The following is a 72089-nucleotide window of genomic DNA, read 5'->3' as shown; positions in this document are numbered from 1 at the left end:
GAGACCTAACGACGTGGCCGGTATCCTCGGGGCTGCATATGGACGGCCTGGATAAGCTATGGGCCTGTTCGACTGTTCGTTCATTGCTGTCCCCTCTGCCTGGCTGGGACATGCGATGAAGCGGTGACGCTTGTGAAGCGCAATCGGGGCCCCCGGTGCCTACTGCTGCCGTGAGGCCCCGCCTCCATGTTTTGCGGCAGCCCCGGCCTGTGTGTTTCAAATGGCCTGGACTGACCCGCGACTTGGCAGGGTGATGGGTGTGTGGGTATGCATCCGTTGTGTGGGATGTGCCTCCTGATACCGGTTGGGAGCTGCCGGCTCGCCGCCGGTGCCTGATGTGCCCCTGCTGCCTAACCGTGCCGTCTCTGCTGTATAGCACGTGCTCCTATGTTTGGGGAGAGGATCTGGCGGCTGTGCGGGCGGTGCGCGGCGCCCTGAGTGCTTCAGAGGTGGGTGGGTGGTGGGGGGGGCCCTGTACCTGTGCCCTGCTGCGGAATGCTGTCCCCCGTCGCTTGCTCCGTCCCTGAAGGAGTGGGCGGCGGACGTGTGTGGGGGGAGTCGCTCGGCGCTCTGCTGGAAGTGCCTGGAGCGCCGGCGGACGTACGTGCGTTCCACCATGGCCCGCACGCGAGGCGTGCGGACTTCTCGCGGGAAGAGATCCCTGGCAGGGGACGGAGAAGAAGCTGAGGGCTCCGAGCTCCCAGTACTTACTTGGGGCCTGAAGAAATCTGTCCGGAATGGTAGCGCTCTGCGATACGAGGCTTGCGTGGAGACGAAAGGTGGCTTGCTTGTGACGGCAGCTAGATGTGGCTCCTCCTACTGAAGTAAGTGAGTCACACCACTAGAGAATGGGGGAGGCAGGTATATATAGGGTGCCGACGCCCTGCCCACAAATACAGGCTGACCTCAGCCTTAATACTTGTTAGGTTTTTATACAAGCTATTATATGTCCCCACACTTAAAGGGGTATTCCTGTTATAACACATTAACCTCCACAGGATAGGGGATAACTATCAGATCAGTGGGGTCCTGTACCCTGTGGAGACCCCCTGAAATGAATAGGGTACTGTACTTTGCTTATCTCTGGCTCTCCCATAGAAATAAATGGAGTGGCAGCATGCATTTCTAATCAGCCACTCCATCCATTTCAGGCCGGCTCCACAAGTTACGGGACCCCTGTTCTATGATTGGAGAGGGGTCCCAGCAGTAGGGCCCCCATTGATCTGATCGTCATCCCCTATCCCCGTTTAAGTGTAACCTGTAATTTGCATCTTGTAATTATTATTTATTATACCCACTTATATAGCGCTGACATATTCTGCAGCGCTTTACAAACATTAGCATCAAGTTGTCCCCAATGGAGCTCACAGGGTCCCTATCAGTATGTCTATGGAGTGAAACCGGAGAACCCGGAGGAAACCCACACAAACACGGGGAGAACATACGAACTCCATGATATGTAATATGAATGCTACCATATTGTACACCTTTTACTGCTGATACAGACCAGTGAGATAATCAGATATGATGTGCATCTCTGTCGGTGAACACAGATTATGTATTGTGGCAATGAATGGAATTAGACTAAGGCCTCTTTCACTCGGGCGAGTTTTCCGCGCGGGTGCAATGCGTGAGGTGAACGCATTGCACCCGCACTGAATCCGGACCCATTCATTTCTATTTTCACGCATCACTTGTGCGTTGCGTGAAAATCGCAGCAAGCTCTATTTTGTGCGTTTTTCACGCAACGCAGGCCCCATAGAAGTGAATGGGGCTGCGTGAAAATCGCAAGCATCCGCAAGCAAGTGCAGATGTGGTGAGATTTTCACGCATGGTTGCTAGGAGATGAACGGGATGGGGACCCGATCTTTATTATTTTCCCTTATAACATGGTTATAAGGGAAAATAATAGCATTCTTAATACATAATGCTTAGTAAAATAGGGCTGAAGGGGTTAAAAAAACTTAAAAAATGTAACCCACCTTAATCTACTTGTTCGCGCAGCCGGCATCTCTTCTTTGCTGTGCAGGAGGAAAAGGACCTGTGGTGACGTCGCTGCTCTCATCACATGGTCCATCACATTAAGGGAAAATAATAAAATCTACACAACACCTAACCCAAACCCGAACTTCTGTGAAGAAGTTGGGGTTTGGCTACCAAACATGCCAATTTTTCTCACGCACGTGCAAAACGCATTAAAATGTTTTGCACTCGCGTGGAAAAATTGCGCATTTTCCCTCGACGCACCCGCATCTTATCCGGCTCAAATCCATGACGCCCGTGTGAAAGAGGCCTAAGGCCGCATTTACATGACCGCAATGCTGCCATGCCCGTGTTGTGGACCGCAGCAAACCGTGGGTCCTCATCCAATCAGACACAGCTTGAGAAGAATGGCAGAAAATCTCCGAATCCAGGTGTGTAAACCCAAGAAGACTGGAGGCTGTAATCGCTGCCAAAGGTGCTCCAACCAAGTCCTGAGTGAAGGGTCTGACTTACATCAATGCAATATTTTGTTTTTTCCTTTCCAATAAATTAGCAAAGATTTTGTGATTACGGAATATTAAGTGCAGAATGATCGGGAAAAACTTGAATTAGCAAGTGAAAAGGGAAGCAAAATCGGAAGACGTTCCAAATGCACTCTAGATATATAGGTAGATGGTCGGTATGAGATAGATAAGGAATAGACAAGACTTGCTATTCTGCCTCTGTGTTCATACCATATAAACCTGTTTTGTCCAGTTTTTTTCTGTCCGGTGTAGATCAGAAGTATTTGACTTTTGTGTCACTGGCTGTTGACAAATTGTATCATCCTGATGTCATATTTACATAACCCCCATTTAATGTCTATCTGCGCCTGCTCGTTACATGACAAATGTAGCAGATTATCAGGGATCACATTAATCTGCACTTCAAAGTGGTAAAGCGCTACTTGTCCTGCTCCATTTATCACTGGGATGAAAACCAACCTGGTAAAATGATTTGTGACCTGCTATGTGTAAACTGTGAACCACACGGCCGCCATGAAATATGAGCCGGCGTTCGCCTCTTACAGGAGGAGAGAGTCGTTTAGAATTCTTCTTAATTGGGGCAGACACTAGTGGCCGGCAGCTTTACAGGTTTTTTAAAACTGCAACTCCCAGCATTCAGTGGCAAATGTGAAATGGTGCCTGTTTGAATCAAAAGACTCCAGCTTTAAAGACCCCAGAGTCTAAGGGCACGGCACACAGCGCCCGTCGGGTTGTGGCCGTGCTGCGGTCAAGAACCGCACGGCTAGTTAGCTGCAGCTTCCTTTTATTTAACTAATGAAGAAGACCGCACTGTATAGTCAGACTTCATTGTCAATGGCCGAAACGTATTGAAGGTGCAGCTTGGCCATTATCAATGAAGACCTACTATACAGTGCGGTCTTCATTAGTTAAATTAAAAACAGCTGTTGCTAATTGGCTGTGCAGTTCTTGACCGCAGCACGGCCACAATCCGACAAGATCATGGCCGCCCTGTGTGGTGGTGACCCACATCGACACTGTAATAGACTGATGGTCGTCTCGCATCTATCATCTAAGGGGGAAATTTTGTGCAGCTAGCACATCTTGGGAAAAATTGCTAAAATATCAATATCATTTTTATGTCACCGCATGTTCATTTGTCACAAAAGCTTCTTCAGGGTTGCTGTGGTACCCTTATAACGTGATCCCTCTGGAGGTTTACTGGGACCATCAGGTTCTTCATTCTTTGCAACCCTGACTACTGAACCTGGTGGACAAAGGGGACTGCAGCCCAGGAGCAAGACCAGCTTTACTTAAAGAACATCTGTCAGCAGATTGGTACCTATGGCACTGGCTGACCTGTTACATGTGCGCTTGGCAGCTGAAGGCATCTGTGTTGGTCCCATGTTCATATGTGCCCGCATTGCTGAGAAATATTGCAAATGAGCCTCTAAGAGCAACGGGGTCTTTGCCATTATACCTAGAGGCTCTGCTCTCTCTGCACCTGCTGGGCTCTCTGCACTTTGATTGACTGGGCTAGGCAGTGTAAATCAAAGTGCAAGGGGTGTGGCAGTTGCAGAGAGAGCAGAGCCTCTAGGTGTAATGGTAACGCCCCCTTTGCTCCTAGAGGCTCATTTGCATATATTAAAACTTTCTTTTTCTCAGCAATGCGAGCACGTATGAACATGGGACCAACACAGATGCCTTTAGCTGGTAAGCGCACATGGAACAGGTCACCCAGTGTCATTGTTGCAGATCTGCTGACAGATGCCCTTGAAAAGGGGTTATCCCAACCAAGAGCTGGCCTTATGGGAAAAGCAGAGCGGCTCTGTTGTTTCTGTAACTTCCATTATAGTGAATAGGAGCGACGCAAACTGTATAGCAGAACAAGCTACTCTGCTTCTGTAACAGTGAGATGGGCAAACCTCTTTAACCTTCGGCCTCCAGTCACGGACGCCTAACACGTCTTTTGGCTTAGATGTTTGGGCTAGATTTCTAGGGACTGTTCTCCTTTGGAGAGAGCTTGCGATAGACCACACCATTGTGTGCTTTTTGTGTGTGTGGCATACCGTACTCTTTAGCAGAACTTGGGTGGAAAAAGCTTGGACTAAAAGGAGTTTTCCAGGCTCCTGATATTGATGACCCATACTCTAGATAGGACATTGGTATCCAATCTCTGAGGGTCCGACACGCCTCACCCCCATCAATCAGCTGTTCCCTGCAGCCTCCAGCACTGGAACTAGCACTTTTAATGGAACAAGAAGCACAGCTCCATTCAAAGTGTAGTGGTCATTCTGGGTTTCCATTCATTTCAATGGGAGATTAGCTGCAGTGACCCAGTGCGGCCACTACCCTTTGAATAGATCTGTGCTTCGTGTCCCATTAAAAGTGCTAGTCCCAGCTCTGGAGACTGCAGGAAACGGATGATTGCTGGGCCAGACTGGCCATAGGAAATTTCTGATGGGCCAATGCCCAGGGGGCCACCCAAGCCCTCCTCATGGCTGACAGCTTGGTGCATGATGATTTGATGCTCTCATAGGGTCATCAGGTACTTATTCACTTGGCCAATGGCCGCATGTGCCCTCCTGAATTCAAGTATATCACCTTTCTTAGGATGGAGATAGAGTTGAATACTGCGGTGTTTTGTGCTGTGGTATTTAGTTCTGCGGGGCGGTATTTTGTGCTGCGCTACAGTACTTCTACTGCTGGTCCCACCTACTTGTGTTGCCTGCCTTCTGTCAGTTTGGACATGGAATTGTTATTTTTTTCCAGGACCACTTTAAGTTCCCAGTCTTGGATGCAGTGTGTCAGACCCTCAGAGATTAGATATTAATGACCTATCCCGAGGAGCCTGGATTAACCTTTAAAGCTCTTGTAGATGTAGACATGTCATAAACAAACTTTGCAGACCCTGATCTATCATTTTCAGAATGTTTCATTTGTGTGCAAGCCTCTGTGCAAGAGATTTAATGCATTTGTTGAAGAATTCCTCTTGATAAAACAATTGCAATCATCTCTTTTTCAGCTTTCATGGGTTTAAGTGTAGAACCTTCTGTCTGTGTATCCTAGGCCTAATGACCAGTGGATATCCCTTTATATTCCTCTTATGTCTTCAAGTTGTAAACCATGAACACAAGATATATATATAATATATGATGAGTGACTGCGTTCTGCCTGACAGACCTATTCAGTTGATGCCCTTCATTAACAATTGCATTGATTTTATGTGCATGTAAATCACTCAGATGGTGTTTAGTATGACCACCAACAATAGCATCAAAATGAAACAAAGACATATAATTAGCATTTTAATCACATCAATTATGGTAAACTGTTATATTTCATGGTATAAGACTCAGGTCACACAGCAAATGTTGACACTTTAGGGTTACAGGGGTAAGTGAACCTCCAACAGGACACCATACATATCCAAATTGTAGACACTTTATCACATTAGGCAGCTGAGGATATGATGTGTCACTGAACAGATTTGGCTTGGGGCTGCTCCCAATGACATACTCTAAGTGGCCCTACTGGTTTTTACCCTTTAACCCCTGTACAAGGATCTGGACTCTGCTGCAGAATAACCACCAGGCCGCTACCTCTTGAAGTAGTCTCTTTTCAGTGACAGCTTACCCAGGCAGATCAAGAGATACCAATGTGTTGCATCATGGGGACAGGCAAAAATCATAGTCAGTGAATGAGCCAAGGCTACAACAGGCAGAGTACATTCAACCCGGTAAACAGTCTGAAGGCAGCATGGAGTCGATATGGGAGTTAGGCAGAAGTCAGGTCAGGCAGCAGAGTGTAAAATTCGGTAAACAGGCAGAGGTCAGGTATGGGAAGTTAAAAAGGAATAACAGTGCAGCTTTGCAGGGCATATCAATATAAAGAACCTATTGCTCAGGAACCTTCTCATAGGGGAAGGCACCTGGGTCTTATAAGGCACCTTCTCATAGGGGAAGGTGCCTTATAACACAGAGGAACAGCAGCCATTGGTTGAAGACAGATTGGATGAGCCCTGGCCATTTAAGAGCCAATGAGAGCTTTCATGTCCTAAAGGCAGAGAGCACAGCAGTCAGGGGGGCAGAAGGGCCACAAAGGGACAGCCTAACACTGTCAGAGCCACCAGCAGTCATGCAGGAGATGTCAGTGGGCATGGGCTGCTGGGGCACGAATGCGTCTTTGTAGGCATAAACAGTATATCAGCACACAAGATTTCACTTTGTGGCTGTAGTACATTGATGGCCATTTCAGTCCAGACCAGTGAGGCAGGGTTTAGGAATGCCTGAGCACTTACAGGTACATGTTTGGGACTACCCACTGCCTGGACACTTGCCAAGTCATTTGCATATAAAATGAAAGTTAGTTTTCTCTGCAACTGAACTTCCACCTATGACAAAAAAGGCATGCTTTCACAACAACTACCTGACACGAGTATTACTTTTTTAGGTAGAGCCTAGGTGACAGACTTGTGGTGATCATCTTGGAGTACCCAGACTGAGCTGGCATCATTCATGTAAAAAACACCTGTCTTATGATCTGGTTCTGGACTTTCAGTGTGTTTTTCTATGTTGACTGGAGGGCTATGTATAAACTAATGGAAACTCCAGCGGTCAGTGGCATCTTGGCAAAGAATTACAGACGTCATAATCTAAATTAGGGACATATAACTGCAAGATATCCTAAAGAGTCCAATAAGTAACACAGGAACAAAACTAAAAAAGGAATTTTAGAGTAAGAGCACAGAAGTCTTTGATTATTGGTTTTTGTCACGTCATTTATATTAAAGTGATATATTCAGTCCCTGGATCATGAGTCCATACTGTATAGTTATGATAGTGCAAAGTCATATATATTATTTAAATTAATTTAGATTTTTCTATTAATGTTCTCATATTCTCCAGTACAAATCTGGAGATTTATACTGGTGCCTTTCCCTATAGTGTGCAAGCACGTCTACCGCTGCTGGATTACAGGGTGGTCCTAACCATGGAAACAAGCAGTGTATATTGTTATGGACAAATGAATCCAGCCAGCAAAGGAACCAATATGGACAATACATTAGTAAGTGCCTTGTATTAACTTTCTCTACATGGTAAATGCCATTTGCTGAAGTGAGACAACCCCTTTAATTGATCCCACACAGTATGATGCCCCTTTATATACCACCACGCAGTACAATACCTTTTTATATGCTCCCACATTCTGTAGCCCCATACTGTACAGTATAATGCTCCATAAAATGAAACGAATGTATGATAACAATCACATTATCAGCCAAAAACAAACCATGAAACACTGTGTAATCCACACGATGTGGGGAGATTTATCAAAACTGTGTAAAAGGAAAAAAAAGGTCATGTGGCACCTAACAACAGCAGTAATTTGCTATTGCAGCAGGCCCAGGAGAAGTGAGAACAGAGGATGGGAGTGGTAGTGGCTCTGGCCATTACAGTCAATCAAAGTGGCTTTCCTCGCACCATTGCTCCTTAAGGCCGTGCAGTGAAAGGAGGGCGCACTCTTCCTTACCTCGGGACACAGTCTAGTTCTGGAGCTCCTGCCTGGTGGTAGCTGGGATGCCTCGGATGAAAAGTATTTGCAGTGGCTGGCGTATGGTGTAGGAGTCAGAGGTAGAAGAATAAATGTCTTGAAAGTCCATGAAAGTCTCTCTCAGTAGATTCTATGGCTGGCAACAGTACCTTGGCAATAATAGCTGTAGTGTTCACTGCGGGACACAAGGTTTTTAAAGGCACTGTTGGCCAGGAGGTATCCAGTTGTGAAGGATGTCTTAACTGTGTCCCCCACAGCAGCAAAGTCTCAATGGTTGTAGTAGCAGGTTACCTTGTTGATTCCTATGCTAGTTCATGATTCCAAGTTCTCCCTTATCTTCCTCTCTTCCTCGTCTTCTCTTTAAATCTAACAAACCCTTTGCAGATACCCCCTGATCCAGGTTACTGCACTACATTTGAGAATTTAATACTAGAAACCTGGCAATTAAATATCATGTCATAGAATGGGCCCATTAACTCCTCAAGGATGTGGCCTATTTTAGCCTTGAGGATGTAGACATTTTTTTTATCCTTGTCATTTGAGAGCCATAACTTTTAATTTTCTGATGCAGCCGTATCAGGGCTTTTTCTTTTGGGATGAGCTGTATTTTTAATGCATCATTTTGGGGGACATTTTGGGTTTCCTTTTTACAATGAAAGGCATTACTATGGATTGAATAGGGCATTTCAAATGGAGTATTATTTCAAGATATATGCAATAGAAATATTGTTTTATTTTATGTAAATTACATTTTCCTCCTGGTAGCACCCCCTGCTGTTTACTCTTCTGAACCACCTTCTCCTGCATTTAGTGATGGACTGACATGGGACATGTGATATCCTGTGCTATGATATCATAGTGTATATCACCATCACATGTAATATAATTGTGCACATTACTCATCTACTGTGACAGTGACATCATTGTGAGCATTATCCTGTACTTTTAAATTACTATGTCTATGTACATTATCCCTATACCACTGTGCACATTATCCTACCATTGTGCTGTCACGGTGTGCATTATCTTGTTCTGTGACATCACTGTGTGCAGTAACATGTACTGTATCATACTTTGTGCATTATGCTGTACTGTAACATGCGAATGTAATTATCCTGTAACTGTGACATCACTGTGTGCATTATCCTGTACTGTAACATACTTTGTGCATTATGCTGTACTGTGACATGAGAATGTACATTATCCTGTAACTGTGACATCACTGTGCACATTATCCTACCATTGTGCCGTCACGGTGTGCATTATCCTGTACTGTGACATCACTGTGTGCAGTAACCTGTACTGTAACATACTTTGTGCATTATGCTGTACTGTGACATGAGAATGTACATTATCCTGTAACTGTGACATCACTGTACAGGAGTCCCAGAACTCCTATTTCTTTAACTGGATGTATGCCAATCCTCTATGTCATTATTAGATATCTCTTGGCCTTATTTATAAGGGTGTAAACGGCTTATATGTGCGTCATACCTTAAAAGGTTTTTGTTATGACTATACAATATGATGGCTTTGCTACCAGGATCCTAAGCTGATTACCTTTAGCTTTATTGCTTATTGCACAGCTTTTATCGTTATTATTTTTGTTTGCACGTTTTTGTATTTTGTGTCTTTATATAGACTCGTATAGCTGAAGAAGGTCCAAGTGGACTGAAACGTCCGATTTGTACGAGCTGTTATTGGAAAAGATGATTTTACTTTTGTCTAGACCTAATTGAATCAATGTGCATTAATAAAGCTTTTCTCTAAGCGCAATTTTGAGTGCGGAACTTCTATATTTTTTTATTTTATTTGACTGGCACCACTATTACTTAAAAGGAGTGCAGGCAGGGGTGTAACTATAGGGGGTGCAGAGGTAGCAGTCGCTACCAGACCCAGGAGCCAGAGGGGGCCCAAAGACCCTTGTGCCGCATAAGAAAACACTAGTGTTATAGAAAGTGCATGCTGGTCAAGTTACACCTCTGGCTGGAGGGAAGGGGTTAAGTCAAGAATTTGGCATGGGGGGGTCCCGCCTCAATTTTTGCGTGCAGCAGCACAAAGACTATGTACTTTCCTGGCCACAAAGCACTGAGGGAAGGGGGGCCCAAGCTGAACTCTTGCACCAGTGCCCATTAGCCTTAAGCTACGGCCTTGAGTGCAGGTGTCAATTTATCTGACCCTACCCATGTTGCCTATAGTGGTCCCAAGGGTCATCTTCATAATGATTCACTTGTCCGCAGGTGTATTTTAAATACATACAAACTACCTACTAAAATAAAACAAATACATATCTTTGCCTTAAGCAGATGGTTGATGGTTTACACGTAGACCACACCTTAGAGTGCTCACCGCCCTCTGTCTTTATCAGATCACGCTGCTGGGAGATAGATGTTGATAATGATAACAATCTTGTACAGAATATTTTTACTATGAACTTAGGCACCAATAAAGGACATATCTATATTTTGGCTGCCCTTTGAAATTGTACTTTCATCATCCGATGATACAGTCATATCTTGAAATCTTATCGAGGGGGTCATTGTCCTTATGTCTTGATGTTTAAGGCTGATTTCTACTACAACTGATAAGCTTGTTGGAACACCATGAAAATTACATTGCAAATAACAACTGTGGAAAGTTCTACAAAACTCCATGTGATGACTTGCTAGATAGATCAACCATAAAATAACTGTCCTGGAATTTTTAAGGCAGAAAAAAAATCTAACCATGAATAGAAGGGGCGTCAATATATTGATTAGAGTTATACCAGTGTCCATTAAACAACTCCACAAAGTCCCAGTTGGCTGCAAGGTTGGTTCTGTGGACTAACATGGTGCATCACACAATATCACTTTCATTTAAACCATCTGTGTAGCATTTCAGTGGGGCTGTTTAGTGGATGGAACTGTATCAGCTTTATGTAGAAAACAGAAAGTCTTCAAAAGTAACTTCAAAAGTATCTTGGAAGTCTTCAAAAGTATCTTCAAAAGTATCTTGGAAGTCTTCAAAAGTATCTTCAAAGTCTTCAAATGTATCTTCAAAGTTATTATTAAAGGGGAGAGAGGAAGACAGACCTCCTAGAGTGGTGATCATACTTACCTGGTTCCTGCCATTAGGTTCGGTGTCTGGCGCTCCCAGGCTGGCTTTTCCTTTCTCTGCTGCGCTTAGATCAAACATGCATCAATGGGGGATGGAAGGTGGGAACATGCCTGCTGCAGCCAATCACAGGCAGCAGTGGTGACCTGCTCCCCTTGGGTCACGTGACCAGTTGCATCACACAAGGGGTGCAGGTCATAACTGTTTCCTGTGATTGGCTGCAGCGGTCATGTACAGTCAAGTCCATAAATATTGGGACATCGACACAATTCTAAGATTTTTGGCTCTATACACCACCACAATGGATTTAAAAAATAAAAAAAATTTATGTGCTGTAACTGCAGGCTATCAGCTTTAATTTGAGGGTATTTACATCCAAATCTGGTGAACAGTGTAGGAATTACAACAGTTTGCATATGTGCCTCCCACTTGTTAAGGGACCAAAAGTAATGGGACAATTGGCTTCTCAGCTGTTCCATGGCCAGGTGTGTGTTATTCCCTCATTATCCCAATTACAATGAGCAGATAAAAGGTCCAGAGTTCATTTCCAGTCTGCTATTTGTATTTAGAATCTGTTGCTGTCAACTCTCAAGATGAGATCCAAAGAGCTGTCACTATCAGTGAAGCAAGCCATCATTAGGCTGAAAAAACACAACAAACCCATCAGAGAGGTAGCAAAAACATTAGGCGTTTTGAACATTCTTAAAAAGCAGGAACGCACCGGTGAGCTCACAACACCAAAAGACCTGTAAGACCACGGAAAACAACTGTGGTGGATGACCGAAGAATTCTTTCCCTGGTGAAGAAAACACCCTTCACAACAGTTGGCCAGATCAAGAACACTCTCCAGGAGGTAGGTGTATGTGTGTCAAAGTCAACAATCAAGAGAAGACTTCACCAGAGTGAATACAGAGGGTTCACCACAAGACGTAAACCATTGGTGAGCCTCAAAAACAGGAAGGCCAGATTAGAGTTTGCCAAACGACATCTAAAAAAGCCTTCACAGTTCTGGAACAACATTGTATGGACAGGTGAGACCAAGATCAACTTGTACCAGAGTGATGGGAAGAAACGAGTATGGAGAAGGAAAGGAACTGCTCATGATCCTAAGCATACCAGCTCATCAGTGAAGCATGGTAGTGGTAGTGTAATGGCATGGGCATGTATGGCTGCCAATGGAACTGGTTCTCTTGTATTTATTGATGATGTGACTGCTGACAAAAGCAGCAGTATGAATTCTGAAGTGTTTTGGGCAACATTATCTGCTCATATTCAGCCAAATGCCTCAGAACTCATTGGACGGCGCTTCACAGTGCAGATGGACAATGACCCAAAGCATACTGCAAAAGCAACCAAAGCGTTTTTTAAGGGAAAGAAGTGGAATGTTATGCAATGGCCAAGTCAATCCCCTAACCTGAATCCGATTGAGCATGCATTTCACTTGCTGAAGACAAAACTGAAGGGAAAATCCCCCAAGAACAAGCAGGAACTGAAGACAGTTGCAGTAGAGGCCTGGCAAAGCATCACCAGGGATGAAACCCAGCAACTGGTGATGTCTATGCGTCCCAGACTTCAAGCTGTAATTGACTGCAAAGGATTTGCAACCAAGTATTAAAAAGTGAAAGTTTGATTTATGATTATTATTCTGTCCTATTACTTTTGGTCCCTTAACAAGTGGGAGGCACATATGCAAACTGTTGTAATTCCTACACCGTTCACCTGATTTGGATGTAAATGCCCTCAAATTAAAGCTGACAGTCTGTAGTTAAAGCACATCTAGTTAATTTCATTTCAAATCCATTGTGGTGGCGTATAGAGCCAAAAATATTAGAATTGTGTTGATGTCCCAATATTTATGGACCTGACTGTATATCTCGGTCGACAAATATTGATTACAGTGCAGCCTGGGAGCATCATGCACTGAAGCCAGTGGTGGGAACTAAGTAAGTAAGTATGATCTCCACCGCAGGACGGCCACTCTGGGAAGTCTGTCTTACTCTGAGATAATCACAGTGCTCAAGTGTTCATAAAACAGTAAGAACTGTTGTGGAAATTTTATTATGCGGACATTTTATCTTAGGATGTGTGTGTGTTTTTATAGATTGTCATCTGTCTCCCTGTGTCGGATTTAGCCGAAGAGCGCTCTAGCAGAGGGTACTTGGGTTGAATCGGGACCAGTGGTAAAACCGTCAGTATGAAAACCTTCTCATGGGCTTGGAGACGTGTTCTCAGTGTGTAGGGGGGCGTTTGCCGGTTTGTGAGCACTAAGTGCAATGCACTGGGCTTCTTCCCTTCAAATGTCTATACACATTAGAGAAGTGAAGTCTGCATAACGAGAGATACATATTATACCTCTGCTGCGGCTTCGCTATCCCTTTATGGATACATATCTGCTTTTAAGACATGCATATCTGCCTTGTCGGTATACTCGTACCGTATACTGACAATAGCCGTAGCAATGTCTCACAGATAATCTCAAACCTATAAGAACCAGTAGAATGATCTTCACTAGATACTGGTCACTTTGAGCAGTATTGAATGGGATCCATGCTGACAGTGATGGGGGATGGGCGGCCACCTGGCTGATCAGACAATGGACATGACTCATGCTTCCTTATACAGGGATGGGGTGTTGGCGCATTGCACTGTCCAGCCACGTTGATGCCCTCCCCTGTCCTTTGACAAGTACCTAAACTTTCTCATCTTCCTGTGTCATCACTTCCTGTATCCTTGTTACATGAAGTAAGTGGTCGGGTGACTGGCCAGCCCCTTCCTATTGTTACTGTGACTAAATAAAAGGTGAGCAGACTGTGAAGGAGGGGCAGTTGCTCAGCAGAACTCAAGATGGTAACACCTTTGTCTGACTACGGTTGAGATTTTTCCTTTTCCTTACACAAGGCCTGATGTGAGCGGATTTCAACTATTAATATTTCTACAACAGAACAAATAGGAAGCACTTGCAGGAAGCACATATAGTCCCAGTGCCCATCAACAGGGGTCATTTCTGTGGCATCCACTCTCCAAACTTTACTCTCCGAGACCTCTGTAAAAGGGGAGGACAAGTGATTGACTATTGAGATTTAACCCATCTCCTGCAGGATCTGCACTCAATGTGAACAGACCACTAAAGGTTGCTTAAATTCTCTGTTTCTCTTAGATAACACCTTTAAATCAGTAAAATCCACAATAAGACATTTCAGAGCCCAGCAACTGGTCCATGTGTTTTTGATTAGCTATAGCCCATATTATTATGATTTATTATATACAGAACAATTGTGTGTTTTTTAAATTGTTGTATATGTGTGTTTTAGAAGGGGGTGGAGAAGGAGCAACCTTTAGTCATGAATAAGGGCTATAGAAACGCGTAGACTGGTTGCCAGGGTCTGAAGTGTCGTATTCTGGATTTTTCTGATTTAATAAAAAATTGTTAACATACTTTAGAAGACTTCAACCCAGTGCTGGAATTTCTCTTTTCTATCTATGTTGAATTGCTTCTACAAATTTCACTGAGCGGGTGCTGTTCATTGTTCGTTTGCATAATTGTTTCCATTAGCATGCTGGATAGCACCAGGTTATCTTTAAAGTAAAGCTCATTGGCTGCTGTAGACTACAATGGATGTTTTGGCATTAGCCTATTCACTACCCTAGACCATGGATGTTAAAATAAACACCTTAATAAATGGAAGGCTGCCTGCAAAGCATAATGGGGAAGCCTGCTGGCCCACCAATGAGGTCATGTGATCATTCTTCTAATCTGTAAAATAGCGGCGACCATTTTGAGCAATTTGCACAAGAGTGGGATGAATTCCAAAAGTTTCAGATTCACTGTCATCCTGAAACTTTTGGAAAATTTTTAAGGAATCCAATTCGCACTAAATCGATCTGCTCATCTCTAATCATGAGAATAAAGAGGGGATCGTGTACTACCAATTTATTCAACGTCTGTGCAACTGAAAAAGAATCAGGCCCGTAGAGATTGCATGGACGTAGCTATAAAGGGTGCAGAGGTGGTAGTCTCTACTGGTTTCGAAGCCTGAGGAGGTCCGAAGACACCAATATTAAGGAAAGCGTATGGGAAGTGGGTGGCCCTGTTATAGATTTTGAACTGTGGTGGGCCGGTTAAGCCTCTGGGTGGAGCAGTGAAGGGCATGCATGACCACCACACAAAGACTCTAAGTTGAGTCGGTGTGAAAGGTCGTTGTCAGAACTGAAGACATAGGAGGCAGCATATGTAATCTTCCATGCATTCCAAACTTATATTACCTTACATTATGAAAATCTGATATTTCTACAATCCTTATATATAAATTTTATTTAAATTTAACATTCTTAAACTAAAATTAGACAAAGACCACATATATTAGCAAAATGTATGGAGAAATTTTTGTTCAAAAATACCCACCAATAACTTGTCCTGATGAGGTCATTCGTCTCCCAGAACCCTGTGATATAGCATAGCAGAAGTACAATCCTCATCTATTCTACCGCACACCAGCAGCAAACATGAATACGGCCTTACACACAGGAATATTGATGTCACCATAATCTGTGCAATCGCTAGATTTCTTTTTTTTTCCGAAACCCCCAAGCAACGTTTGACTGCATTGTAAACCATGTCACATAGCTTTGTCCAAACCAGATTTATGTGGAGCTGTCTAGTCCTGCAGCTACAATGTTCAATACACTGTCATAATTTAACAACAGGGACTTTTCCCTGAGTAATCTTTACCATCTGTTGTTTTACACTAATCTTAATATTCATAAATCGATGGTCTTATCTTCAAAGCAGCAAGAAAGAGGACGCTAAGCTCTGAAATATGTGATGCAGCAGTTTTAGGAATGAAACCTTCACTACATATATACATGTACAATACAAATGCTTCGGCCTTTCACCTCGTCTTTAGAAGAAATTCAGTTAGACCAAAGAAAAGACAGAGCTTGCATTTCCTGTGTGATTCAATGGAATATTTTCTATAACTTGAATATTTTTTATAACATAGACACAATATCATATATGCATATATGCATTGTTTTCCGACAGGGGTGGACTGAGAACTTTAGGGGGGCCCTTGAAAAAAAAACATAAAAGTAGCCCCACGTTGTAGGTGGGTCCAAACTAAAAGAAAGTGGTGCATCACAAGTAGGCAGGGGCAACCGAAGTAGGCGAGGCTAGCAATACCAAACTGCCGCCCAAAAGACCGCCCCAGCAGAACCAAATACCTCATTGCTGCCTATGCTGAAGTATTTAACTGTATCACTTTGCTGTGAACTTGGAGGGCACCTGTAGCTGCCGGTCAGGTGCCTAAGTACCTGATAATACTAGCAGTAATTAATGCTGAGAGCATCAGATCAACATGTACCTGGCCAGGGGCATGAGAAGGCCTTGGGATGCCCCCTGAGCATCTGCCCACCGGGAGATTTCCCTGTAGGGTCTATGGCTAGTCTGCCCCTATTCCCTGCCATGAAAAAGATTAAAAATCCCTCAGAATCATCTAAATTCTAGATTGTTTAGTTCCTCCCATTGTTTTCAGTGAAAGCCTGCATTGCTGTTCATGTGCAGTATTCCAGACAGGTACTTTCTGCATGGACACCGCAGGAAATTATGGCGAGAGTCTACTCATGGATTAGACCTTTTCGATGGGGCCAAAATCACAGCGAGATCAAACTAAAAAACCATGGCAGAAGCCAGAGGGTTTCTGCTGAGGAATCTGCAGCGGATTTTGACACTGGCAAAATTTGCTGTGTGAACCCAGCCAGACATCAAATTGTTACAGCGACACCACCGAGCGATGTACCCGGTTATCTCCAGCAGTCCCACAGAGTTGAATAGAGCGGCAGTGGACATGTGCTGACTGCTGACCCATTCCAACGTGGGAATCCAGGACCTCTGTTCTTGTGATTAAGAAGCCCGAACTCTTGCCGGTCAGACACTAATATCCTATTCTGTGGAAAGATGATGAGAGTTTTTTTTTTCTTTTGTGGAAAACTCCTGTTAAGGTAGGGTACAAACTTTTGCTGCTGTTTGGACTACAGGAAAGAGTAATTCCTTAAAGGCGTTGACCAACTTATAACAGCTCTGAACCTCCGGTCTGCATTAATAGGCTGCAGCAGTGGGACAACATGTGTCTGTTGCAGCCAATCACTGCAGCTTGTAATCCGAAGCTGGAGGTGGGGACCGAAGCAGCTCTCGAAACGGTGGTGGACTGAGTGGTGAGTATATGCTCTTAACTTGGACAAACTCTTTATGCAAATTGGACTTTTCCTAGATGTGGGAAAATGTAGCACTCAAAACAGCTTAGCCGAACAAAGAACCTTCCACAGCAGAAATTCCCAGTCTATAATGACAGATACATGTGTACTGTGTGCTCCAGGAAACAGCTCTACAAATGCACCCATTCTGAGTACTACTACAGCAGGCTTGGTGGCCTTCATTAGGCCTTTGTATGCCATGACAACCACTTGGCACCAGGCACTTGCATTATTAGAATAGAGGGGGTTTGATGACAAAGGGAACTCCCCCATCTGTCTAGTGGCTTAGATGATGACGGCATCAAAGTGTTTAAATGGCCAGGACTGAAGGTGTCTTCGATTTTGGCCATTGCAGTTGGGTTTCAGCTCCTGAGCCTGCTCCACGCACCACATGTAGCATTATAAAATATATGTATGTCAAAATAGTCTGCAAGTTGCAGATAAGTTGAACAAATGTTTTTGGTCACACGACTTGCTGTTGCGTGACACAAGTCACCATGTAGCCTGAGTCTAAAACTACATTTACACCTTGACCATGGCCACTTTCCTTGCCTGTTTTATTTTTTTGCACTGACGAGACAAATGCGGACCTCTCAAGTGTCCCTCTTTGCTCCTCACATGTTCCCTTTTTTTTTATCTGAGGTATAGATTTGCATTATTACATTTACAATATTGGTCCAGAAAGTGTTAGTATAATAGAACCCGCCTTGTATATTTTTTCATTATTTGATGCAATTTGGATTTTAGATGTTTCTACATTAAGAAAATGTTTGCGCTATTGTGTAAAATAAAACTATTCAAGTGTATAGATATGCAGGAAAAAAGGATCTTTCACACAATGGACCCAAAGTTTGACCATCCAAAAAGCTGGAAGGTATGCAAATATTGTATATTTTTGTACAATTTTGGCATAATATTTGCACAATTTTAGGTGCATCTTCTCAACTTTGGCAATTTCCACCAAAATAGGCATGAACTGAATAATAAATGAGGGCCAATGTGTAAGCTATCTCAAAGCCAGTAAGAGGTCAGTAAGTTACAACAGCTGAATATTTTCTACTAGACATTATGCCCGTTACAAAAACGGGAGCTAAAATTGGCCAGTGCGCAGAGCAATCATCACACCGCGTTCCATGGACGGCGAGGGCAGCGTGTGGGGTGGCGTTGAGTGGCCGGTGCCCGGGGTGTGGTCGGTGCGGACGGTGGGCGGTGCGGACGGCGTGTGGGGGCGGCGTTGATCGGTGACTGGCTGTGGCTGGTGGCACTGACTGATGGCTAAGACGACTGACACTGATTAGTGGCTGAGACTGTGGGAACTGTGACTGGTGGCTGAGACGGCTGGCAGTGACTGGTGGTGCTAAGACTGCTGGCACTGTTACTGATGGACATCACTGATGGCTGAGATGGCTGGCACTAAATGGTGGTGCTGAGACCACTGGCAGCAACTGGTGGCTAATACTGATGGCAGCAGCAGCTGCTGTATCTGTGTCTGACAGGACTGTAATGGCGGCGCTTCTGTTTAATGGCGGCGCTCAAACTGACACAGCACACCATAATAACAGCACGCTGCTGTGGGCGGTCCGAGCGGCGTGTGGTGCTCTCTGTGTTTATTGGCCGTCGCAATTGTGTAGGACAGCGATGTTGCTGTGGGCGGTTCAGGAGGCCTGAGGTGCGATGTGTTTTTATTGGCTGCCGGCACGCTAATGTGGGCGGTACCTGTGGCGTGTGGGGCGGCTTTAAAGTTACCGCACTGTTGCTGTGGGCGGTTCAGGAGGCCTGAGGTGCGGCGTGTTTCTATTGGCCGGCGGCGCGCTGAAGTGGGAGGTCCAGACTAATGTGGGGTTCTATTGGAGATTCTATTGGCCGGCGCATCGCGCATGCACATTTAAATTGGCGCATCGCGCATGCACATTTACTCGCCACCTCGTGCATGCGCATTTAACTTCGGCACACATGCACGGACACAGCACAGGCACAGAGGGATTTTATTATATAGGATACCCTGACATTAAACAGGCCCTGCAGTTATAACGTTGTGCAATGCCGTATATTAATATCAATGACTATGGTGCATGCCGCAAACTCCAGTAAACCGCTCACCCAAGGAATATTTTCACGTTTGCACAAGTAGCACGTTGTCCTTAAATGCAAGCAGGCTTGTAAATACATGACCACGAACAGTCTTAGGAAGGTCAGAGGGGTCAAGCTGATTACCTCCTGTGGCTCTGGCAGGCATGAAACCCAGCAGGGTTATCTAAGTCCACAGTAAGTATTGATATTCAGAGGCACTGCTAGTCCATTACTGGATCAGCAGGCGACCGTCTGTGACTAAAGTTAACTCCTATAAATCCTGATATTAAGGGGGAAAAACAATAAGATGACTAAAAATAATTATATGGAATATATAGTTGGAGGGCACTCAGTTAACTGATGTTGCACAGAATTATCAAATGCATATAAGTGCATGAAAAGTTTATTTCCGATTAACACTTTAACAAAATAAAAAATAATAATAATAAAATCTTAAAAATACATGATATAAAATATCTATAATGTAATTGGCTCGACAATTGACCTTTTATAACAATGTTTTACAGCCTCATATTTAGAGCTCATGCACACGACCGTAGTTGTTTTGTGGTCCGTTTTTCACGGATCCGTTGTTCCGCATCTGAGTTTTTTTTTCTCTGATTGCACAAAACATATCCGTATGGTTTCCGTATTTGATCTATTTATTGCGGATCGGAAACGGAAACAGTAGCTTATTATTCACCAAGCACATGAGCAATATGGGCTGGGCATAGCATTTCTACAGTATGGATCCAAAAAATACGGATTAAATACGGATGACATACGGATGTGTTCTGTGTGAGTTCTGTATTTTTTGCGGACCCATTGACATGAATGGGGCATCAGACCATGATTTGCGCACAATAATAGGAAATGCACTACTTTTTTGCGGACTGGAAATACGAAAATAGGGAAACGGAAGGCACATGGAGTACCTTTTGTTGTTTATGCGGACCCATTGAAGTGAATGGTTCCACATACTGTCCACAAAAAAAACTGAACGGAAGCGGAAAGAAAATACGTTCATGTGCATGAGCCCTTATAGAGCAGTAATAGATCTGATATCCTATTAATCTATGAGGGTGCAAATCTACAATTAATTTAATAAAAATCAAATACCCATGATTATATGGAAAAAAAATGAAGATGAAAATAATGATAGTATCTCTATAGTGATGAAAATCAAATGCCCATACTTGTTCGACCAAGAAATAAAAGAAAAGTTAATCTATTAATATCTCATACAATGATGTTTATGTATTATTTATACAGTATATATTTTTATAGCAGCTGTTCGTGAAGATCGCTTGTGCAGTTGTAACAAACCTGCAGTTTTACATTACCGATCCTTGTAATAGCGAGCCGCCTCTACATCCGGAGTATGGCTGGGTTAACGCATATTCACAAACATCATTGTATGAGACATTATTAGATTAACTTTTCTTTTATTTCTTGGTCGAACAATTACGGGCATTTGATTTTCATCACTATAGAGATACTATCATTATTTTCATCTTCATTTTTTTTCCATACAATCTTGGGTATTTGATTTTTATGAAATGAACTAGCTGAAGGACCCGGCTTCGCTCAGGTATATTTAATCTATTTCATTTAATGTTTGTGTTCCCCTTTAACAGTGACTTTCACAGCATACCACCCCCTTGACAGTGACCTCCATAGGTGCCCGCTCCCTTAACAGTGGCCTCTACAGCAATCTGCCCCGTTAACACTGACCTCCATAGCAGACCATCCCCTTAACTGGGACCTCCACAGCAGCCTGCCCCAAGGGTGGCCAGCGGTCCAGTTTTAGGCCGGACAGTCCGGCTTTCAGACTCCCTGTCCTCCATCTGGCGTAGGGCCTGGACGGACACAAGGATGTCCTTTTGAACAGCTCACTCTCAGACAGCAGCACTGTGCTGTCTGAGCGTGAGCTGCAGGGAGAAAGTCACCCTCCCTCCCACTCCTGCAGCTGACAGAAGTTCATTTTTAACCTCATTTTTTTAATCCCTGTCGGCTGAGGAGTGGGAGGGGCGTGGCCTAACCAGATCGGGGCGTGGCTTAGTGGGACCTGTCGGCTGAGGAGGGGGCGTGACCTTTTGAACAGTTCACTCTAAGACAGCAGCACTGTGCTGTCTGAGTGTAAGATGCAGGGAGAAAGTCACCCTCTCTCCCACCTCTGCAGCTGACAGAAGTTGATTTTTAACTAAATTTTTTCAGTCCCTGCCAGCTAACAAAGGCGAGAGGGCGTGGCCTAACTGAATTGGGGGGGGGCGTGGCCTAGCGGGACCTAGAAGTTGGTTTTTTACTTTATTTTTTCAATACCTGTAGGATAAGGAGTGGGAGGGGGCGTGGCCTAACACGATCAGGGGCATGGCTTAGTGAGACCTGGGGGTTGGGTTTTAAGTTTGTCTTTTGAGCGTGGACATATTGTGGCAGGGGGCGTGTTTGGGCTCCTTCCTGCAAGAGTGATGCCCCTCTGGGCACCTTACTGGCTCATTTGCATACCAAATAAACTGGATTTTCAGAGGATAAAAACATCTATTGCTGAAACAAAGGCACATCTTGAAATAAGGTACTAAGTGCTATTAGGCCATGGCTTTACTTCAAAAGCGATTATCCTGGTGACAGATTTCCTTAAAGCTGACCTACAGCAGTGAAAATAAATGGCTGGGTTGTTATGGAAACCTGGTGTAAAGCTGTGTGTGTGGAGACTGGAGGACCTGAGAGCTTCTATTGGCTGATAAGGGTCATGTGACCAAGTGTCACGGCTGAGGATGGGGGAAATCCTCAGCCGTGTGGAGCCCGGTGATGTTTAGGTTGCTTGGCCATGTAGACAGGATTAGGGAGCAGGTCACCTCCTAAGGCATCCCTAACCTGACCCTAGCTCCTAGTTACATGGGCCAACCTTGATGGTAGGAGGGCCCATGCTCCGGAACCTAAAAGTCCCTGCTGGCCCTCAAGATGACCCTCACCTAGGAGCTGAGTAAGACAAGCCCACTCCTCCTAGACACGGAGGAGCAGGAGTCTCAACGGCCAAGCTGCAGGAAAAGGGGAGACATAAACAGCTCTATGGATATGGCAGGTGAACTAGAGTTCCACCTACCTGCCACAGCCTTGCTGACTGGATCCCTGTGTTAGCAGGGTGCAGATCATAAACGCATCCCCACACAGGGACCCAGATCCATAGCTGCACAAAGGGAGACATATAAAACATCACACAGACATCACACATAACTGGAAATAACTTACGCACAATATGGTTATGACATTAAGGTTTATGACCACAGGGGTGGCTCTTACTGGCAGGTAAGAAATACATGAGGCTGCTCTCAGCTAAGCATGGCTGAAGCAACCTGCAGGCCTACAAAAGCAATGAGGCTTTATAGGCCAAGAAGCCACACCCCACAGTCGGACACACCCAGTGATCACACACACTAGGAAGGGGATTAACCCTTCCAAAACCAGGGAAGGGAAAACACCACTTAAAGGGGACGTGCACACAATAACATAAAACACAAGTGCACACATACACACCTCACACAAAACCGCATGCGCAGCGTAGCGAGCTGCATGGCACAGCTCAGCCTGCTACGCTGCCACATACATACTGTTGCCAGCGGCAACCACAGGTGAGGCCAATACCACAGCCCTCACCTGTGATTGAACACCAATGAAAACCGCTGACAACCGCATGCGGTTCAGGAGTCACGGTCATAGCCATGGCCGTGACACTCCCACCCCTCAAAGCCCCCCCACCAAAAAAAGACACGTGAGGGACTCAGACAAGGGGATAGGAGAAGGGGACGTCCACTCTCAGTGCCGGTTCTAAAAAGGGGTCGCTGTCAGCTGCATCCTCTCCCGGCTCACACTAGCCAGTCCGACGAGGACTGCAGCCCGCACCAGCAACAAAGAGAAAAGAACCACTGAGAGATGGACGAGGGGACTCTCCACTCACGTCCCCACTCCAGTCGCTGCCAGCAGACACTCCTAACCAGCAAGCAGCCGGACCACCTACGGAGTGCTGCCAGCAAACGACCAGAGATGGGAACATGGAGAGGGACGAGGGATCCCCAACACGGACACGGAAGGAAAGGTGGCGGGGAATACGCCACCAACCGTGCCGTTAACGGAGAACCCCCAGGAACGCTCTCCCTCCGGAGAACGCGCATGCAGGCCACATGGATATGGCACTGCATGCTGCACCCTCTTTCGAAGGTATGCATACCGCATACCAGACACACACCACGTGTAACTAAAATCAGGGGGAACGCCAAACGAGGCAACGATGATGGCAGGGAAACGCCACTCACCGCGCCGTCAGAGGCGAAACCCCCAGAACGCTCTCCCTCCGAAGAGCGCGCATGTACCCCTTCCGCAGACGGCGGTACATGCTTCACCCTCTTTCGAGGGAACATACTCCCACCCCTCAAAGCCCCTCCCAACAAAAAAGGGGAAGGTTGGTGAGGCTTAGAAAACAATGGGAGGGGGGGAGGGGAAAGACAAACAAAGGGGACACCAACACGGACAACGGTGAGCAAGGAATGGCGGGGAATGCCACTCACCGCGCCGTAAATGGTGAAAGCCCCATAACGCTCTCCCTCCGGAGAACGCGCATGCACCCTATCCGTAGATAGCGGTGCATGCTTTACCCTCTTTCGAGGGAGCGCCACGTAAGAGCGACTGTGGTCATACTGTCACGGCTGAGGATGGGGGAAATCCTCAGCCGTGTGGAGCCCGGTGATGTTTAGGTTGCTTGGCCATGTAGACAGGATTAGGGAGCAGGTCACCTCCTAAGGCATCCCTAACCTGACCCTAGCTCCTAGTTACATGGGCCAACCTTGATGGTAGGAGGGCCCATGCTCCGGAACCTAAAAGTCCCTGCTGGCCCTCAAGATGACCCTCACCTAGGAGCTGAGTAAGACAAGCCCACTCCTCCTAGACACGGAGGAGCAGGAGTCTCAACGGCCAAGCTGCAGGAAAAGGGGAGACATAAACAGCTCTATGGATATGGCAGGTGAACTAGAGTTCCACCTACCTGCCACAGCCTTGCTGACTGGATCCCTGTGTTAGCAGGGTGCAGATCATAAACGCATCCCCACACAGGGACCCAGATCCATAGCTGCACAAAGGGAGACATATAAAACATCACACAGACATCACACATAACTGGAAATAACTTACGCACAATATGGTTATGACATTAAGGTTTATGACCACAGGGGTGGCTCTTACTGGCAGGTAAGAAATACATGAGGCTGCTCTCAGCTAAGCATGGCTGAAGCAACCTGCAGGCCTACAAAAGCAATGAGGCTTTATAGGCCAAGAAGCCACACCCCACAGTCGGACACACCCAGTGATCACACACACTAGGAAGGGGATTAACCCTTCCAAAACCAGGGAAGGGAAAACACCACTTAAAGGGGACGTGCACACAATAACATAAAACACAAGTGCACACATACACACCTCACACAAAACCGCATGCGCAGCGTAGCGAGCTGCATGGCACAGCTCAGCCTGCTACGCTGCCACATACATACTGTTGCCAGCGGCAACCACAGGTGAGGCCAATACCACAGCCCTCACCTGTGATTGAACACCAATGAAAACCGCTGACAACCGCATGCGGTTCAGGAGTCACGGTCATAGCCATGGCCGTGACACCAAGCTTCTATTGGCTAATGTATTTTTTGGGAATATCTCAGGAACGGTACGTCCTAGAGAGCTGAGACCTGGTCTAAAACCTTCCTGGACACCTGATGTACCTGTGGTCCAAATTTCGTGATTGTTAATGTGATGGTGCGGATTCCTTTAGCGGACATACACACACACATACACTCAGCTTTCTATATTAGATTGTAGATTTGCACCCTCATAGATTAATAGGATATCAGATCTATTACTGCTCTATAACTATGAGGCTGTAAAAGATTGTTCTAAAAGGTCAATTGTCAAGCCAATTATGTTACAGATATTTTATATCATGTATTTTTAAGATTTTATTATAATTTTTTTATTTTTTTTAAGTGTTAATCGAGTAATAAACTATTTATGCACTTATATGCATTTGATAATTCTGTGCAACATCAGTTAACTGAGTGCCCTCCAACTATATATTCCATAATTTTTGCCATATAACCGACAGTGGGTGTGTCGTGGAGAGTGCACCTAAACTGTAGATTTGGGTTGGTAGAGCCACTGTGAAAATTTCAGTTTCTCTCAAAAATAATTATATGTTCCGGCCTAAAGTCTCTATTTTAACATAGAAACAAATTCATGAACCAGTGGACAAGGGAAGCTTCATTATTTCATAAGACTTCAAAAGAGAAGACAACAAAAAAAGATTGAAATCACCAAATTTGTATTATGATGATTGAAAAAGCATATTCATCAGTGTGCAGAAAATTCTGTCAATCCTGGAGCATTATCTGATGTTGACTATCATGGTCAATTCCGAATAGATTCACACTGTAAAACTCCCGTGACATAGGGAGCCACAAGTATGGTATTTTCCCACAGGAGTCCATGGAATAGAGTATGGTGGTGCAGAGGCAAGGAGGTATATAATGGAAAATTTTATGTACCGTATTTTTCCCCTATAAGACGCACCGGCCCATAAGACGCACCTAGGTTTTAGAGGAGGACAATAAGCCACCAATGTTAATAAGACCCTTGATCAGACCTCAGTTCAGACCCTAATGTTAATAAGACCCCAATAAGACCTCAGATCAGACCCACAATCAGACCTCAGATCAGAGCCCAATACAAAGAAGACCCCCATTCAGACCTCAGATGAGACCCCCATACCTCATATCAGCCCCCTGCCTCATATCAGCTCCCAGCCATATATCAGCCCACAACCATATATCAGCTCTCAGAGTCATTTCATCAGCCCCCAGCCTCATTTCATCAGCCCCCAGCCTCATTTCATCAGCCCCCAGCCTCATTTCAGCAGCCCCCAGCCTCATTTCAGCAGCCCTCAGATCACAAAATAAAAAATCCACTTACCTCTCTCCTGCTCTGGACGCCGCCGCTCCTTACCTCCAGCGCTCTGTCTTCTTCTGCCTTCGGCTGTGCTGTGACACGACACACACATCATGAGGTCACAGAGCGCCCTCACGCTGTGCGCAGCCACAGCACAGCCAACGGCAGAGGATTAGAAAGCGGTGAGTACAGAGCCTTCACCTCTTCCCAGTCCTCCAGTACTAATGAGCGCTTCCATAATGGGAGTGCTTATTAGTATTCGCTCCATAAGGCGCAGTGAAGTTTTCCCTCCACTTTGGGGGAAAACAGTGTGTCTAACGGGGTGAAAAATACGCTCATTATCTCAGGCTGACCATGTACATGAGATTAGTGTTGATTGCGAATATCAGCACTTCGAGAATTCGCGAAGATGTAGAATATATTGCTATATATTAGTAATCGCGAATATTCTAATTAAATTTTTAGCAGTATCCTCCCTGCTTCTTGCTTGTGGGCCAATGAGAAGGCTGCAATGTCTTTGTCTGACCTTAGCGACATCCCTAGCAACCAATAGGAAAGCTGCCTACCCCTTACTATATAGGAAACTCCCCAGCAGCCACTTTCTGCAGTTTTTTGCAGTCCTGAGACAGAAAGCAGTGTCATTGCTGTGCTTTGTGCTTTGCTGAGTCATCTGGATCCTTATTCAATTAAATTAGATAGTTAGTTAGTTAGCTCATATATATAATACAGACAGTCAATGTAGGTTAGATCCTGATATAGTGTAGCTGATAGGTTCCAGTGCAGGGTGTTAGGTAGTGTGATAGGAATTACTGTGCTGTGCATTTTCTCCAGTCTCAGGAAACTTCTACCAGCTTGAAAAATGTAGCAAAAGTGACCCACGCCTGTATTGTGCGCACAATACACGCATATTACATTGCCGATTTTCGCAATCAAGAAAATAATGACTGGAGATCACGAATTCTAGAATTTGCTAATTTATGGTAAATATCAGGCCAAAAATTCACGAAATATCACGAAAACAAATATTGCCTATGCTGCTCATCTCTACATGAGATACTGTTGACTGAATGCTCATTCGGGCAACAGCTATACCTACCAACCCTCCATACACTTATACATTGCGATTGTGTTCTGAATGGAAAGAGCTGCTTCCCAAGAAGAAAATCACTGGGCATGTTTACATTCAGCAGACCAATCCTGATCTTTCCCAACAGATCCATACTCACTAGGTGGCTGGAGGCTTCTGCCAAAATTGGCATATTCACCCAATATAATAGATTCACCCAATATGATATGATTTACCCAGCTGTCCGTCCCTGATAGTTGTACTCACCATGCATTTGCTATAGGGCCAAGTAGGGAAAGCAGGAGCAATGTAAGGAGTCCCTGCTCTCCTCTGTGGAGACAGTTAAGGTCCTCCCCCTCAAACATTGCTTTGAAGAGTCTCTGCTCTTTGCTATGGTATCCAGCCAAGGGGGATGGGCCTTCAGGATACCCTTGTACATTTAACTTTTATTACAATTTTTTACCAGATTGTCTAGGCAGGTCTTGAATCCAGCACCTGCTGTATGGGAGGCAGAAACCTTACCAGTTAAGCCACAGGCTAAGTACCCTCCCCAGATCATCACACCAGCAGTTGGGGCCGTGTGTCGCTCCAAAGCAAAGGCAGGATTGAAACGCTACCCACAAGGCCTCCATACTTGAACCCAACTGTTGTCAGATCCCAAACAGAACCTGGAGTCTCCATGGTTCCAGTCCATAGCAGTCCAAGTTTCTTGTTCACGACACCACTGCAACTGAGGATGATGGTGATGGTGACTGGCTGTCAATGGCTGTCACTGGCAGGGAATGTAATCTAAATGTAAATATAATGGGCACCCTGGCACCAAATTTCCTTCTAGTGAGTACCTGGCAACGGTCCAGTTAGAGATAGTGGTATGTAATGAAGGTGCCACCTGTGTCTGGAGAGTGGACAACAAAAGCTGTGTGTGCTTTTCTGCAGATCAAACGATCCTCTCTACTGGTCTGTCTAGGCTGTCCAGAGCTGTTTGCCATGTGTGTGTGCCCTCATGTTATCTCTGCTGCCAAGACCTCCTAACAGCTGGGTCAGAATGGCATACATGATGGGCAATTCATCAAAATCACCGTCCTGCTTCTCTCGGTCCAATGATGCACCCCCTCTTAAGGCATGTCTAGCAGTCAGCAATCTCTCACCAAGAGGAACACTACCCAAAAGTAGCCTCTGAGATCCTTTTTATAGGGCAGTGAGGGAAGCACTGGTACGCCCTCTTGTGGCACGACGCAGTGTCTAATCAGACCACACCTGTAATCATTTATATATCTGCCTGCGACATAACTGCATGCCATGTTTTGCAGCAAACAAAATTTATTAGCTGGGTGCATTTTTTTTTTTGTCAATGAGCGTACGCTATTTCTTTGAAGATGGTGATGAATGTTTGTTACATATTTCTCGAGTGTAAAATTTCTGATTTTCATGGCTTATTTCTTTTTTTTTTTTAGATCATTTTGATGGTGATTTCCTGTAAAAACCATGAAATTTGCATTAAACAACTTGATTAATAAACACAATCCGTGCATTCATCTGTAATACAGCATCCCCTGTGCACATCGGCGGTTACACTGAAATCTTACGATGATGAAGGCATTTTCACAACATACTAGAATAATAATTGCTTATTTTTTCTATTTTTGATCTGACTTCGTAATTGCATTCATGGCCGCGTCTTAGGGAACATGAGCAGTTGGTACAGTACGTACTCTGAGATTTTCAAACCATTCCTGTGAATTCACTGTAACCACACTTGGTGCTGGTGCCAAGTCTGTTGAGAGCAGTGAATTTAGATATCATTTGCAGAGGAAGCAAAATTCCACAATGTGTGATGACCTTAATTCCAAGTCTTCTTTATCGTGTCACCGTTACATTATCACCAGTCTTTCTAATGCAGGTTTTTAAAAAGATATTTATAGCCCTCGGACGGTAAACAATAATGGTAGGTTTCAGCATTCATTACCCCACTGTTAGCTACAGATAAAATGGCTAATGAGCCTATTTGACGCAGGATGAATACAAATTTTTCTCTCGGGCGGTATACTGATGTCTCTGTGTGCCATTTGTGAATTTGCCCCATTTTCCATCCTCTGTTTAACTGTTATATAAATTATGTCATTATTGTTAAAATAAGGAAGCTTTGTGTTGGATACTGAACTGTGCTGTACCTTCTGTTGGCACCGCTCCTCCTGCATGGTATGCTGTCTGACCGTGTACAAATAAGCATGCACACAGCGCCTATTATAAGCACCATACAGTAAAATAAAAAATAAAATAAATTGGCCAAATAACACTTCCATATAGGTGGTTAAATGACAGTGTTATACAGTGCTGCCAATATTGTATGTCACAAAAATAATATACTTTACAGTGCCTCCTAAAGGCAGTACTGTGCAATACATACCACCATACAGTGCTCAAATAATACCAACATACAGTGCTCAGATAAAACTACCAAACAGTGCTCAAATAATACCAAAGTACAGTACTCAAATAATACCACCATACAATGCTCAAATGATACCACATACAGTGCTTAAATAATACCTACATATAGTGCTCAAATAATAACACCATACAGTGCTTAACCCTTTCCTGACACAGCAATTTTGGCATTTTGGTTTTTCATTCCCTGCCTTCTCAGAGCCATAGCTTTTTAAATTTTCTGTTGACATAGCTGTATGAGGGACAAGCGGCCCTTTATAATGGCACCATTACTATATGATGTAATGGGAAGCTAGAAAAAAAATTCTAAATGTGATTTGAATTGAAAAAAAAAACATAATTCCACCATAGTTTCATGAGGTTTTTTTTATGACGGTCCTGCTGCAGTAAAACTGACCGATTTTTCTTGTGTTTTAACACTTAAAAAATAAAAATTTTGGATTCTTTGGATTGCCATGACTTTTTTTTTATATGTCTGTCTCTACAGCTGTGTAAAATCTCAATTTGCAGGGCGATCTTTTGTTTTTATTGATACCATTTTCGGATGTGTGACTTTTTGATTGCTTTTTATTCGATTTTTTTTTTTGAGAGGTCAAGCGACAAAATAAACTGTGAATTGGCCATTCAGATTTTTTTTTCTCCAGCATTCACTGTAGGGGATAACAATTTTTTTTTTTAAATGTATGGGCATTTTGGGATGCAGTTATTCCTATGATGTTTATTCGTTTTTTGTTTATGGTCTCCTAATGCTGCTTCCACCTCCACACTATGTCACCTTGCCACTTTGTGGTCTTCTGATGCTGCTGCCACCTCCACACTATGCCACCTTGCCACTCTGTGGTCTCCTGATGCTGCTGCCACCTACACACTATGTCACCTTGCCACTCTGTGGCCTCCTGATGCTGCTGCCACCTCCATACTATGTCACCCACCACTCTGTGGTCTCCTGATGCTGCTGCCACCTCCACGCTATGTCACCTTGCCACTCTGTGATCTCCTGATGCTGCTGCTACCTCAACACTATGTCACCTTGCCACTCTGTGGCCTCCTGATTCTGCTGCTACCACCTCCACACTGTCATTGTGCCACCCTGTGGCCTCTTCCTGATGCTGCTGCCGCCACCTCTACACTCTGTTATTGTGCCACCCTGTGGCCTCTTCCTGATGCTGCTGCTGTCACCTCCACACTGTCTTTGTGCCACCCTGTGTCCTCCTCCTGATGCTGCTGCTGTCACCTCCACACTGTCATTGTGCCACTCTGTGGCCTCCTCCTCATGCTGCTGCTGCCGCCACATCCACACTGTCATTGTGCCACCCTATGGCCTCCTCCTCATGTTGCTGCTGCTGCCACCTCCACACTGTCATTGTGCCACTCTGTGGCCTCCTGATGCAGCTGCCACCTCCACACTCTGTCATTGTGCCACCCTGTGGCCTCCTCCTGATGCTGCCGCCACCTCCACACTCTGTCATTGTGCCACTCTGTGGCCTCCTGATGATGCTGCTGCCACCTCCACACTCGGTCACTTTGCCACCCTGTGGCACACTCCGACTAAGCCAGATTTTTGTGGTCAGTAAGCACAGATTTAGGATGAATTGCTCCTTCCAACCAATGACGCCACTCCTCAAAAGCTAACTTAATGGCCAGCAACTCTCTATTACCCTCCTCATAATTCCTTTCTGCAACCGAGAGTTTCTTAGAGAAGAATGCACAAGGGCACCTTGTAGGCGAAGGACCCTGCTACAAAACTGCTCCTACCCCTACCTCGGATGCGTCAACTTCCACAATGAATGGCTGTGACATATTCGGGTGCACCAGTATAGGAGCAGAAGCAAAACACTCCTTCAACACAGAAAAGGCTTGTAATGCCACATCAGACCAGACTGAGACATCTGAACCTTTCCTAGTCATGTCCGTTAAAGGTTTAACCACAGTGGAGTAGTTTAAAATAAATTTACTGTAGTAGTTGGTGATTTGTGAACCCAACAAACCTCCCCACCAGATGATGAAAGATATCATTAACAAAATTCTGGAAAACCGTGGGAGCATTAGTTAACCCAAACGGCATGACCAGACTCTCAAAATGACCCTCTCAGAAAATACATCAGAAAAATCAGAAATGAAAGTTAGTGGTCAAGACAGAAAGAGATGTATTAAGACAGTTGTCCATGCAATAATCACTCCAATCGAGAATCTGTCTCGCTTGCCAGTCAATGGTAGGATTATGTTTGCTCATGTTTGCTCAAACATGGTAAACCCAGAACCAACTGAGCAGGCAGACCCTACAGCACAAAACACAAAATGGATTCCTGATAAAAATCACTCACTCTTAAACGGATGTCCTGCACCATCTGTGAAAAAACATTTCTGAGTAAGTGGTGCGCAGTCTATTGTAAACACCAAAATATTTTCTCTAATACACTTGTTGTTAACCCATGCATACGGATAAACTGACCATCAACAAGGTTAATCCCTGCCCCACTGTCAATAAACACCTCAATTCCCACAGTTTTGAACTCTGCAGACAGGAGAAATCAGGTACTACCAGTAATTGACAAAAGTAAGTTCTCTGACTCCCCACCCACCCCACTAAGAGTAAGATGGGGACTTTTTTTTCTTGTTTTCACCTTGACGCAGAACGTAAGGACAAACATTAACAAAATGTCCCCTTTACCACAGAAAAAACATACTCCCTTCTTATGACTAAAACTTTTGCCAGCAGGCCCAGGGGTAGCTCCCCCTAACTGCATGGGTTCATCACCGGACATAAACTCAGGAGTCTCTCCTCCCAAGGTGTCAGAGGAAGCCGCCATTTATATGATAGTTCGTCCTGAGAGTGAGGGACCTTGGATCTCTCTCTCAGGTGTCTATCGATATGTATGGTAAGGAACATAGCCGCTTCCAGTGACTCAGGATTTTCGTGAAAGGCCAAGGCATCCTTTAGCCTCTCGGATAATCCCTGACAGAATTGGCTACAAAGAGCTGGATCATTCCACTCCGTATCTGTATCTCCTAAATTCAGAGCAATATATATTGGCAGAACGCTCTCCCTGCTGTAAACCCTATAACTTGGTCTCGGCTACGGAGACTCGATCCAGATCATTGTAGATAAGACCTAGAGCTCTGAAAAATTCATCTACCGACTGGAGGGACTGTGATCCGGTTGGCAGAGAAAAAGCCCAAGACTGAGCGTCCTCTTTAAGCAACGAAATAATAATACCAACTTAAAGTACAACTTACACGACTCTCTGAACCGAATTAAGTTGTCACTTCCCCCCGAAAACCTGTCTGGAAGTGCAACCTTAGTTTCAGGACAGGCCTGGTAAGTACTACTGACACCAGCAGCCTGTGGTCCATGGATCTGCGTGCGGAGGTCAGCTACCTCAAAAGAAAGACCTTGCAATTGTTCAGCCAGTGCAGCGATAGGATCCATAGCCTCACTGACACCAACAAAAATAAATGACGGTTTGCTGCGGTTGATAATGTCACGGCGCGGTGTGGGGATTACACTCCACACCGAACACAAAAGGGAAGGGAAAAGGCACTAGGCCTGGAAACTAGGGATGGGGGATGGTCACCACCTAGTGAGTCCCTACGCCGAGCCCTGACTGCTATCAGTATGAACAGACCTAGATGGTAGGAATGTTCATACCCAGGAACCTAAGCCCTATCTCACCCTAACAGGGCAGATAGTGTCAGGACACGGATGGCCTATTCCTTCCAAGATGAAGGAATAGGAGACCCCCCCCCCAGGTCTAATACCAAATGGTAGGGGACAACAACAAACAAATAAGGAAAGACACTTAACTTGCGAAAGTATGCGGACGAGCAGAAACTCCGAGGAGAGCCAACACCAGAACTTCCACAAACAAGGAGCTATCAACTGCATAGCATGATAGGTGAGGCCAGACTAAATAGAGGAGAAGGAATGACCACTTAAGCTACACCTGAGACAAGAGGTGTGGTCATCCCCAGCAACAAGACAGAAAAGTGAAACTAAAGAGGCTGTCAATCATGTGCAGCCAGTCTCCTAGATCTTCTAATCCCTTTCACGGGCGGGAACGTGACACTGACATTGTCCAATTGGTGTTGCCAGTGTCAGACTGTGTAGGTGCACATGCCTTTGACAAGTGAAATGGTAACACCCACTTGTCAATGTGTACTTAAACTTCTAGAAGGAATAACAGAGGAAAAGCATAATGCTGAGTTACAAGAAAAGATGTTCCAGAATTGTTTTTTCATGGTGAATACAAGCATTTCTTAAAACAGACACTTCAGCAGTGGTGTGAGGTCCGCTTTAAAGTGGATTAAATATTTTAAATGTTTTTGCATTATTTAATGTCAGTTTTGTATCATATACAGAATTTTTATAATTTTATACATTTTAAATAATTTAGATATATAGCACATATAGCAGAAGGTGTTACGTCAATATCTGACTAATAAATGATATATTTATTATTATTATTTTTTAGCAAATATATTTACTGCTAACTCTTTTTAAACATTTTCTTGCAATGTTGAAGTCGTTAGAATCTTTGCAAATTTGTGCAATGTTGCCCTTAATTCAGTATACATCTGTTACTTGCCTATCAGCTAATGATAATCAGATGCCGCTGTGCACCAGATATTATTATTTAACATGTTAATCCCAATCTGAGCCTTTGTTGATCAACCACCAAATATCAAGACCTGTTAAGGGGCCACTTAAGTGCTGATCATAGGGAATGTGATACGCTATAAATAGGGTCAAATGCTTGAAACATCTCTCTGCTGCATGCTTCTCATATTTACTTATCAGTATTAGAAGGGGAGCAAAATCCCATCACACAACTAAGCCAAAGAGAGGGCTTAATCCCGGCACCGCTCATTAAAACATAGGGTTAGGGAGGGGGCAGGTCAGCAGAGGTAATAATTCTGGTGCATTGTTGGGAGTTCCATGAGCCAGAAAAAGAAATCTATGCCGGCAAGGATGTTCACGTAGAAGTTTTATCTAATATGCACCAGTTGTTAGAGGCACAGGTTTTTACATGAGTCACAGAGGTTGTGGCCCATCTCCTCCAGCCCATGCCCACCCATTTTTTTGTAGAACAGGAAAGGACAAAAATTTGCAATTTTTGACACAAAATGGCACTTGCACTAAAAATTTAGAATTTTGTGCACCAGAAATCTGGCATTCATTAATGATACATTCCCCCAAGAGGAACATTGAAACAATATATGTATAATGAGTATGGGGGAGATGTACTAAGCAGTTCTGCCACAATATGCGACAAAAAATCTAGAAGTTCAAGATACTTTTTGCATCTACCTCAACAGTTCTGAATAATGTCTAGAATAAGGACTAGCATGTTTTAGGTGCTAAATATTAATATACATGTTCATCAATCATGGGTTGGGGTATGGAAGTGAAAAATCCTGAATGTGATCATGCCATGCATGCAGCTTTGATACATTTTTGTGAATTGATGCATGCTACAACTCTATGGATAAAAAACCCTCATGGTGCAGATTTTAACCAGGGAAGTCACCATTGTATTGTCAATTGGGGTATATAAAGAAAGCTGACAGTATCTGATCCATTTCTGATGTAACGAGATCCAATGAGAAGGAATGCTCAAAGGGAGTCTGGTTTAGAAACCTTGTTTTAAAATCAGGGAATTCTGACTAAAAAGAGGCAAGTTTCTTATTCAGGACCCTCATCTATTGCCTACAAATTGCATCTCTCTGGTGGGCACAGCACTACTTAATTTCTATTGTGGTGGCACTGGAGGGAAGGGGAACACTGGTACTTCCACAGATGCAGTTTATTGAGACGCCCTGTAATCATGTTATCATCGGAAAACCTTTTAAGAAAAAAAAGGATTGTCCCAAATTGTCTACAGAAGGGCGGATTAAGAAGTTTGTGGGGCATGGGTGAGACTTTGAAGCTAGATTTTCAAAATGAGTTGAAGAAAAACTAGTAAACCGATACAGTGGGGCAAATGTAGTAATGTGATTGCACCTCGACTACCCTAAAATGCCTGGCCTACAAGACTCCTCACGCCATTTAGGTGCTCTCCATAAGGAGAGATAGTACCCCCAAACCCTGTCCTAGGCCTCTCACCTAGTTAAGCCATTACTCTCTGCTCTTGACTGATGAGGGGGATTCACCCTGAAACAGCTGTCTACAGATGAGGTGCTGGAATAATTATTGTCCAAGTCATGTCTCAAGGCCTATTTAAAGGGGTGAACATTGACTTATAGGGTAACTACCTCACATCTGGTGGCATCAGAGGCAGAGCTTACTAGGAGCTCATTTGCATATCCTCTTTCCAAAATTTGGCAACATTTATTACATCAAGCTTTAGACCTATTGATGAAGCAAATGAGCCATAAAAAACTTCCACTCTGCCTGGCTGACTTCTATCTTTAAATCCTTGTGTCATGTACTGACCCCTCAAGCCCTACAGTATGGATATTACAATGGGACACATTTTCTAAAATGTATAAAGTGGAAACAGACCAGACAGTCTACAGATCTGTCAGATGTATCAGCGATGAATTTGGTGCACTATGGGAATTGATCACTGCATGTGCAGCAGAAAATTGGAATCAGAAAGTCTAACATTTTTGTGCACGTCATTGATGAGCAAAAAAAATTCAACTTCTTGCAGTATTACACCCCTTTTAAAAGTTGGAGTGATTTTCTTTGCTAATTAGGTGTATAAACACAAATCACTGAACAAAATGGCCTAAATGGGAGGAAATGTTCAGAACCCCAAATACTAGTGTGTGGATTAGACTATGAGAATAAATAAATCACTGCAAAGGTGCACTACAATATATGCAACCGAAAATACAAGGCTAAACCCTCACGCTAGATGTTAAACTGAGACTTTAGCCAATATATTTAGTTTAAGAACATATCGGAGCTAGCGCACCCCATCAAGGTATCTCAGTTGGCTTGGGACCTACCGCTAAACCTACCTATAGTGTGTGAACACTCTCTGATAGGTGCTAAGGTCCGACTCACAGCCAAGTTTCCACAAACCTCCAAAGTGAGATCACAAATACAATGGGAGGATGGAGGGGGCTGTGAGCCTCACCTATAACAGGCTAGTGTGACACAGGCTAACAGGTGCATATGTGGTCCACTGCCGGCATCCTCCATTGTATGCATTAATTGCTGGGGATTGCTGTTAGCAGCGGATCACATGTGGAGGTTTTGCTCCCCCGGTTATAAATACGCCTAGCCTGTTATAGGTGAGGCTCAGAGCCTTCTCCCTCCTCCCATTACATAGTTAGATAGTTACATAGTTAATACGGTTGAAAAAAGACATAAGTCCATCAAGTTCAACCAAGGGATAGGTGGGGACGCGAATCCCAGAAGAAAGTGAGACTCAGATTTCTATACGTTTTCATAAGAATTAATGTTGTTTACTTTTAAGAATTCATCTAAACCCTTTTTAAAACTGTCCACTGTTCCTGCTGTGACCACATCCTAAGGAAGTCTATTCCACAGCTTCACCGTTCTTACAGTAAAAAAGCTTTGACGCTTCCGGAGACTGAACTTTTTCCTCTCCAGTCGGAGGCAGTGCCCCCTTGTCTTTTGAGTGCATTTTACATGGAACAGTTTTACACCGTATTTTTTGTATGGCCCATTTATATATTTGTGTAGGATAATCATGTCCCCCCTTAGACGTCTCTTCTCAAGACTAAATTCAATTCTTTCAATCTTTCTTCATAACTAAGACCCTCCATGCCCCTTATCAGTTTAGTCGCTCTCCTCTGTACTTTTCCAGCTGCAGAGCATCCTTTCTATGGACTGGTGCCCAGAACTGAACTGCATTTTCCAGATGAGGCCGCACCAACGCTTTGTAAAGTGGTAATATTATATCCCTGCCCCACGAGTCCATGCCTCGTTTAATGCATGGCAATATCCTGGTGGCCTTAGAAGCAGCTGATTGACATTCTATGCTGTAATTTAATCTACCATCCACAAGGACACCCAAATACTTCTCTATAAGTGACTTTCCCAGTGTTACATCACCTAGGACATATGAAGCACAGAGATTATTACTACCAAGATGCATAACTTTACATTTATCCACATTGAACCTCATTTGCCAAATAGATGCCCAATCACTTAGATTAATCTTGTCCTCGATATTATTAATAAATAAATTAAATAATAAAGGGCCCAGCACTGAACCTTGGGGTACACCACTCATAACCTGAGACCGTTCTGAATAGGAATCATTTATCACAACTCTCTGGACACGATCCTTCAGCCAGTTTTCAATCCAAATACAAACTATACTTTCCAGGCCAATAGACCTTACTTTACCTTTTAAACGTCAGAAACACTACATCCACAGCCGCCCCTCTGTCCAGGCTACTACTCACCTCCTCATAAAAACAAATCAGGTTAGTCTGACAACTTCTGTCCATGTTAGTTATCACTTATAATTTTATTTACAGTCACATACTCCTGTATATAGTCCCTTAAGAGTCCTTCAAAATTTTCCCCACAACAGAAGTTAAACTAAATGGTCTATAATTACATGTGAAGGACCTTGATCCTTTTTTAAATATGGGCCCCACGTTTGCCTTGCGCCAATCACTTGACACTGTACCAGAATCTTTAAAAATTATAAACAGGGGCACAGCAATGACTGAACGGAGCTCTTTAAGAACTCTTGGGTGTAATCCATCTGGACCCGGAACCTTGCTCACATTTACCCTATTTAACTTAGCATGGACCATATCTACAGTTAACCAGTTGAGTATATTACTGGATGTACTAACAGCCCCAGCACTACAGATATCAGCTCCTTTCTCTTCTTTTGTATATACAGAGCTAAAAAAAAACATTTAGTAACTCTGCCTTTTCCTTATCTTTAGTGACTACCCCCCCTTTACCATTATTTAGGGGACCTACCTGCTCAGACCTAGGTTTTTTAGCATTTATATATTTAAATGATTTTTTGGGATTTGTTTTGCTCTCTTTTGCTACCTGCTGTTCGTTTTGTATTTTTGCTAATTTTATCTCCTTTTTACAGACTTTATTAAGCCCTTTGTAATCTTCAAACGCTACAGCTGACCCCTCACATTTGTATTTTTTAAATGCCCTTTTTTGTCTTTTATTGCCCTTTTTACAGTAGCTGTAAGCCATGGGGGGTTTAATTTTAGCCGTTTATACTTGTTAGGCCTCATGCACACAACAGTGTTTTTTCACTGTCAGTGATTTGGCTTCAGTGGTCCGTGTCCGATTTTGCTTCAGTTGTGTTTCCTTGTGTCTTCCTTTTTTTTGTCTGACAGCGGAAAAAAAGGAAGGTTAATGAAAAGTGTAATTTTATTGCACCAAGGTCTTGTAGAAAAAAACAGTCACGGACGCGGACACGGATGACATACCAGTTGTGCATCCGTTTTTTTTGACGGACCCATTGACTTGAATGGGTCCGTCCTCCATTTTCCACTGACAAGAATAGGACAGGTTATATTTTTTTGACGGACTGGAATCATGGATCACGGACGCGGAGAAAAATCGGAAGACTATCAGGTTTTTTTCACAGCTCCATAGAAATGAATGGGACCTCCGCTAAACTGTGAAAAATGACGGAACGGACGCGGATGCACACAACGGTCGTGTGCATGAGGCCTTATTATGTGACAGTAGCTGCACCCAGTCTATGCCATGAAATGCTGCCCTCAACCCAGGGAAATTAGCCTTTTTGAAATTCAGTGTCTTTGCTCTGCCTGGAAGAGTTTGCTTCTTATAGTTTAGAGGAAATATAATTATATTGTGGTCACTATTACCTAGTGTATCTCGAACAGTAACATTTCCAACAAGCTCTGCATCATTAGAAATTACCAGATCCAACAGAGCATTGCCCCCAGTGGGAGCTTCTACAAACTGGCCCATAAAGTGGTCCTGCAGCAAGTTGAGGAATTTTCTCCCCTTTGCGGTTGAGGCAGAATCATGACCTCAGTCAATATCTGTCATTGTATTTGTGATCTCACTTTGGAGGTTTGTGGAAGCTTGGCTGTGAGTCGGACCTTAGCACCTATCAGACAGTGTTCACACACTATAAGTAGGTTTAGCGGTAGGTCCCGCGCCAACTGAGATACCTTGAAGGGGTACGCAGGCTCTGATATGTTCTTGAACGGAATATATTGGCTAAAGTCTCATTTTAACATCTAGCGTGAGGGTTTAGCATTGTATTTTCATTTGCATATATTGTAGTGCATCTTTGCAGTGATTTAATTAGGTGTATACCATATTTATTAAGGCTACATTCACACGGCCATTTTCAGAACCATTGAAGTCTATAGGCATTTTTTATAACGACCCAAAAAAACAGGTGTTAAAAAATAGGACATTCTATTTTGGGCGCCATATAATTGAAGGGAGCAGTTAACAATTTTTTGAAAAGTTGCCCAAAGGGCCTAATCTTATTCTAGTAGGGAGGGTGACGTAAAAAAAACTGGGGTGGCATCTCAAGACCAAATTTTTAGGTTTAAAGAGATGCCAAATGTATCAAACAATGTGCAACGTTTGATAAATTCAGCGCAAATTACAGCAACACAGAATCCTGCCAAACTGAATAAATAAATTCCTCAATGATAAATTACCCCCTTTGTTTTACTTTATACCACTTACTGGTTGGCTTACTTACTTACATAGTTATATATTTTTAAAAACAACAGGTCCATCAGGTCGAACCTTAACTTTAGGGCTCATGCACACGACCTTATGTATTTTGGGGTCCGCAAAACACGGATCCACAAAAAATATATTGTATTTTGCAGAACGGAACAGCTGGTCCCTAATAGAATAGTCCTATCCTTGTCCGTAATGTGGACAATAATAGGACATGTTCTATTTTTTGCAGAACGGACATGCGGACATACGGAGACAGAATGCACACGGAGTAACTAAATTTTTTATTTTTTTGCGGATCCAATAAAATAAATGGTTCTGCATACAGTCCTCAAAAAAAAAATGGAACGGGCACAGAAAGAATATATGTTCATGTGCAGGAGCCCTTAAGCCAAAATTTTTCTGCAGGTTGGCACATCCTAAACCATGCCCATTGAATGAGGCTCTTAAACATAATAATGAACATAGTGCAAAGCATGGACAACAGTGTTTTGGTGCAAATTAAAGGAGTTTTATCATTAAGACAACTTGTCTCCTATTCAGGATAGGAGATAAATATCTAATTGGCAGGGTCCGACCACTAGGGCCCCTGCACATCATGAGAACAGGGGCCCCTGTTGGAATTGAGTGGCAGAAAGGCATGCACAAGGTCAGCAGCCTCACAGAGCTGCGTGGAGCAGCAATGCACTTGTGTGACCACCACTCCATTCAAAAAAGGGGGCCTGGGTCCCCTTCTCAAGCACGGCGGCTCAGTGGTTAGCACTGTTGCAGCGCCGGGGTCCTGGTTTTGAATCCGACCAAGGACAACATTTGCATGGAGTTTGTATGTTCTCCATCTCTTTGCATGGCTTTCCTCTGAGTACTATGGTTTCCTCCCACACTCCAAACACGTACTGATAGGGAACTTAGATTTGTGAGCCCCATTCGGGGACAGTGTGATGCTTATGTCTGTAAAGTGCTGTGGAATAAAGTGGCGCTATATAAGTGCATAAAATAAAAATACATTTTTTTTTAATTGGCAAGGGCCCATTGGTCGGATCCCCAACGATCACCTATTTATCTCCTATCCATGGACAACCCAAATCTGGATCCGTTTTTTCTGGAGTGTTCCTTTAACAAATCTCAAAGCTATAATAAATGACTATGTGAACTCAGCCTTACAGCAACATTCCGGCGGCGCTGTATATGATGGCTGTTTATGAGTTTCCTCTAAGCAGTATGGTAATGCTGACACTTTCTGAATAAATGACAACGGGAGTAGCTGTATCCAGAAGACGCAGCACAATAGGGTAAAGCTGAAAAGTGAAAATGAGTGCATTGGGATTACAATATCATCGTCCAGAGCGAAGACATAAATAAAGCAAAATATTAAAAACACACACACAAAAAAAACAGGTGCATCGAGGGGAATGGTTTGGAGGCCCTAAATCACCATGGCAACCGCGAGCAAGTAGAATTTCAGAACAAGGGAGAAACACATTATGTATTCATTGCATAAAGGAAGCAACAACAGGACGAGGCAGATATTTATAACGCAATATGTCTCCACCGCTACGAGAGCATTGACGCCCTGTAGCAGCCATCATCAGCATCCTTCATTCCCAGGAAAATATCTGCATATATATACGAGAGGGGATCTCTGCGGCATGTAGGGGTATTCATGTTATCAGTAATCTGGGGATGGACTATGTAAAATACCACAGACTAACTAGTTTTTAGTCATGAGTGGCAGGGGCAATATTCGAATTCGCGATATTTCGCAAATATTTGGGAGAATATTCGTCATATATTCGGAGAATTTGAGATCATTTTCTTGATCGCGAAAAATCGGCTATGTAATATTCGCGTAATGCGCGCGAAATACAGGCGTTGCTCACTATAGCTACATTTTCCAAGCTGCTAGAAGTTTCCTGAGACTGGAGAAGATGGTTGGCACGGCAGAACATTACAATAGCTTTATATGCAGTTAGAGTGCTCCAATATATTAGCGATTGCGAAATCGGCACTAATAATAAGAATATTTTGGCGCAATACGTGCGACTTCACATTTTAACAGGTCTGACTACTTATTAGTGATTGGTGCACTAAGTATTGTTGTGAACTTGTGATATCACAGCACTATGTCTGTAGCATGTATGTATGGACAGCAGAACCTATCACACCACCTAACACCCTGCACTGGAACCAGCTACACTATATCAGGATATAACCTACACTGACTATCTCCCACTAACTATCTGTATCTGTAAGCTATCTAACTAACTAATATAATGACACAGGAAAGCAGAGAGCACAGCAAAAACACTGCTGTCTCTGTCAGATCTGCAAAATACTGCATACAAGGGCTGCTGGGGAGGTTCTTATATAGTAAGGGGTAGGCAACTTTCCTATTGGTTGCTAGGGATGTTGCTAAGCTCAGACAAAGACATTGCAGCCTTCTCATTGGCCCACAAGCAAGAAGGGAGGTTAATGATGAAAAAAAAATCTAGAATATTCGAAATTACGAATGTATAGCACAATATTCTAAATATTCGTGAATTCTCGAAGTGCCGATATTCGCAATTAATATTTGGTATTCGAATATTCGCGCCCAACACTACTCGTTTTGAGAAGAGACCTATAAATAGCCCAAAATTCAAAGTTTAGGACCCACACCTAACTATATCATGAAAACCAACCAGAGATAATGGGTCAATAATGTACAAAAACACATATCAGACTAAAATAATCACAAAATTGCATAATTTTATTGAGAATCACATAGAGACATGATTAGCACAAGCCACAAAAAACAATTAACACAGGCCACAATACATTTAAAAAATTAAAAACCAAGAGGACCGATGGTGGGCTGTCGGTATATGTTGAAAAGTGCAAGTGCAATAGTCATGATTGGTCACTAGAAACCACTATGGCTCAAAAATACATGATAGCAAAAATTCATATGCGCATATATGCAACACAGACTTAACCATGTGGGTGATAATACACACCACAAGGGGTGACTGTAGCAAAAGAGACAATGAAATATAATAGACACCTAGCAAATACTGACCAACCGAACTGATATACCGCACACGACCACCACCAGTCCACTCGCCAAAGCACGTTTCGCGTTAGATTTTTCAAGGGGGTACTGGCTAGTGTGGTGAAGATGGTCTTCTTAAATACATAAAGGGGCTACACCGTATTTTCTGATAGGTTAACCCTCATTACCTTGGTGTTGTTATTGGCTAGCCTATCGTCCGTCCGCCTCACACACCTGAGCTGATTTAAGGTGGTGAGTGCTTATTACATTGCGCCCGGCACTCCGCCATGAACGCCGAGCCCGCGGCCCCGCCCAGCCAGTCCGGAGGAGGAAAATCACGCGAGACTTGCGCGATCATCAGCATGCAATAAGATGTTTTACCAAGTCTAGAGCACAATGCAATTGGAATTTAAGTACATATCCAATACATATAATGCACCAAGGTTCTGGCCAAATTTTGAGTGCCAATACACTCAAGATAGAAGTGCAACACCTAATAGGGGAAAAAGAGGGACGGAAACAGGAGGGTAAGGAAAAGACAAGGAGAAGAATGGAAAATATAAAGAAAAGACAAAAAAAGGGACTAAATCGCATTAAATTGTCAACCAGTTATGTCTCTCTTACTTAGGGGATAGTCATATAGTGAATGTACATCTATGTGATATATACGTGCTAGTACAAAGCAGTGCATAACTATAAAACACTAATACTGTGTGCAAAAAAGTGAATAAAATAAAACGAATAAAAAATTATTATTTTTTGTGCAATGAACACAAAACAAAAAAGCTAGATCTCGCCATAAAATATCATTCAATGGCGTTTCTGATACACGTGAAACATCACATAAGTGAATAAATCTATACTGCTATAACCAAAATATAGCGTAATGAGTGTTAAGCACACAGCGTGTGATACCTGATAACACATGTGAAATACTATGTGCGAATACAAAAAACAAAAAAAAACACCTGTGAAGCAATATCCATACTAATATTAGGTCAATATAAAGGAAACATCCTGTGAAAAAATATATTAATATATAGTATTATGCAAAACCTGAAACCAGTGAAAAATACCGCATACAATTAGATGCCCCCACTGTCACTATTATAAAAGACAACCCCAAAAGCCATCTCCTTTATAAAAAACTCTCAATTATCAATATACCAACATTATAAGCCATTATATCTCCCCACCGTCCAATAATGAGGACAATATATACCTTACTCACCACAAGGGCAATATGGCCAACCTATCATAAATGGTTATACATCCAAAGTGGAGGGGGAAGAAAAACCACCACACCTCCAAGCATGGAGAACCACTTGACACGATTCGTAGCCCACAATCAAGACACATACTATCACCACACTAAAATAAATAAAAGAACCTGTACACAACAAGGAGATTCAAGGAGGAGTCGATCACAGAAAAGAGGTAACGGGGACCTTGTCATTAAGCCCATATGGTATTTGGGTCTGAAGTTTAATTATCCATTTACTTTCAACCTGTTCTAGACGTCTAAAAAGGTCACCACCCCTGGAGCCCAGATTCACTCTATCAATGCCACGGACCTTGAGGTCCTGCCATCGATTATTGTGTTTCAGGCGAAAGTGTCGCGCAACTGGTTTGAGTTTCACTATCCTATCTCTGTCATGATCACCAATTTTAGATGCAGTTCGTATGTCACTTTGGTGTTCCTGATTGCGTATGCGCAGTTCCCGTGTTGTCATGCCTATATAGATTAATCCACATGGGCATGTCGCATAATATATGACACCTGATGTACTGCAATTGATAAAATGTACAATCTTATACATGCTTTGCCCAGATGAATCGCAAAATGAATCGTTTTAATTATAGCCTTGCAGATGCTACAGTGCCCACAAGGTGTCGACCCCCACTTTGGCCCTCTAGTTTGAGATAAAAAAATCTTGAGATTTTGGTGGAACATAGTGACTAGATACCAAAATATCATTAAGGTTTTTGCTACTTCGAGCCACAAGTCTAGGGGTGGAAGTGAGCACAGAATCAAGAACATGATCAGTCTGCAAAATCGGCCAAAATTTCATAAAAGTTTTTCTGATGTTATTCCATTGTACGTTATAATCTGTGATCATACAGACTGATTGTGATGTATCAGGTATTTCAGCTGATGTTTTGCAACGTTTGGTTGTAAGCAAAGTCTGCCGAGATGTATTTCAAGCCCGTTGGTAGCCCCGTTCAATGACCGCAGAATGATAGCCTCTTTGCTCAAAACGTTGCCGAAGCAATATTGACTCTTCAAAGTCCTTCGTTGATGTACACAATCTTTTTGCTCGCAAGAACTGTCCAATTGGTATAGATCGCTTTTGATGCTGGGGATGGAACGAAGAGGCATGGAGGAGAGCATTAACGGCAGTGTCATTACGATGAACCCCAGTTGACAAAACATCATTTGCAGATATCTTGATATTAATGTCCAAAAACGTCATTTGATGTTGAGATATAGTCTGTGTCAGCCTAATATTCCAATCATTCATGTTAAGCCGTATCAGGAATGTCTCCAATGCCGTCCTAGACCCCTGCCAAATAAACAAAATATCTTCTATAAAACGCATCCAAGAAATGACCTGACCATCTGCTTCATCCATTGCTTGTTGTACATATTCGCGTTCCCAAAAGCCAAGGAATAATTTGGCATAAGAGGGCACGCAAGTTGCCCCCATCGCCACTCCCCGCAATTGTAAATAATACCGGTGATTCTCAATAAAATTATGCTATTTTGTGATTATTTTAGTCTGATATGTGTTTTTGTACTTTATTGACCCATTATCTCTGGTTGGTTTTCACTACTCGTTTTGAGTCATTAGCCATATATTGATATTATTATCCAGTTGCCTATGATATACATACTGCTGGATCATGATGTATATCATATTTATTGACATCCCTGGATATACAGCACTCAGCCAGAGCCATGTATATACACTGGAAATTCTACCACCAGGTGCTGGGTAGGGGTTAAGGATGACCAGTAGATCTTCCTCAAGCACCTGAGGAGCGGAGGAGGGGAGTGATAATGGATCTGGTTGCAACGGTTATTCGCAGTGGCAATCCTCACACCGATGCTCCCTAGGGCTAAGGTAGTGACAGGAGGGCACACACCCTCATGTTGGGGCTCCTGCCTGATGGTACTTGGTGAGTCCTTGCTGCTCTGAGTGTTGTACATGCGCAAGGCAGGAGATGTAGGTGCTGTGGCCGGCCAATGGTGCTGGAGTCAGTAACCAGGCCATTTATAGAACATACATAAGTCTCTTTTTCCGAAAGTGCAAAATGGGAGTTATAGTACATCCAACGGTATCAAAAAACAGTTTAAAACAATTGATAGTGAAAATCTTCCCTGTTAGCAAGGTATGATATAAGCAGGGTTGCCAACCAGAATTTTTCTTTTTTTCTTGACAACTTATCCCAAAATTACAGCCGACCTTTTTTTACGGACATATTGAAACACCATAATGAATTATAAAATTTTGCTGAATATACTGATATGAACTCATTACCAGCATTTACTGTAAGCTGTAAAATTATGATAATTATCACAATAATAATATAGTCAAGTATCACCAGCCTCAAAAAATCTATTTTTTTTCTAGAAATTTCTGGACGGTTTTCAACCTTGAATATAAGCAAGCATCAGGGTTGTAGTACTCCTTCCTTTTATCTCTCCAAATTCTCACACTGCAGAATCTAAGGCTGGCAATAAGGTTCTTGCAAAACTTGTCTGTAATTCCGGAGCTACAGGTACAGGATTAAGATACAGCTGGCCAGGAACATGTCAAGGTGTGGAAAGTGTATTAGCAATGTCCCTCTCACTGCAATAAAGTCTCTATCAGCCTCAAAGGAGTTTTCTGATACTTTTATACTGATTACCTATCCTCTGGTATACCCCTCCTTCCCACCCATTAGGACACCGGACATGGATAGCAGGAGAGTTAAGTTTATTTCTTTCTGGTCTGATCTGAGGTCTGACTCTGATTTGTGGTCTGACTTGGAAATCTGACTTTGATTTGAGGTCTGATATGGGAGTCTGAATCTGATCTGAGATCTGAGGATCTGATATGGGGGTCTGATCTGAGGTCTGATATGAGGGTCTACGGATCTGATATGGGGGGTCTTAGGATCTGATATTGGGGTCTCATCTGAGGTCTAATATGGGGGTCTGAGGATCTTATATGGGGGCCTGATTTCAGGATCTGATATTAGAGTCTGATCTGAGGATCTGATATGGGGGTCTGATCTGAGGTCTGATATGGGGGTCTGATCTGAGGTCTGATATGGGGTCTGAAATCTGACTTTGATTTGAGGTCTGATATGGGAGTCTGACTCTGATCTGAGGTCTGAGGATCTGATATGGGGGTCTGATCTGAGGTCTGATATGAGGGTCTAAGGATCTGATATGGGGGGTCTTAGGATCTGATATTGGGGTCTCATCTGAGGTCTAATATGGGGGTCTGAGGATCTTATATGGGGGCCTGATTTCAGGATCTGATATTAGAGTCTGATCTGAGGATCTGATATGGGGGTCTGATCTGAGGTCTGATATGGGGGTCTGATCTGAGGTCTGATATGGGGTCTGAGGATCTGATATGGGGGTCTGAGGATCTTATATGGGGGCCTGATTTCAGGATACGGAGGTCTGACTCCGATTTGAGGTCTGACTTGGAAATCTGACTTTGATTTGAGGTCTGATATGGGAGTCTGATCTGAGGTCTGATATGAGGGTCTAAGGATCTGATATGGGGGTCTTAGGATCTGATATTGGGGTCTCATCTGAGGTCTAATATGGGGGTCTGAGGATCTTATATGGGGGCCTGATTTCAGGATCTGATATCGTGGTGTGATCTGAGGATCTGATATCGTGGTCTGATCTGAGGATCTGATATGGGGCTGATCTGAAAGATAAGGGGGTATTTTATGTACTGGCATACATTATAAGGTGGTATTTTCTGCACTGGCGCACACTGTAAGGGGGTATTTTTTGTACTGGCACGCATTAGGGGGCATTTTCTACTGGCACACATTATAAGGAGAATTATTACTACTGGGGGACTACGGGGAACACAATTGTTAGTATGGGCACCGTGGGGGCATTATTACTATTGGGGGCACTGTTAACACTATGCACTCTGGTAAATAATTATTTTATTAGTGGGACTTTGAGAAGCATTATTACTGTGGGGGGCAATCTGGCACAGTATCAGCTTAGCACAATTATTTTCGGGGTACATTATGTTTATACTGTTAGTGTCAGGAACACTATTTGCTGGGCACATTTTTTTAGGGCGCTGTGTGCCAATAATTATTGAAGGGGCACTATCTGCGTGGTATTAGTATTTTCAGGGGGACTGTTTCTGCCATATGGTATTGGGGAGCACAGTGGCCACAGTATTGGGGTGGCAGGATGGGGTGTTCAGAAGATGGGACGATGATGAAAAAGTAGGAAACTGTCTGAAAATGTCTGTTTGTCAAACTCGGCAGAGATGAGACATGGCTGAAAGAAATTATCATGGCGGTCTGGTCTGAAATGAGAAGATGAGGAAAGAGAATATCTACATTAGAGATGACATCACTGTAAGAGGTAAGTGGCTCTGTACCTTGTATGTTTTGCAGAACTTTATGTAATGTTTTCCAAGTATGTCTTTAACATTAGGGCTGGAGGGAAGGGGTTAGATTGAAAATTTGGTATGGGGGGTTGCAGAAAGGCTTGGTGCACCCCTGCCTCTTGCCACAAAGCTGAATTCTTGCGCCAGGGCCCATGAGCCGTTAGCTATGCCCCTGCCCCCAGTATTTATAATCACCCCCCCCCCCCCCGTAGTACCTCCGTATTTATGATGCCCTCTTGAAGTGCCCCAGTAGTAATAATAAAGAAAAAAATACTCACCTTGCTCCAAGTCGATGCCGTTGGCTGCAATTCAGACCACCGGTCTCTTCTAGCCTGCGGCCTGAGTTGCCTGCAACTTGGCATGTGTGAACAGGCTAATGGCAATGATTTCATTAGAACATTAAAGAGGTATTCCACAGGATAAAGGATAACAGATTGATGGGGGTTTAAATGCTGGGAACCTGCCAATCACGAGAATGGGCCACCATACCTCATGGGACCACCAGATATGAATGGAGCGGCAGGTTGAGCTTGCATACTACCACTCCATTCGTCTCTATGGGACTGCTGAAAATGATTGAGCACTGTACTCCGTTATTTCTGACAGTCCGATAGAGATGACTGGACAGCAGTTTGCATGCTCGATCTGCCACTCCATTTCCAGGGGTTGGATCCCCACTGATGTACTTGTTACCCCTACCTTGTAGGTAGAGGATAACTTGATATAACTGGAAAACCCCTTTAGCATGCATTGAGAGTGTTTATGTGCAAGGACTACAGCCAAAGCAACACCTAGGACAAGTACATTAGGGCACTGACACTTTACTATGTTTAGGTCCACCATATATTTAGATGTATGAATGTCAGGCATATCAAATTTTCTTAGTGTTATTGACTAATCCAAGTTCGTCCTTTGTTCAAGTGATATATTTCATAAATTGAGTGATTTATATCACATCTTTTTTTTTTTTTTTACTTTTGCATACAAATAAGATAATGAAATAATCTTCAGTGCCTGTTGAAAATGTGCCAAAATTATGCCAAGCACTTAAACATATGGTAGTTTATATCACCGAGTCTTCAGGAAGCAGTAGGCCTTCTGCTTCTAAAGTGTTAATTCCTTCTGTCAACTTCCCACTCTATAAATCTTTCTGTCTTCCACAGTTTAAGTAGAATCGACTTTGTAAGTCAACAAGAATAAAGGAAAATGTCAAATTAGAGACAAGTGACTTTAAGAACTCATAATCTGAGTAGATTTTGGACACAGCTACTGCAGCGAGTTCCGGAGGAGCCGGTGCAGAGGATGGGAGTGGTAGTGACCCTGATGAAGTGTTGTGTCACAGTGTACTCCTCAAGCCATTGCTCCCTGGGGATTGGTGCAGTGGAAATGAAGTATTGAAGAATGAGACTAGAATTAAATGTAACAAGGTCTTTTTACTAAGTGCAATGTAGAACTTCAAATACATTAATTAGCAGTAGTGCAGGTCTTCTCTGGCTCCAGTACGGATTATGGAGGCAGGAGGCAGGATGGCAATTTAGCAGTTAGGTGGTACTGACCTAATAACGTTCCAGGTGATGGGTGTCTTAGCTGTAGTCCCTCACTTTCCAGCAGTGTCTGTAATGCTGGTTATAGCCTTTCACTCTCTGTCTAGCATCTTAAGGCTTCACTTGAGGCAAAAGAATCGGTAACAGGAGCAGGAGCTCTGACTTGTGCTTCCTTCCCACACACAGTCCTCAAAGGAACCTCCTCTTTTGGCGAGAAGCAGGACCAGCCCACTCCTATAAAGAGGGGAGGAACAGGGTGGTTTGCCGTGTTTCTGGTAAACTCTTGCTGTAGTGCCCTGGAGCAGGGTTCCTTTGAAGTCTGAACATTTGTGGACATTTGCCCGTTTCCCCTATGCAAAGTCATCAACTCCTTAATTTATTTCACTTTAAAGGGTTAACTTGCTTTGACTGATACTGTTTAATACTGTGTGACTGTATTTCATAGGTATGTTGTAATATATATCCTGTTAATTTGCCCTTTGTTTGCACAGAACTGTAGAAGGGGTTAATGAATTCTGAGAGACTTTGGGGACTTTCTAGCTAATAATGAGAATCTGGTAAATTTGACAGATGGGAGTTGTAACATTTAATTTGTTTGTGCTGAGTTTCTCCACTCCACTCCTTATACTAGAAAGTTCTAGTTTAGCCAGAAACTGTATATAAGGAGAGCAGTCAGAGCCCCTCATGTTCTGCAGTTAGGGAACAGTGCTTAGAAGAGGAAACTCTTACTCTCTGGACTTATTTCCTACTGGGGTGCACCACGCCTTATCACCCCTTCCAGAGAGCAGCAACACGTGTTGATACCTTGATGGTGTCCAGGGGACCCAGCGTAGCATTGGGGCCATCCCAAACCTAGCCACTGCATTGCCATCAATAAACCTTCTGGTAACTATGGCCATGGAACATAACACAACATACATAACAATATAAAACTATTTACAAAAATGTAGTACCCCTAGGTCTGGGTTACTACGCTACAATATAGATTTCCTCCTGATCCACAACCTCAAATATGGTACTATATGAACTCATATTAAATAATCAAAGGCTTTCCTTCAACTGGGACAAATGGTTGCTTCACTGCCCGCAAGCTGTATCTAAATACTCCTGCCGAGGCAAAGCAGCTGGTTGGAGCCCTTCCACTGTCATCCAACACCTGGGCACATGTGATTGGGCATCCCATAGGTTGGATCCTCAACCTCGTGATATGCCATTACATTGTAAACTGGGTGTAAACCTTTAGTATAAACTGCATCCACTAAGATGCTTCTCTTTGATCAGGAAAGCAATGTAGTCACTTCTTACTAATTTCCCTTTCCCAATAGCCAAAGCTCTGTTTTCTTGTCTTCCTCTCCTGGATAGGAAATAGTCCCTTACACATAAATAGATTCCACAAATAAATAGTATAAATAGTATTAAATAGTATTATATGGTATGTAATGCCTCCAATTGCCATCACTTTCTATTTCCTTCTCTAGTGAAAGAGAGTATAATTATATATTCCTATGACTTTAGAAGTAGGACCGAATTAATGAAAGGTGTCTGGACTGCTTCACCTGCTTCACTTTGAGATAACTTCACCAGCACCGAAGGGAGAGGAAGGAAGCTGATGAGCAATTTAGTCCATATCTGAAGGACAGAAGTATAGAATGCAGAAAGGAAAATATAATGTACATAAAACACATGTATAATACTGTGTATCCCACATGACTGAATATAAGGCAAAGAAGTAGTAAACTCTGGCAGTTCTAGCTAGATTGCCAGGGTGATGTGCTGGTCACACCCCTGTCTTGTTAGTGTGTGTCTAATTTAGAGTTCAGACTGGCTTGGGTTGCAGATAAAGCTACTGCTTGTGAGCCTGGTAGAAGCTGATAGCAAGAAAAGATAATTTTTCTCCAGAAAAAACACCATTCCTGTGGATTGAGACGCTGACAAAGGCTATTGTGCTAGGAGAACCCCTTGGGGAATAAAGACAGACATCTTAAGACTGTTTAGTGATAGTAAAGGTAACGCTCATTTATGGCTATGGACTTTGCTGCTGGTGGAGAGAATATGTTGCTACAGCATCCATCACAGTTCTCTAACTTTCGTGTGCCTGATTTATGCTTTACTGCATCACCCATCATTCACAATAAAAATGCTGTTTTTTATTATCACTAAACTGGGCCTGGTCATTTCCTCCACCATCTGCCATCCTCTGCTCGTTACCTTCTGCCTTCCACAATGCCAAACATCCACCATTAAGGACACCTCACCTAACACCAGGCAGGAGCCCCCAAAGAGTCCAGGGACTGTCCTGGCAGAAAAAAAGAGTGTACACAACCAGGGTGGGGATTGACACCATAAACTGTGAGTACTACTACCAACATTATAGCCACTACCACTGCTCTCTGTCCTACGCCTCGATGCACATGTATATTGCAATAATGCTTAATCTGAAATGCCCTATTCCTTGCATAATAGTAATTTTCATGGGATAACCCCTTTAAGAATATTTAAAGGGGTATTACAGATAAATATTAACTCAGTGGAACAGGAGGCACCTCCGTAGCGGGGAATAGTTGTACGGAGCAGTGTCTGCTTCACATAACTCTATGGAAGGCATAGAAACAGCTCTGCACACTCAATCCTGTGGTTTGCCGTGTTTCTGGTAAACTCTTGCTGTAGTGCCCTGGAGCAGGGTTCCTTTGAAGTCTGAACATTTGTGGACATTTGCCCGTTTCCCCTATGCAAAGTCATCAACTCCTTAATTTATTTCACTTTAAAGGGTTAACTTGCTTTGACTGATACTGTTTAATACTGTGTGACTGTATTTCATAGGTATGTTGTAATATATATCCTGTTAATTTGCCCTTTGTTTGCACAGAACTGTAGAAGGGGTTAATGAATTCTGAGAGACTTTGGGGGCTTTCTAGCTAATAATGAGAATCTGGTAAATTTGACAGATGGGAGTTGTAACATTTAATTTGTTTGTGCTGAGTTTCTCCACTCCACTCCTCATACTAGAAAGTTCTAGTTTAGCCAGAAACTGTATATAAGGAGAGCAGTCAGAGCCCCTCATGTTCTGCAGTTAGGGAACAGTGCTTAGAAGAGGAAACTCTGACTCTCTGGACTTATTTCCTACTGGGGTGCACCACGCCTTATCACCCCTTCCAGAGAGCAGCAACACGTGTTGATACCTTGATGGTGTCCAGGGGACCCAGCGTAGCATTGGGGCCATCCCAAACCTAGCCACTGCATTGCCATCAATAAACCTTCTGGTAACTATGGCCATGGAACATAACACAACATACATAACAATATAAAACTATTTACAAAAATGTAGTACCCCTAGGTCTGGGTTACTACACTACAATATAGATTTCCTCCTGATCCACAACCTCAAATATGGTACTATATGAACTCATATTAAATAATCAAAGGCTTTCCTTCAACCGGGACAAATGGTTGCTTCACTGCCCGCACACTGTATCTAAATACTCCTGCCGAGGCAAAGCAGCTGGTTGGAGCCCTTCCACTGTCAGCCAACACCTGGGCACATGTGATTGGGCATCCCATAGGTTGGATCCTCAACCTCGTGATATGCCATTACATTGTAAACTGGGTGTAAACCTTTAGTATAAACTGCATCCACTAAGATGCTTCTCTTTGATCAGGAAAGCAATGTAGTTACTTCTTACTAATTTCCCTTTCCCAATAGCCAAAGCTCTGTTTTCTTGTCTTCCTCTCCTGGATAGGAAATAGTCCCTTACACATAAATAGATTCCACAAATAAATAGTATAAATAGTATTAAATAGTATTATATGGTATGTAATGCCTCCAATTGCCATCACTTTCTATTTCCTTCTCTAGTGAAAGAGAGTATAATTATATATTCCTATGACTTTAGAAGTAGGACCGAATTAATGAAAGGTGTCTGGACTGCTTCACCTGCTTCACTTTGAGATAACTTCACCAGCACCGAAGGACAGAAGTATAGAATGCAGAAAGGAAAATATAATGTACATAAAACACATGTATAATACTGTGTATCCCACATGACTGAATATAAGGCAAAGAAGTAGTAAACTCTGGCAGTTCTAGCTAGATTGCCAGGGTGATGTGCTGGTCACACCCCTGTCTTGTTAGTGTGTGTCTAATTTAGAGTTCAGACTGGCTTGGGTTGCAGATAAAGCTACTGCTTGTGAGCCTGGTAGAAGCTGATAGCAAGAAAAGATAATTTTTCTCCAGAAAAAACACCATTCCTGTGGATTGAGACGCTGACAAAGGCTATTGTGCTAGGAGAACCCCTTGGGGAATAAAGACAGACATCTTAAGACTGTTTAGTGATAGTAAAGGTAACGCTCATTTATGGCTATGGACTTTGCTGCTGGTGGAGAGAATATGTTGCTACAGCATCCATCACAGTTCTCTAACTTTCGTGTGCCCGATTTATGCTTTACTGCATCACCCATCATTCACAATAAAAACGCTGTTTTTTATTATCACTAAACTAGGCCTGGTCATTTCCTCCACCATCGGCCATCCTCTGCTCCTTACCTTCTGCCTTCCACAATGCCAAACATCCACCATTAAGGACACCTCACCTAACACCAGGCAGGAGCCCCCAAAGAGTCCAGGGACTGTCCTGGCAGAAAAAAAAGAGTGTACACAACCAGGGTGGGGATTGACACCATAAACTGTGAGTACTACTACCAACATTATAGCCACTACCACTGCTCTCTGTCCTACGCCTCGATGCACATGTATATTGCAATAATGCTTAATCTGAAATGCCCTATTCCTTGCATAATAGTAATTTTCATGGAATAACCCCTTTAAGAATATTTAAAGGGGTATTACAGATAAATATTAACTCAGTGGAACAGGAGGCACCTCCGTAGCGGGGAATAGTTGTACGGAGCAGTGTCTGCTTCACATAACTCTATGGAAGGCATAGAAACAGCTCTTTACACTCAATCCTGTGTATAAATGTTGAACGCTGCAATGCCCCTTTAAATTCCGGACAACACTGCTTCAACTGGACATGAGCAGAACAGCTTTACATTCTCTAGATTTAGACATGGGTGTTTCCATTCATTGACAGCAATCAGGGATCCTAAAAAAAACTGTGACAAACCCGAAGTGCTCAGTATCATGTATAGTAGTTTTTGAACTTGCACTGCTTTGAGAAGTGAGCACTTTCTTCCATGTCATTTCCGTAACCTAATCTAATCTACTCTGAAAGTCAGAAAATCTAATTAATAATGCGCTACTCTTAACCACATTAAATTCAATTAAGCAGATCTAAAGTGATAACCTCCTTCTCGATGGCGGCTTTAAATTACACCTGCATAAAAAGTAAGTCCCCATCTGCACTCAGGTGCGTGTCCCGGTGACATTGACATGACATTAAGAGAAGTGTGAAAAATATTTCCGCCATTCTATTCCTATCTGCAAATGAGAGACAATCTATTCTAGGACTGCGGGCAATTATTACAGATCCAGACGCTCTGACATATAGACTGATATTGGCTCTCTGGGTAAATGAAGGAAAAACTCATTTCCAACTCATATCTGAAAGCTCATTAGATTCCCCACAAATCTGTCTCGGTGGCGTAATAGATGTTTTTCGGATCTGGGTCATTTACTTGTGTTTAGACTTTCTGTGGGTTTATTTTGGTGCCGCTGAACGGGTATAAAGAGATGTGCAGGCCAGAGACACCACCATGTCCGCTCCTTGATTCTCTACTGGATTAATCACAAAGTACATTTGCATAATGACTTTCTTTGGCTGCCGGGAAGAGAGCGCACACAATGAGCAATGTAAAAAGTGCTGCTTTCAAATGCCAGGCGTCGTGGGAAGAAAGGCCAGACACCAACGTCCAACTCTAGCTGTCGTCTCATCTGCAATTACTCTTTTGAGGCATCTATTAATTTTGATATCTTGTATGGTTTTTGGAACTTTCTACCTTGACTGCGATGGCGTCCTGTGTTCCTATCCAACCAAGGCAAAATCTGCAGCAGGGTTGGACAGGCCCACTAGAAAACCAAAAGATCACTGGATGGCCTTCAGGCTCTCTCTAATATTGTGACCCATGTTGTCCACTACTTCCAAACTTGGAATCCACGGTTAAAGAGGTTATGCCATGATGAATGCAACAAATGTAAATCAGACATCATACTGTACATGACAACCTCTTTCTAATATAGCTAGAACCAGCGCTGTACCTCATATGGATCCAGAGATCTCCACATTGCTCCAATTGCTTTGCCAAATTTATTTCAAGCTGGCAGGTCAGAAAGTGGGGGGGGGGGGGGGGGGGGACTAAGCATGTTTGACCACCTCAGAGAGGTGGACAGAAAAATAGGAAAAATAACAAACAGCAGGCTGCGCTATACGGATACATTTTATTGAAAAGCTCAGTGGCTATGCTAAATTTTAAATACATGCAATTGCAAAAGTATTTAGATCCAGGTGCTGGTTGGAAAACTGCAGAATATTTTTCTTGGGACAACCCCTTTAAAGACCTTGGCTGTCCTTTAGTTTGATAGCTTCAGCTGATTTTGTGTCTTGCTTGACTTTTTACTGTGGAATAACTCTTGCTCAGAGACTGAACATGTGGACAATCAGCCACAAGCCAGGATGTGTTTAAAAAAAAATATAGGTAGAAATTGCAATCAAATCAGCTTTCTTCATGAATAGGACCAGAGGAATTACACTCACCTAAAGAATTATTAGGAACACCTGTTCTATTTCTCATTAATGCAATTATCTAGTCAACCAATCACATGGCAGTTGCTTCCATGCATTTAGGAGGGTGGTCCTGGTCAAGACAATCTCCTGAACTCCAAACTAAATGTCAGAATGGGAAAGAAAGGTGATTTAAGCAATTTTGAGCGTGGCATGGTTGTTGGTGCCAGACGGGCCGGTCTGAGTATTTCACAATCTGCTCAGTTACTGGGATTTTCACGCACAACCATTTCTAGGGTTTACAAAGAATGGTGTGAAAAGGGAAAAACATCCAGTATGTGGCAGTCCTGTGGGCGAAAATGCCTTGGGCCGACTGATTCAAGCTGATAGAAGAGCAACGTTGACTGAAATAACCACTCGTTACAACCGAGGTATGCAGCAAAGCATTTGTGAAGCCACAACACGCACAACCTTGAGGCTACAACAGCAAAAGACCCCACCGGGTACCACTCATCTCCACTACAAATAGGAAAAAGAGGCTACAATTTGCACAAGCTCACCAAAATTGGACTGTTGAAGACTGGAAAAATGTTGCCTGGTCTGATGAGTCTCGATTTCTGTTGAGACATTCAAATGGTAGAGTCCGAATTTGGCGTAAACAGAATGAGAACATGTATCCATCCTCTGATAGCTACTTCCAGCAGGATAATGCACCATGTCACAAAGCTTGAATCATTTCAAATTGGTTTCTTGAACATGACAATGAGTTCACTGTACTAAAATGGCCTCCACAGTCACCAGATCTCAACCCAATAGAGCAGCTTCGTGCCCTGGATGTGCATCCCTCAAATCTCCATCAACTGCAAGATGCTATCCTATCAATATGGGCCAACATTTCTAAAGAATGCTATCAGCACCTTGTTGAATCAATGCCACAAAGAATTAAGGCAGTTCTGAAGGCAAAAGGGGTTCCAACACCGTATTAGTATGGTGTTCCTAATAATTCTTTAGGTGATTGTATGTTGTTCATACACCTTAGGTGTTCCTCCTGCCCTGGTCACACGCATCCATACTTTGCTCAGCCTATGTTCTCAATAGGAGGAGGGAACAAGCTCCTGCTGCAGTTTGGCATCGGCTTATTTGTCTTGAGAAGAAAAGATCAACAAGTTGAAACCCTCCATGCCCAATCTTTCACCATTGGGGGTTAGAGTTGGGATATATCTGATGGTTGGCCAATCCCATTGAACTTTTCATGTTCAGCCAATTTGTTAGGCCCTATTTACAGGTTTATTCTTAAAGGGTATTATACCATCCCAGAAAGTAATGGCATATATAATTGGTTAAGCCCTCAATTTCTGATTGGTGGTGGTCCTCTACCAACACCCTACACCAATGATGGCTAACCTCCGGGACTCCAGCTGTGGTGAAACTATGACTACCAGCATGCTCTACTCATTTCTATGGAGTTCTGAGAAAAGCCAAGCAAGTATGCATCTTGGGAGTTGTAGTTTTACCACAGCTGGAGTGCCGGAGGTTAGCCATCACAGCCCTACACCAATTCTGAGAATGGAGGGCAGACATCTCTCAGTTAACACTGTGGACCCTTTGGGGCAGGGTCGGGTGCGGACCCCGACTGATCTTAAGGTGATGGCATATCCTACCAACATGCCATCATTTTCTAAGATTGGAAAACCCAGCAATTAGCACGTGTAGCTCCTGGAAACCCAGAGGTCAGCTCTTAAGACTCCGGGAAGTTTCTTCCAGCCTCATATGGAAGCCCTTGAAGTCAGGGGCGGACATACCGCATGTGCAGCCGGTGCGGCTGCACAGGGGCCCAGAGCAGGAGGGGGCCCCTTCCTACCTGCAGCAGGGGGACATGAGCGCTTCCATTGTGGAAGCGCTTATCTCTATTCATCTGTATCGCTGTCCTTAGGACAGCGATACGGATGGATGCTGCGACGGGGCAGGGGAGAGGCTTCTCCCTTCCCCTTCCTCTGATAGGCTGCAGGCACTAGGCCTGCAACCTATCAGAGGACGGAACAGGCTGCGCGATGACATCATCACGCCGCCTGAGCCATACAGCGTGGGACACAGGCCAGAAGAGGCCTGCATCGCATCGCTGAAAGCGGCAAGGAGGTATGTGAGTTTATATTTTTATTTATTTACACTTTACTAGGGGCCCTATCTGGCACTCATGGGGGCGTCTACTGGGGGCCCTATCTTATGGGCACTATGGAGGAGGAGGAGCACTATGGGGGCCCGATTTTAAATACTAACACACATGGGGGCACTGTGGAGGGGGGGGGAAGTACGATTGGGGTCCTATTTTATATATTGGCACACATGGGGGGCACTATGGAGGGCTCTATTTTATATATTGGCACACATGGAGGGCACTATGGAGGGCCCTATTTTAAATACTGACACACATGGGGGCACTATAGAGGGGGGGAGTACTATTGGGGCCCTATTTTATATACTGGCAAACAAGGGGGGCACTATGGAGGGGGGAGCACTATGGGTGGCCCTATTTTAAATACTGTCACACATGCTGGCACTATGGAGGGGGGAGTACTATTGGGGCCCTATTTTATATACTGGCACACATGGGGGGCACTAAGGAGGGGGAGGAGCACTATGGGGGCCCTATGTTAGTTACTGGCACACATGGGGGGTACTATGGAGGGGGAGGAGCACTATGGGGACCTTATGTTATATACTGGCACACATGGGGGGCACTATGGAGAAGGGGGGAGAGGAGCACTATGGGGGCATCTTCTGGGGCTCTATCTTATATATTGGCAGACATGGGGGGCACTAAGAAGGGGGGAGCAGTATGGGGGCATCTACTGGTGACCCTATTTTATATACTGGCTCACATTATGGGGGCATTTTTTACTGCCACATTGTCAGGCACCATGGGAACAAGGGGAGGCACACGATATAGGAGTATTTCATACTGGCACAAATTATAGGACACTATGGGGACCTTGGCTTAACTGGGGGCACTAAGAGGTGATATTTTTTTATACTGCCACACAACAGGGCACTTTTATGTACTGGCACACATTATAAAGAGAATTATTACCACTGGGGACATTATGGTGGGCTTTATTACAGTTGAGGGACTATGAGGAACTTGAATACTAGTATGAACACTATGGGAGCATTATTACTTCTGGGACACAGTGGGGTCATTATTACTGTAGGGGCACTATTATTACTACGTGTTGTCTGGTAGATAATTATTTCTTTTGGTGGGATTTTAGGGAGCACTGTTACTTTGGTGGGCACCCTGGCACGGTATCAGCTTAGCACACTTATTTTTGGGGAACATTATATTTACACTATTAGTGTCAGGGACACTGTTTCCTGGGCGCAGTTATTTTTTAGGACACTGTGTGCCAGTAATTATTTAAGGGGAACTATCTGTGTGTAACTTGTATAGGGAGCACAGCAGGCACAGTATTAGAGGGGTGTTGATTAGGTGGGAGAATGATGGAAAACTAGGAAACTAAGATGTCTGTCTGTCAAACCCTGCAGAAAGAAGAGATGACAGAAAGAAATCATCATGGCGGTCTGGTCTGAAACAAGAAGATGAGGACAGAGAACATCTACATCAATGAAGACGTCCCTGGATGTAAGAGGTATGTGGACCTGTATTAGGCTACCTTCACATCGGAGTTAGTGATTCTGGCAGGCTCTTCTTGCAGAGAACAGCCTGCCGGAATGCTCCAGCACTGCTGGATGCAGACAGAATGTCCGCTGGCCACATTAACTATAATGGGGTCTGGCAGAGATCGGCCACAATCCGGCAAAAATGCAGAGAATCAGTGGGACAGAAACCGCTGCCTGTCTGAGTTTGTGTCCGGCCAATTCCATGCATTCTCTGCCGGATCAGGTGGCCGTGGCGTAGTGCTGCAGGTGTGAAAGTAGCCTTACCCTGTATGTTTTGTATTGCTATAAGTAATGCTAGGATGGAATAGGTTATGTTGATAATTTGGCTTGAGAGGAGAGGGGGGGGGGGGGGGGGCCCAGGCACATTATTTGCACAGGGGCCCTCTGCTGTCTGTGTCCGCCCCTGCTTGAAGTGAATGTTCAGACATGTAGAGTCATACACACAGTAACTGTGTATCTTGAAATCCAACATGCCCGATCCTTCCTTCCCTGCCATAAAGGGATAGTCAATAGGCCTCCATACATATTAGATGGACCTCTGATCCCACTGAAATTGGCAGGTTTGGCTGACATTAATTTGATTGTTTTTGCCAGATTTACGGTGTAAACTACACAATACAAACTTTATGAGAATTTCATCTCTCTACATACGTTCCATTCATTCTATATGTCCTTTGAAAAGATTTGACTTCTGTTGCACTGTACCGATGCAGCAGAGCTGAATTTGCCATTCTACTCTTGTGCCGGTAGCTGTATGTTTTCATATAACTCAGTGGATTTTAGTAAATTCTAGTTAGAACTTTTATTACAACGCACTGTGCCAAATAACATCAGCACTCGTTCTGGCCAACTCCACTCTTCAACCCCAGTGACTACTGGACATGCATAGTTTTTTCTGAGGAGGATGCTGGATCTCTGCTGTCAGTTACTTTGGAGCAGGCTGCTTTCTATATCAACTATTTATGAATCTGCAAATACTTCTTCTAGTTGTTATCCCTCGAGTGGGATTGTTATTATGTTCTGGAGTCCGGACGCACAGTTTATGTCTTTCCTTAATAATCTTCACATTTCACATGGGTTTTCTTGTGCTCCCTATAAACACGCATTTGTGATTACAATACGAGCATACAAGGTTTAGAAAATGCTACAAACTTATTTTATATATTTTTTTTATTTCTTTAAAGGGAATCTGTCCCCACAATTCTGAACTGTTATCTGCAGTTATACTTTGGTAGTGTTGCACATAGGGAGTCCAGGTAGCCATTTTTTAAATTTTTCCTACTGCCCCCTGTTCCCCTGCTGTCAGCATTGAAAGCTGTGCTGAAATACAAATAATAATAATATTTATTTATATATCGCCAACATATTCCGCAGCGCTTTACAATTCAGGGGTTCATGTACAGACAGTCATAAATAGCATAGCAACAGACAAGTCAATAATTAGAACAAAAGGAATGAGGGCCCTGCTCGCAAGAGCTTACAATCTATGAGAAGATAAGGGTGACACAAAAGGTAAAAGTGCTTATTTTGTACAAAGGTTCTGCCAACTTTGGAAAATAGGGGAGGTGCATGAGCCAGTCACCAGCTGATATCTGTAGTGCTTCTGGGTGCATGGGTGCGGTGGGGAGTTTGGTGGAGGATCAGGTTCAGAAAATGGTGATAAATGGGCTATATATGGAGAGGAGGTAGATCAGGGGAGGTGATAGGCCACCCTAAAACTATGTGTTTTTTTTAGGGAGTGCCTAAAACTGTGTATATTGTGATTTAAACTATTTTTTTGGGGTGGGGCATTCCAGATAATTGGTGCAGAAGTCTTAAACCGTGGAGTGAGAGGTTCAGATTGTGGTGGATGTCAGTCGTAATCTGTTTGCAGAGCATAGAGCATGGGTAGGATTGTAGACAGAAATGAGGGAAGAGATTTAGGGGGATGCAGCACTGTGGAGGGCTTTGTGGGTGAGAACGAGCAGTTTAAATTGGATTCTATACTGTATGGGCAACCAAAGGAATAACTGGCACAGGGCGGAGTCATTAGAGTAGTGGTTAGGAATATAGGTGACTCTGGCTGCTGCATTAAGGATAGATTGGAGAGGGGAGAGTCTGGCGAGTTACAGTAATCGAGGTGGGAATGGATCGGGGCAACAATGAGAGTTTTTGTTGTTTCCATAGTGAGAATGGGGTGGATTCTAGAGATATGTTTGAGGTGCAGGTGACATAAGCAGGCAAGAGATTGAATATAGGGGGTGAAGGAAATATCAGTGTCAAACATAACACCGAGACAGCGAGCGTTCTGCCTTGGCATGATGATGGTGCCACACACTGAGAGGAAAATATCAGGTTTAAGTAGGTTAGTAGATGGAGAGAACACAAGAAGTTCAGTTTTTGAAAGTTTTAGATAGTGGACATGATTTTACAGACAGCGGAAAGACAGTTACTGGTGGTCTGTAATACAGCAGGGGAATGAAATGTAGTTGTATGTCATCAGCATGTATATGGTACCAAATCTGCTGATGGTCTGTCCAATTGGGGCTGTGTAGAAAGAGAAGAGGAGAGGGCCTAGGACTGAACCCTGAGGAACCCCAACAGCAAAGAGGGAGAGAGGAGAAGACGTGGAGCCAGCAAATAAAACATTGAAAGAGCAGTCAGAGAGAAATGAAGAAAACCAGGAGAGGGCAGTGTCCTTTAGGCTGATAGATTGGAGCATGGTGAGTAAGAAACGGTGGTCCACAGTGTCAAAAGCTGCAGAGAGGTGAAGGAGAATTAGTAGAGTAGTAGTCACTGTTGCATTTTGCAGTCAGGAGGTCATTTGTCACTTTTGTGAGGGCAGTTTTTGAACAATGTAGGATGCGGAAACCAGATTGCAATGGATCAAGGAGAGAGTGAGCAGAGACATAGTGGATGACGCGAGAGCAGACCAGACACTCCAAGGGTTTAGAGATGAAGGGAAGATTTGAGACTGGTTTGTAGTTAGTTGTGTAGGATGAGTCAAGAGAAGGTTTTTTTTAATAATGGAGTAATGATAGAGTGTTTGAAAGAGTAGAAGAAGATACCAGAAGAGAGAGAGAGAGAGGTTGAAGATTTTTGTTAGGTGAGCGGTGACAGCCGGAGAGAGAGACTGGAGTAGATGTGAGGGAATGGGGTCAGAAGTGCATAAGGAAGGACGAGAAGAAGAGAAAAGCCTGGAGATTTCTTCTTCCATGATTAGGTCAAACGTGGACAGTGAACCAGAGGTGATGCAGGGGAGAAGGGGATCGATGACACTTAGTGGCTGGGAGCCGATGTCATGATGGAAGTTTTCTATTTTCAGAAGCAGGCGGCCAGATCTCCAGCACAGAGGTCTGTGATAGGCACCTGCACTCTAGGATTTAGAAGGGAGTGAAAAGTGTCAAAGAGTTTTTTTGGGTTGTTGGACAGTGAGAAGGCTAAGGTGGTGAAGTAGGTCTGTTTGCAAAGGGGAAGGGCAAAGTTATAGGTTCTTAGCATGAATTTGTAATGGAGGAAATTTTCTGGTGTGTGTGAGTTTTTCTCCATAGGTGTTCAGCACTCCTGGAGCAATGGTGGAGTTCGGGGTATAAGCCAGGGCTGCTTTGGTCTGTGTTTTGAGGTTCTGAGGGTAGAGGGCTCTATTTTGTTCAGGGTGCTTCTGAGGGTGTCATTTTAGTCATTTACAGTCAGATCAGGGCAAGAGAGGGAAGAGATTAGGGACAATGATAAGTGTAGAATGTCTGTAGGTGTATGAGGGTCTATGGCCTTTAGATTTCTTAATGTGTAACAGTTATTAAAGTTGGAGATTGAACAAAGACGCCGGAAGAAGATCAAGTCAAGTGTATTACTGTCTTTATGTGTCTGAGAATTAGAAAGTTATGAAAGGCCAAGAGGAGGAGGTTAGAGATAAAAGCTGGGAGGCAGATGTGGAAATAGTGCTGTTTATGGGGATATCAAAGTCTCCCAAGATAAGGGTTGGTAATTCTGAGGACAGGAAGTGGGTCAGTAAGGCAGTAAAGTGATCCAGGAACTGGGTGGGTGAGCCAGGGGGACGGTATACAACCACTACTCTGAGAGAGAGGAGATGGAAGAGACTGAGGGTCTGGACCTCAAAAGAAAGGAATGAGAGTGATGGAACTGGGGGGATGACCTGGAAAGTGCATTGTGGAGACAGGAGTATGCCAACTCTGCCACCATGTCTATTCTCAGGTCTGGGGTTATGGGAGAAGGGTAGGCCATTGTACAAAAGAGCAGTAGGGGAATCCGTATCAGATTCCTGAATCCAGATTTCAGTGAGGCTAGCAGGCTAAGAGAGTTAGTAAGAAATAAGTCATTGTAAAGGGGGAATATTAATCACCAATATTTATGCAAATATCGATAATTAACATTCATAAATGGGAGGAACCACCTAGTGATAACTCCGCCCATTTATGCCTTTATATAATAATAACAATACCTTCGCTATGCTTCACACTGATCACTATGCTAGCTGCATGCGCCTTACTAAACTAACTATCGCCAATAACCACACGCCACACAGATAGTTATAAACCAAACACAGTATTTATTACTAACAATACACTACGCACGCAATACTAACAATACAGCACTAAATATACAATCCTAAACTACACTACACAGCACAATCCCAAATTCCACCCCACATACTATCTATATAATACAATAATACATTCGCATACACACAAATATCAGTAACCCACCCGCCTGACTAATCACTGTCCCTAAGGGGTACAAGGAGTTCAGGGAAACAGGGGTTATTCAGGGTACAGGGGTCTATGGGGGGTGAACCAGGGGAGAGCAGGCACACAGGGAAACAGGGGTAACCAGGGGAGACCAGGGGTGTACAGCAGGGATCAGGGACACAGCAGGGAGTGGGGGTAATCAGGGGTCAGGGGTACAACAGGGGTATCCAATAAGGCAAGGGTTTGGGGATCAGGGTGTCCAGTAACACGGCAAGGGTAAATCAGGGCCCAGGGTCACATCACATCAAGGGTAAATCAGGGCCCAGGGTCCACATCAGGGACACAAATATAGGGGTAACAGGACCAGGGGTGTGGGTTAACCAGGGGAGAGATATAGCGGTCCCGGGTCAGGGGATATACTTAATCCTTCCAGCGTTAGTAGGCCATTTCCAGGCGGTCATCATGGAGCTGCACTCTCCCATGTATCTAGTCTGGTTGCAAGAGACCGCATGTCTGCCATGCTGGGGGTTTTATAGCCCAAAAGCAACCCCCTCCTCAGGGATGTGACATCATAGTGTCACTGTGACGTATGCCTGCCTACAATCCCCAGAGTCCCCCCCCCCCCCCTAGTCCCAAAGATGCTGGGAGTAGTGGGATGGAGTTTTAGCCATGGGCAGAGGTGTGGAAAAACAGGTTCTCAGATTCTTGATGTCTGGTTAGAAGGTCCCCTCACAAACGGTGCCAAAGCGTCTGATTGCTTTGGGTCTGAACAAAAGGGGACTAGATGCTAATCAGCTGTTATCCTACAGGCTATAACAACTCTGTAGACAACAGCTGGAATTGCATATATGCATATATATATCCACAGATGCTTGGGGGCTCATACTGTCATGCTGACATAAGTGTATATACATAGACACGTGTGCAAATACATACACACATATCTATATATACACACACCCTCGCATATATCTGGGGCATACAGGGGACATATATAAGAGGGCACATATATTTACTAATATAAGGGGGCACAGCTTCCAGGGACCACATATTTCCCACAGGGGCCACCATGAGCCCCTGGGGATCACCATGGGCAGACGTGCGCAGATGCTGGGCACATCTGCGCACATCACCCCATGATGCGGTGGTTAATGTATGCATATATATACCATACATGCCCGCACGTGTTTGCAGGCATGCATGGATATACATGCATACGTCTCAACCGCTCCTCAACAATCCCCCTGTTGTCGGAATATAATACGACAATATAATGGGGGAACGGGTTGAGATATGTTTGCCCCCCTTCAACCCCATCTTTGGTGGAAGTTCAGGAAGAACTGTAGTGCACACTGATCTTTAGGTACTTAGACATCCCCAATCCAGCTTCCTCCGACCTGCCCTTCTGTCTTCTTCTTGACATCTTTAGGATACCACACACCCACAGTCTCTTGGTTAGCTGGTCTTTCTTTAACAGTCTTAGTGTCGGCCACCCCCACTTTGGAGTGACCACACCCCCACAGTCTCTCGGTAATCCTGCCGATCTTCAGGTATCTTCGTCCCCCCCAATTCTGGAGCGGGTTCACCCTTACAGTCTTTACCTTTCTATAACAGTCTCTTGGTGTCGGCCACCCCCACTTTGGAGTGACCACACCCCCACAGTCTCTCGGTAATTCTGCCGATCTTCAGGTATCTTCGCCCCCCCAATTCTGGAGCGGGTTCACCCTTACAGTCTTTGTCCCAACTTTCTTCTATCCAACATCTGTTTCCATCTTGATGGGTGCGGTTCTCCCGTGGACAGATTAATAGGTCTTTACAAGGCAGGTCAGACTCTTAAGCGGTGATGTCATAGTACCTAAATTCTACTGCGGAGAACACCTCCGCCACACTACACCTCCAGCCCTTCCCTTAAGAACCTCACCGTTCCAGGGTTCAAGGTGGCAAATGAATGATGCCTGTCCCTATCGTGACCTAACCTTATCCCCATTCACACAAAATACATGCCACATCCCTCCCAACACCACCAAATTCCATTAAATGTGTGTACCCATAGAGACTAATGCAACCTGGCATATCTCTACACCTCCAAAGACACAGGTAGGTCGCAGACCCCTGTGTCAATGGGAAACTACTATAGGATGCAAATGTGTACAGCCAAATAATAACTCACCGCAATGCGTTGGGCGAGTTTCCCTGGGTATAGGCTGTCACACATTTGTACCTAAAGTCTCTATGGGTACACAATCAACCAACATAATCAATCAATAAATACAATGTGCTATGGGGTTTCAGGGTAGTACAAGTTATACGTCCCGAACCCTCATAGGAAACAAAGTGTGTCCATACAATATTTGGCTACAGGAACAATGTTTGAGTTATGTCCTGAGCCTCCTCCTCCGGATAGTTCTGTAAAGTTCTGTCTGGTTCTGGTGTATTTGGTCAGTAAGTCCCTTGACCCTCAGATTACGATGACCAGAACCAGAAGAAGTTTCACTGGGTGAAACAATTGAATAAGTTCTTCCACCCGAACGTCTCCCAAGTCTTCCTCCAGAGCCTTAAATAATGCTCCCGCTGGATTGTGGCACAGTCTTCTCTAGAACACCTCTAGGCAGAGGTCGCTTAGTTGCCAAAATCCAGTGGGATCCTCTGGAGCTTCAAAACAGTGTCGGGGGGAATAGCTGGCCTCTTCTGTGGCATCTCCTAGGTTTTTCTTCCGCTCCATATAAAAATCACACCTATGGCAGAAGAAAATACCAGGCGCTCCCAGGGGAGATTCTCCCCTAACAGTGCAATTAATGTGAAAATTCCCAGCACCAATACCTTTGACCCATGGGTAGAGAAAGGTATTGGGCTGCCCTTTATCTCACAGGACCCCTCGTTATCCCAACACTGGTGTCTGCCTACCTTCAGAGGATTGAGTCCTCTGCTGCACATCCCTCTGCGCCAACAGATAAGGATGGCCACCCTACTAGGTTAGGATAACTGGAGTTCTGTGGACAAAGCACCATCTTGTTATTGATGGCACCGCATCCCTGTCCACCCATGTGTACCCAGGCTGATTTCCCCCTGTGATCCCGTCTTGTGGAGGCCCGCAGAACCAATGGCATAGTCATGCCCTGGTTCCCCAGGACCCCACAACACAAGAACACAGTCCACACTCTGCTGCCAAACATTCTGCGTCCAATCCCTATCAGAGCTGTGCTACCTGACCGGACTAGAATTAAGTGCGCAGCACAACATTACACCAATGTTGTCTGTCCGCCCCAGTCCCCAGCGCAACACAGCCCTACCGAAAACCTGGAGCACAACAGTGCTATCTGTATCGATCTGAGACCCTGGTTGCCCAGAATAATATCACATCATCCTTTGTGTGCTGCATGGAGAAGGTCCTTATGCCTTCTCCCGACCAGCAGGATTTCCCGTGTGATATTATCTGCTCGCGAACCTATACGTTCTCGATCCACAGTATAACACTGTTCCACTCCAAGGGGACACAGAATGAAACAAAGACAGCAGACGGGACTTACAACACTACATAAATCAGCATGGTAGAACACATCCGTAGACAAGGACTACCACCATCAACATCAAGAAAAACTTACAAACAGATAACAAAACACATAACATGGACATACACAGGGAACAAACGGTGTAACAAATAGTACAGGGGTGTCAAATGTTGCCTAGCCTAGCTTGGCCACTCTGACCCCTCAGCAGCTGGTGATGCTGCTGAGAGGTAACTCCTTTATGGCCAAGCTGACTAGACCCCACTGCACAATTTGTTACCTGGCTGATACTGTTGGACGCATTGCAATTACTTGCACAAGGGCAATTCCTTGCAATGTGTCCTTTGTTCCCACACCTGAAACACGTGACTTGGTTTCCTGTCCTGTGTGTTTTGCAGTGTCTCGCTATGTGACCTAGGCCACCACATGCAAAACATCTGTAGTTTGCTCTGCATGGCCCAGGTCCATCTACACTGCATCCGTGCTCCCTTCTCCTGAATTGTTCCATCCTCAGGGACGCACTCTTCACCACAGTTGTTTTTCCCAAAGTCAGGGAAAAATCTCTGTTAGTCTGGACCGGCTTGACTTGATGATCAGACCGGTCACAGACTACTCTCCCCCCTTGTGGCCCTGCACAGGGCAACATTTTGGGAGATTCCGACACTGGCTTTACGGAAAAAGAAAGGGCCGGCACCAACTTGGTGATAACCTGTTGCATGCCAGACATTAGCTGGGACCTTACAGCAACCTGAGCCTTCAATTTGGCTACCGTCACGTCAGTAGAGGCAGTCCGCTCCTTGAAGGCTTTGACTTCAGTATAAGACTGAGTCAACTTAGCCTCAATTTCCTCCTTCTGCCTCTGCAGCTCTACCAACTGTGACTCTATCCTAGCCACCTGCGCATCTCGGTCAACAGTAGACTGCACATTCTCTGCCAGCTGTGCCCGCAATGCCGAAACCTGGTCCGAATTACTAGCACAGCACTGGCAGTGAATGGCCGGAGGAATTGTCTCCGTTGACCGAGACACCAGCGCCACTTCCTTTGGCTTACAGATGCTAGCCTCAAACGTATGAACGAGTTTGGCTAGCATCCGAAGCCGTTTGGTGGCCTTGTTCAAAACCGTCCGTTTGTTAACACAAAGCTTGTCGTAACTACAAGCCTGTGCTAACAAATCGGACCACAGCATTTCTGCTGACTTGTATGTAGTGGGGAGGATGGGGTTAAATGTGCTGTGTTTGCTCAAGTGTTGCAGTGTGGGGAAGTCCATACTCACCGTTTGATGAGTGTCCATCTTCTTCTTGGCGCCGTACCTCGCAGCTGCTTGGAAGAAGTCCATTTTCCCGGATCGCCTCTTCCCGACCAGCCTGACTTGTACGCCGCTCCCACGAAGATGGATCTCCTTCAGTGACGTGTCTTCTTCTCCCTTGCAATCACTTGAGCGATGCAGTGACCGTGTAAAGCAAACAGCAAAATATTAATACACAGATAGACAATAGATTCTCTGCTAAAGATTTTGATCCGTGTTTGGTGCTGTGAGGTAGAGCCGCGTTACCTGTCCGAATTATCAGGTCCTAGACGCTCAGACCACTGACCGCGTCTCTCTTGCCTGATAATTGACAGTATAACCGAACTATAGCCTCAAAACCAAACACAGATTTCAAAATCTAAGCAGTGGGCCTGACTCGCCAATGTAAAGGGGGAATATTAATCACCAATATTTATGCAAATATCGATAATTAACATTCATAAATGGGAGGAACCACCTAGTGATAACTCCGCCCATTTATGCCTTTATATAATAATAACAATACCTTCGCTATGCTTCACACTGATCACTATGCTAGCTGCATGCGCCTTACTAAACTAACTATCGCCAATAACCACACGCCACACAGATAGTTATAAACCAAACACAGTATTTATTACTAACAATACACTACGCACGCAATACTAACAATACAGCACTAAATATACAATCCTAAACTACACTACACAGCACAATCCCAAATTCCACCCCACATACTATCTATATAATACAATAATACATTCGCATACACACAAATATCAGTAACCCACCCGCCTGACTAATCACTGTCCCTAAGGGGTACAAGGAGTTCAGGGAAACAGGGGTTATTCAGGGTACAGGGGTCTATGGGGGGTGAACCAGGGGAGAGCAGGCACACAGGGAAACAGGGGTAACCAGGGGAGACCAGGGGTGTACAGCAGGGATCAGGGACACAGCAGGGAGTGGGGGTAATCAGGGGTCAGGGGTACAACAGGGGTATCCAATAAGGCAAGGGTTTGGGGATCAGGGTGTCCAGTAACACGGCAAGGGTAAATCAGGGCCCAGGGTCACATCACATCAAGGGTAAATCAGGGCCCAGGGTCCACATCAGGGACACAAATATAGGGGTAACAGGACCAGGGGTGTGGGTTAACCAGGGGAGAGATATAGCGGTCGGGGGTCAGGGGATATACTTAATCCTTCCAGCGTTAGTAGGCCATTTCCAGGCGGTCATCATGGAGCTGCACTCTCCCATGTATCTAGTCTGGTTGCAAGAGACCGCATGTCTGCCATGCTGGGGGTTTTATAGCCCAAAAGCAACCCCCTCCTCAGGGATGTGACATCATAGTGTCACTGTGACGTATGCCTGCCTACAATCCCCAGAGTCCCCCCCCCCCCCTAGTCCCAAAGATGCTGGGAGTAGTGGGATGGAGTTTTAGCCATGGGCAGA

The sequence above is a fragment of the Bufo bufo genome, chromosome 3 (genome assembly GCF_905171765.1).
Source record: "Bufo bufo chromosome 3, aBufBuf1.1, whole genome shotgun sequence".
Lineage (NCBI taxonomy): Eukaryota > Metazoa > Chordata > Amphibia > Anura > Bufonidae > Bufo > Bufo bufo.
This window is presented reverse-complemented; position numbering follows the sequence as displayed.